This window comes from Lycorma delicatula, chromosome 3 (genome assembly GCF_047948215.1).
Source record: "Lycorma delicatula isolate Av1 chromosome 3, ASM4794821v1, whole genome shotgun sequence".
NCBI lineage: Eukaryota > Metazoa > Arthropoda > Insecta > Hemiptera > Fulgoridae > Lycorma > Lycorma delicatula.
The window spans coordinates 196238217-196295431 of record NC_134457.1 but is presented as its reverse complement, the minus strand read 5'-3'; the positions used below and the strand labels follow the sequence as shown (position 1 = coordinate 196295431).

The 57215-nt window shown below is 29.2% G+C and overlaps 1 protein-coding gene across 1 annotated transcript; it reads left to right on the top strand.

Annotated features, from left to right (window-relative positions):
• The first annotated feature begins 11184 nt into the window (after nucleotides 1-11184).
• LOC142321062 (high-affinity choline transporter 1-like) lies at nucleotides 11185-35328 on the top strand. Its single transcript, XM_075359064.1, has 11 exons — nucleotides 11185-11377; nucleotides 13351-13458; nucleotides 15612-15767; nucleotides 21006-21154; nucleotides 24500-24652; nucleotides 25539-25668; nucleotides 26772-26866; nucleotides 30169-30291; nucleotides 32584-32687; nucleotides 32979-33109; nucleotides 34187-35328. Exons 1-11 carry the CDS (start codon nucleotides 11215-11217, stop codon nucleotides 34633-34635), a joined length of 1761 nt encoding a protein of 586 aa, XP_075215179.1. The 5' UTR covers nucleotides 11185-11214; the 3' UTR covers nucleotides 34636-35328.
• Nucleotides 35329-57215: the final 21887 nt, after the last annotated feature.

Here is a 57215-nt window from a genome sequence, read left to right as displayed (position 1 = left end):
ATTACAAATCATGATAACCGAATGATCTATTAAAAGTTTAAAATGTTCACATTTTTAAAAAAAATAACACTTAAAACGAGATTTATATGAGTCTTTACCACGTTATTCGTTTATGTATTATTATATATATTTTATATTGTTAGGAAATTCCTATCGTACTTCTATTATGGTATTATTGAATTAAGTTTCCTTTCTCTATTACTAATAAACTATTAATTATGCTTATTAAATCGACTTTTAAAAAAATGTTATAAAGTAAATATAAGGTTATTTATAAAACATATTTAATTTCCCGCTAAAAGATACCGGTATTTTGTTATCATGTTTTGATAGAATTGTTTAACTTCGATAACAGTTACAAAGCAACTGAATTTTGATATATAGAAATTTATTTTTATTGTCAATTTTAGTTATATAAATATAATAATGTATATTTACATGTCTTGTAAAAAAAAGAAGAAGATCACGTGGAATCCATGGTGGTTGTAATAATTCAGTTTTAGTTTTAGTTTAAAAACTAATTTTAAAATTGTGATTTCACAATCTTAAAAGGTTTTTTACGTGGTTCTATTAATTTACTATTCTAATTGAGAATTAATAGTATTCAGCTAAAACATTTTAATTCATTATTGTTATAAAACAGAAAGGACTAGCCCTGCACCCCTGTAACTCTTAAGAGAAGTACATCTCTGCAGTGTCGCTACACTTTGTACAGCAACTTAGATAAAATTCATACTTACTTTCAGTCAAATGACACCTCTTAACAAAGTGTTATATTTAAAATGCTGAGTCTTTCTGTAAGTCGTTTATTTACTACGTCGTTCAATACTGTTACGTTTTAAAAACTTACAGCAATAGAAAATCTGTTTTATAAATGTTTTTATGAAAGCATATCAAAATTATTTTTCCATTGGTTTTATTTCCGTACAATCAACAGGTTCCCGTTCAACAAAATCCATTGAGTTTTTGAATAGGCCTTATACATCGAAAGCAACCTTATTTTTAATTTTCTACTTTTCGGAAGTTATAATATATGACGAAAGAAAATATCATTAAATGCTGATTATCCAACTGTCAATTAAATAGGTATCCAATAATCCGGATTACTCAGTTTTGAAATAAGTTACATTTAAGATTAAAAAACAAACTAAAACCCACTTTTATTAATAATTCTTTAACAGATATCTATTTTTACATGTTACATAAATATTAAATGAATAAATTAACAATTAATACAATCTACCTTACCATCACGTTTATATGTACTCTAGATCTTTCGGCTTACTTGGAAGCCATCATCAGGAGTTAAAATTAATACATTTAAAGTCAAAAGTTTAAAAACCATAGTTAAATTTAACTGGGACTAGTAGGACCCGGACAGTCACGACTGTTTTTAAATTGATGTCGACTTCTACCGGCCGAAGATTAAAATTAAAAAAGTAACAAAGGAGTTGCTTTACTTTCCCGGCACTAAGAAACTGAAGTTGTATTTCGAAAACTTATCGTTAAAAATTACCAGTTAAAAATCTTTTTTAAAAAAAGAATAACCTAGCTTTAAGAGAGAGTCGAGTCGCACTCTTTTAGATAGATTTCATAAGAAAGCTACCTATTGTAATGGGTACCATGATTCGAACTTCCGGAAAATTTCGACATATATTCGCGTTTTACATCCCCCAGACCCTAAAACCACCGTCAGTTCAAAATTTTATATGTATATATTTCACTTTCTTGCGACACGATAACTGCTGTAATTTTGCACCAGTCACTTCCAAATTGATATATAAAATATAACGACCCAAAATCTCGGTCGAGTTCGTTAATGGGAAAAATCGGACCATGAGGATGGAAATGGGAGGGACTTTTTCGAAGAAATAAAATATCGTTATAACTTTCTTATCAAGTAAAATATCGAATTCGTTTAAATTTCCTACTATTCTTTGGATAAGAACCTAAAACTTATAAAAGTAAAGTTTTTTGGTATCACCAACCATTGGCCCACGGGGTGGAAAAAATAGGGTTTCAGAGACAAAAAGGTCATACTCCCTTAATAGGTACAGTATCAAATCGGTTTAGTGAGCGTTAGTCCTCTAAAAATTACTTTAAACTTTTGTCTGAAACAATTTTTTGATAAGACCAATCCTTACGGTAAGATATGACCAAAATATTGCTGTAATTGTAAGGGCTTGTCATATGCTAAATATGTGAAACATTTTTTCACATGCAACCATTGTCGTATTGAGTAAATTTGAAGTTTTTCTTAACCTTAACGAGGAAATCTTTTTTATCCCCTACTTAGCATCGGTGAAATCTACTTCCGCCTTCTGGCGTGCCGAAAGGGATTTTTTTTAATTAGTAGTGACTGTGTTGTTTTTAATTTTATTAGAATAAACATTTTTCTTTTGAAATTGTTAATTTTTAATGAAATAATTTCTAAAAGTGTGTTTTTTAGTGAAATAAGCTTTATTCTTTTCATTTTTTATAATTAGAATAATTATTTTCTGTTTTATTTTTACCAACGACAGTATATGCATTTAAGGAAAGAGTTTTGTGTGTGTGTGTGTGTGTATGTGTGTGTGTGTGCGGGCGAGAGAGAGAAAGAGAACGTGAGAGGGTGTGTTTGGGTGAGCGCACGCGCTTGCACATACATAAGTGTGAATGTATGTTACCATTTTCTTCAAAAAGTACTGGACCGATTTCGATGCGGTTTTTTTGTATTACATAGGTATCACTTCAGAGCAGATCCTTAGAAATGTATTACGGTTATAGGCCACCAGGGCCTATAATCTACTGCAGTAATGTGTTTCTCTAAAACGGCTTAGCCGATTTTGATGCGATTTTTTGCATTACATAGGTGTCATCTGACAGAAGGTTCTTAGATTAGTTTTACGGTTATAAACCGCCAGGGGGCGCTGCAGTGATATGTTTCATCAAAACGGCTTCGTGGATTTTTAATATTTTTAATTTTATCGTTCGTTTATTTTACTGAAATAAATTTAGTTTTGGAATTTCTTATTTTTAGAAGTCTTGTTTTTAATTATCTATTAAATGCAGAGTATTTACATCCAATATATAATAAATAAGACCTTGTGATAAACCAATTTCTGGATTTCTGATTATCAGGATATAACCTCTTTTTTAACCTCTGGGTCCGCAGTTAAGTATTGCTTCAGAGGATGAGATGAATGATTTGTAGCGTGTGTGAAAATGCCATGCCTGACCGGGGTTCGAACCCGGGACCTCCGGGTAAAAAGCCGAGACAGTACCACTCGGGCCACGGGGGCCGGCCATCAGGATATAACCTGGCAAAAATCAATTTGATTAATCGGTGTTCTATCTTATAATCATTTTTTAAAAATTACCCTCTTGGATTCTTGTATTTACGATATTTTGACATCTGGGTCAAAAAAATATTAACATCTTAATAAAATAAAATTCTAAAATCATTACAAAATTTTAAGTTTCATGAACGGTTTGATATAAAACATGCAAGCTTGTGTGTTTGAGGTGGAGAGGAGGTAATTCTATAAAAGTTTTGAAAAATCGGACAAGTTGGGAAGATATTGTAAGATGCTAAGTAACAAAGAGGATTGAACCTTACGGTTATAAGATAGAAAAAATAATATCAAGGATACAATTGAAAAATAATTACTTTCAATTTTATTTTACTTCATTAAAGTACTCCTCCCCCCCCCCCCTAAAAACAAAATTGGATTTTATAAGGTTTTTAACCATATCTCTCTCACCTACCTTTTGAACGTTTTACTTTTTAAATTCTTTTTTATTAGCACTGCTCGATAAATTAGTATTATCATGATAGACACAGTTTTTACGCCTAACCAGGATAGATAATAAATCTTCTCTAAAAATGATTCATTAAATTTATCTAACCTACATAAATTGTTCCAAACTTTTTTCCAAATGAAACCGTATGTAGTTAAAAATGGTTTTTACACTTTCCTAAGAGTTAAAGATACTTTTTTTTTAATGTCGATTTTAAAACATATTTACGATATTTAAAACTAATAATAGCTCAAAATATTATCGTTTGAGATCATTTTAACTACATCGTATGATAACTTAATTCTTAATTAAGCGAATAATAAGAAGTTCTCTTTTTTAATTCACCATTTAATATTTCGTCAATTTGTATGTTATTCATTTAAGCTTTCCGATATTTAAGAAATCTTCCTATTTCCTTGCTATTACATGTAATGATTTTTCATAAATTTCTCCATTTCAAATTTCTTTGTTTATATTTTTTCTTCAGCTGGAAAATGGCGAGGTGCAATGAAGCGGAAGGTGTTAATCGCTAAACACCAACACACATGTTTCCTCCCGGTCTTGACACGACCTACTCATGAGATCACCTACCATTTCCAGTTTGTCTCCCAGCGGCTACGCGTTAGATATCTCACTCTTTAAAGTTTTATTTTATTTTTGAGGCTAACGTTTATCTCTGACACCTGTTCTTTTACTATTATACATCATTATGACTTTCTCAGTTTGCTAGTAAATATTTAATCTTATGTAGTTTTTTGATAAAATTATTGTTAATTAATTTTAGTAAAATATGTTTATTTTAACTAATAATTATTTTTCATTTTTCTCTTTTCAGAAAGCTTATTTACAAAAAAATAAAGAAATAAAAAATAAAAAAAGGAAAGGTTTTCCTTGAAAAAATTTCTCTCAATGTTCTAATTGTTTGATTATTTTTAGCAATTTTTTTCCAAAACCACAATTTTTAGCAAAAACCTAGTCAAACCTATGATCCGTAATTTCGTTTTATATTTGATTTCAGTCTTTACTTTTCTCTCTGTAAAGCCTAATTTGTAAAATTCAATTCAATTCAAAAAGAAGGAAGTCTCCTGTTCACAAACTATTAGTAACTTTTTTATAATTAAATATACGCCAAGCCAATTTATATAATATTTTACTAGTTTCACAAATAATTTTACAACTTTTTTTCAATTTTGTTTTTATAATAAAAAAATAAGTAAATAAATTAATTAAAATGTTAAATTAGTTATATTTTAATTTCTAAGAACGTACAAGGAAGTTCAGCAGCAAAGTAAGCCCCATTTTTATTTTATTTATTTAATTTTCTACATGAAACGACGGAAGGTTATTTATCAAACTTTATTTTCTGTGAAATAATTCCTACCGCTGTGATTGGATAAAAGATTTTTGTTAGAGTAGTTCAATACTATTGTTACGGATACGAAATTTTGTAATCTTTTACCGGCACAAAAAATCAATGAAAATCCTCGATTATTTTTCTTAAAATAAATTATGTTGTTAAGAGTTAAAATAAATTTCAACTTTATCTCTCTAATGATGAGATTAAATCTCACATTTTATGTAAATCATCATTTTATGCATCATTCAACATCAGTATTGCTCTTTGTAAAAAAAAAGAAAAAAAACATTTTTTAATTTTTCTCTTTCTTTGTAAGAGATCGCAATCAAAAATGTTATTGAAAGCTAGGAAATAGAATTCAATCCTTCCAAATATATCAATTCAAAAAAACTGCGATAACTGGTTTTTCAAAGAGATATATGCTGTACTTGTATTTTATATAATAAATGAAAAATTAGTTACAGAATTAAAAGTTTATTTTAAAATGACATTTAGAAACAGAGTTATACAGAGTGTATCACGAAGTTTACTCGGACTTTCAGAACCTATTCTACTCGTAAAAATAATGGAAAAGTTCATATACACGTAAGTCCTGAAATGTTTAGTTTGTGAGTTACGGCTGGTGAAAAATTTCAGCTACTCGGAGAAATGAGATTGTAGTGACATTTTGAAGGGGTTAATTTAAGGAACAGAATTAGTGATTTCTTATGGTTTTTGATCTGAAAAATTGAATAAAATAGATTCCAGAACCGTATCTGCAGTAATTTTTGAGAAATCTGGAGTAAAGATGAATAAATTGGGATAAAAATCCTGTTTTTTATGTTTGTCGTATTATAACTTTAAATGGGTAATTAACACATAAAACTTTTAAACAAAACTTGTAGAGAATTTAATTTTGAACAAAATGATGGAAGATAAATTGAATTAAACAAAAAAAATTAGAAAAATTCGAATTTTATTTAAAAACAGTACATGAGATCAAATGCGTTATATGTACCTTTCTTTTTCGTGTTTAGTCTCCGGTAATTACCGTTCAGATAATACTTCAGAGGATGAATGAGGATGATATGTATAAGTATAAATGAATTTTAGTCTTGTACAATCTCACTCAAGTCGACCGTTCCTGAGATGTGTGGTTAATTTGAAATCCAACCACCAAAGAACACCGGTATTCACGATCTAGTATTCAAATCCGTGTAAAAATAACTGACTTTACTAGGACTTGAACGTTGGTACTCTCTACTTCCAGATTAGGTGATTTGGGAAGACGCGTTCACCAGGTTGGTCAACCCGGTGGGTTGTATTATTTGTACCAGCTTGTAATAAATGTTCAAAAATAAGCGCGCCATTTTCAACACATTTCTTGGCACGCTCTGTACTTTTGTTGATTTTTTTAGTTCATCAGGGCCGTCCTTAAGTTGCTCAGCCGCATCGATAATGCGGACAATTAATTCCTTACGAGAATGTATAAAATATTTTTCATCCATCCCTAGACGTAAAAATCTAAAATTTTTAGATCAGGCGATCTTGGTGGCCAGGAATGTAGACCACCATGACCGACAATTTCTCAGGGAAATGATGATTTAAGTGAGTGGAAAAGGCACAAGAGAAGTGGGAAGGCGCACCATCTATCTGGAAGTGTACTTGGCGTCTCAGCGCTACAGGAATATCTTTAAGCAGCTGCGGAAATTCTTCTTGAAGAAAGTGCAAGTAGACCTCAGCATTTAAGCGGCCAGGTAATATGAACGGTCCAACAGTTGATTGTGAACAAAGTCGCATCATACATTGACGCCAAATCGGTGTTGAAAAATACCTTCCACATATGTATGCTCATTGCGTAAGTTGTTGACGCCATCTCGAGTGAAATTTGCCTAGTCTGTAAACAAAACATTTTTGTAGAGTTGTTGATTTTTATTTCACCACTTTCAGAATTCCACGTGAAGCGAAGTGAACCGTCTCCTGGGTGTAGATGTTAACGATAAAACTTATTTTGTTTTATTTATCCTCCAAACCGTCGAATGCGAAACTCAGATCTGCTTGGAAAGATTCGTGTACACTGACTTCTGCACTGCGCTTATTTTTCGATGAAAAATGAAAAAAAAATAAATAAAAAATAATTTCATCAATAACAGCGTCGATTTGGAAAGATCGTTCATAGTTGGCATGAATACTAGGTAGTTTACCTCTTTCCCGAAGATTGTGAAAAGTCGCGCTAATTGTTTTGGGTTCTGGAATCCTACGATTCGGAAAACGTAATTCATATTCTACCGCAGTAGCTTATCATTACCATTACACACATCCAAAATGAATACCGTATCAGCGTATTCCTCTGTTGTAATTAAATACGCCATTACTTCAATGGCAAACCGATCACGTTCAAACTAAAATACACAGAAACCTTCGCTAAAGACAGCACAGTTTATAGCCGGCGTCTGTGGCGGGAGTGGTAGTGTCTCGGCCTTTCACCGTAGGACCCGGGTTCGAATCCCGGTCAGGCATGGCATTTTCACACGCTACAAGAATTATCATTCATCTCATCCTCTGAAGCAATACCTAACGGTGGTTCCGGAAGTAAAAAAGCACAGTTTACAGTATCTGATATATACAATATACCTTACAGAATGATTTAAACACTAATACAGTATTGTTGTGCATTGTTGATCACCTGTTATTATTTTATTGCCATTTTTGAAATAATATTTTTTTCAAATGATTTATTATATTTCTGTCATTAATAAAAAAATTAGTACCTAAGTAATATTTATTTTACAATTGTGTAATTTCCAGTTTTTTTTTTTTTCATTTTTAAACAGCATTTTTCACATCACCAAAAAAATTTGGTTTTTGTTTACATTAAATAATTACTTTTCTGATAAATGTAGAAATTTACTATTTCTAAATAAAATTCGAATTTTTTAACCTTTCTTTGTTTTATTCAACTTATCTTACACTAGTTTGTTCAGAATTAAATTCTTTGCAAGTTTTCTTTGAAATTTTTATGTGTTTATTACCTATTTAACGAAGTTATTGTACGTCGTACACAAAAGAAACGGAGTTTTTTCTCCACTTTATTGGTTTTTACCTAGATTTCTCAAAAGCTATGCAGATACAGTTCTGGGACCTATTTTATTTTTTTCAGGTCAAAAACCATAAGAAATCACTAATTCTGCCTCTTAATTAACGTCCTAAAAATTTCATTACGATCTCATTTCACCGGGGTAGCTAAAATCCAAGCGAAATTGTTCACTAGCCCTAACTCGCAAACGACGGTTTTTAGAAGATATGTTTATATGAACGTTTTCCATTATTTTCAAGAGTACAATAGGTTATAAAAGTCCCGGAAGAACTTCGTGATACATTTTGTATAAATAATATTTATAGCCTAGCTATAAAGTATTTGTTTATTGAGAGATTAGTGATAATTTTTATAGCTAGCTTAAAGGAATCAAAGGTTAAAGATATACTATAAACTGTTTATTTGGAAATACTTTCTCAAAACGTTTAGAAATACTAAACTTTTAGTAATAACAAACTTTTGGAAATACACTCTCAAAATGTTGTAATTCATTTTACATTCAACTGAATTCATCTGATAAAAGTCACTTAATTTTCCGACAGTAACTAACTTCGAATTAAAATTTTTAAGTTAATTTTGCTATTTTTGACGGTCAACCTTTTTAAAAATCTAATTACAATTAATAGTAAAATTTTATTTAATTTATATATTGTATTTATATCTATATTTATTAACTTATTTATTTTACCAGGACATTTTTATTTATAAGTACTATAGAGGTAACTAAGTTACTTTTTCGTAGGAACTGGTTATAATATTTTTTTTTCTTTTTCCTAATGTGTACATTGCAATTTGTTCAACTAGTGAACAATAAGCAACCCCTTTCCAATGACCCAATGAAATGAGGATACGATATGAATGACTACCATTAGGTCAATGCACAGGTACGTCTCAGGCCCACCGGTGTGAGCCTGAGATGTGTGGTTAATTGAACCCCATCCACCAAAATAAATTGGTATCCATTGTCTAAATCAACAAAACAAAAAATTTAAATAAATTACTCTGAAATTCAAGAAATTTGATACAATAATTTATACTGATATCAATTTAATGCCTATAAATTTCATTTATTTATTTTTATTTTTCTGATGAATTGAATTATCACAGAAGCTTACAGAGAAACTTGTACATGGGAAATAGAATTTTTTAGCATATGAAAAATGCCACGCCTGACCCGGATTCTAATCCAGGACATCTGGATGGAAAGGCTGAAATGCTATCACTCTGCCATGGAGATTGGTGGAGTATAAATATTAAATATAACTAACTCATGATATGATAAGCAAAAGATTTTACGAATGACATGGAATAAATTGCCACAATAGCCAATTGAGGCATTTGTATGTAAATTAAGTGATAGTTTATTTTTTATAAACATTTTCCTTTCTTAGCTTGATGTAAATAAATAAATGATTAATATTTAAAAACTAAATAAATAAGAGTGGTTAAAAGATTATGATTTTTTTTAAACATTTTACAACAAGTTTTATTTTTTTATTGTTGTCTTATGTTATCTCATCAGGAGACAGGGAGTACCAAAAAAGAAAACTCAATGAATTAGTTATACAAGAAGGGTGGTCTTTATTAATTCTGAGTAATTAATTAAAATAAATTTTTATCTCCAAGCATACTTTGACATTCCGAAGTACAAGTTTAATTTCACTTATACCTAATTATAGAGTTATTTATCAGTCCGTAAAAGATTTTATATTATCATTCAGAAATTGTGAAATTAAATTTTGTTACATTAAAATAAATCTCTTCAAATTACTGTTAAAGAAACCTTGCACTCATAGACATCATGTTTTCCTACTGAGCAGCAGTAATAGCATATGTAGCAGTGAATTAGTGTGAAAAGTCATTCTTCTTATTAGAATTCGCGAAGACCAGTTAATTGTGACAGTGCAGTGAGATGACTTTGAGTATAATTCTTGAAAAACAATAATCCATTCTTGTATCCTTAAATCCATTCGTTTACAACAATATCATGATGTAGTTTGAAAACTTTGGTTTGAAGGGGCTTGTGAATCCCTCCTCTACCAGGGAAGTATAGATGAAGCGAACAGACTATGGCCAGTATCAGACAAACCTATATGCATACCCTCCACACATCCACTATCCGTGTAAGCTTAAAACTCACCATCTCACATTCAACTGTTTGGCTTTGCAAGAAATTGAAAATTAAATCATATAAACTTCAGTTGATCCAGGCTTTCAGTAGTGATAATAAAAAAGTACTATTCATTCCTACATCAAAATGCTGGAAAAGTTTGAGAAACTTTGTGTGTGTATGTGCATGTATGTATATGTATCATTATGCATGAATATGAAAACCAAAAATCTTTACTGAACATGTGCAAAACTCTCCAGAGGTGAATTTTTTGTGTGTTTTTTAAAGGTCAAGAATACGTGTCTTTCTTTACAGAGCCTACTGTCAAAAAGAATAACATTCTTGGACATAATGAAAAATAGCTGTTAAGTGCAGTTTGAAGAAGACTGCAACAAAACATCGGTAAATATGATTATTGCTTCAATACTATAACAATAATCAACCATTACATTCACTTGGATAGAGAATGAAATAAAGTATTGTCTAGATATCTATCAAATCTCTAAATATTGCACTGAATATCTAGGTGATATGTAGAAAAAGTAAAGAATTTACCTTTATTTTCTTCCACATTTTAGAATTTGTTTCATAATATTAACAATAATTATCTATAATTTAAAATAATTCACAGACCTATAAATAAACTGGTAGTTAGTGTAGTTTTTTCTTCATGAGAGATGAGGTTTTACGGCATGAAAACACAATCCCTGATCATAATTCTTCCATATGAAAAGCTTAGATGCTATCATTTGCCAAAGAGGTCGATGTACTTTATTATGAAATTTAATCCTTATTTTTAATTATATTTTGAAATGTGTAGAAATAATATTTGCAATTTTATTTTTAGCTAAATGAGGAGATATTGGTTTTTTCTTGGAATTGTCTCAAGTAATGGCAGTGTTCGTAGCAGGCCTAATCGGTATAATTGTGTTCTATATAATTATTTTGGCGATTGGAGTTTTGGCTGGTACCAAACAAAAAGGTTACGGAGAGGATGAGGTTTTATTGGCTGGTCGTTCATTTGGTTACACCATCAGTGCTCTTACACTTATGGGTAAATAAAAGTAATTGTAATTAATGGTTAGCATTAGGTTGATATTTATTATTAACTATTAGTCATAATGTCTTGCTCTGATTTCTTTCCACTCTAAAAGAAAAACACTGTTGATTAACTAAAAAAAAAATGTTATGCCAAATAAAGACAAGGATTTTTCCAAATAAGGATGTCAAATAAACAATATTTTTCATCAATAAATTTTAAAAAAATTCTCAAAACAGAAACTCTTTATTTCAAGTTGATTTCTGGAGAAGTGTTATATTTTATATTTACACTTATGTTATATTATATTTATATTTACACTTATTAATTTTATATTTACACTTATGTTATATTTACACTTTATATTTAAACATGGACAATGCTTAAAATCTTTTAGACAAAGATAAAAAGATCATCAACAAAATCATAAATTAAAACATTTATAGAAACCAGGGTCAACAAAAATAGATAATGACTGTTAACAGGCATAGGTTGAAGAAATCTAATCATTTGTAGTTATAAGTGAGATAAGATCAACAATAACTGAATATTATTAAAAGCCCAGTGTTTTAATTCCATTTCAGAAATCTTTGATAATGAAATAATGCATTAAGGAAAATTCTCCAACACCTATACCTCTAAGCCTTGATGCACAGTGTATTTATCAACAAGAAAAAATCAATTAAAACTAGTTAAAATTATTCCTAAAGCTGCATTGAACCATAAAATAGGTAGGGGAAATCAAACACATAAGAAAATTTAAGATAAAAATATCCAAATAACAGAAATATAGAATATTGAAAATACAGAAAAATACGAAGCAAAGGAACAAAGAGAACAGGGAAGTGTATTTAAAAGTAACAATGCACAATCTTTAGATAGTTTGCAAAAGATCATCAGAAGTTCCTTTCAGATTTGAATAATGACCAGAAATCTATATTTTTGATCACAAAATTCATTTGCAACAGTCATACATCCCCATCTGATACAAACATACTAATCACAGATAAGCATACGTGATATTATCTACTCAAAATACTTAAAAAAACCTTTATATGGAGCTAAGCATTCTAATATCGACATCAGCAACAAACTTAATCGAGTAAGACGTAAGGACATATAAAAAAGACACAAATCAGTGTGGCATCTTCAGTTATTAGCATTGAAAATTAAAAAAAAAATGACACTTCTTTCTATGGTTGTGAATTCAATAAGGTAAAATTTATTAATATAAAAGTGAACATTTTTGTTAAATAACTTTTGTGCTGTAGGTTGGGAAATGACATTGATACTGGCATACTCAAGATGAGATTTTACCTATGCTTGTACAGCAGATTTTATGCAAATTTCATTCAAATACCAATTCACCTAATCCCAGGATTTTTAACATTCCCTTCTCTACTTATCTTGTGACACCACAAATTACTGATTTTTTATAGGATTGGTCTCTTTGATAAAATTAGTTACTGTTGCCTTGTCAGATTCAAGGGCAACTTGTTTTCATATACCAGTCCCGAATCTTGCTAATAAATGGCTAAAAAAAAGGTGATCAATCTCAGGTAATAATTTATAAATCATTGACACAAGTCAACAGGACACATATATTCTACTTATCTTTTGTTACTTAAATATTTTTATACTCAAAGTTAATATAATTGTTTCCATTAAATATAGTTAAATGCAGCAGTAACTCTTAGTTTTTGAAAAATGTTGCATTATACACTAAAGCTAGTTTTAAGAAAGTTGTATGTTTTGTGAATTTTTTTATGATATTAAATGCTAATAATCCAATTAATTTTTTATATTATTTATAACTGCTATTAATACAATAAGCTGTAACTGCTATTGAATATATTTGAATTTTTATAACTTAATACAAAATAATTCAAATATTAAGCCTAGATCTACATAAATAAATGTAAGTTGTACAGACTAATAAATGAATGTTATTTATTGCCTTAATTGTTATTATTTTTTATTTTTTTTAGCAACATGGGTTGGAGGGGATTACATAAGTGCCATCTCCGAAATATTTTTCACATCTGGTTTACTTTGGTGCCAAGTGCCAATTGGATACAGTTTGAGCTTAGTTATTGGTAAGTAATTTTGATATAAGTATGAATGTATCTCAATTAGTTCCCATTTTTAAATTCAGTAAAGCATACCTTAAACCACTGTCAAATTTCCTCATAAAAAAAGTGATTATTCAGGAATTATCAGTTTATGGGGAGGGCACCTACTCAATATTTTAAGAGATTTTTGGTGAAAGAAATGGATTTACATTATTCATGTAAAAATTTATGACTTTTATTATAATTTACCATGAGCAAGAAAATAATGAAAAACAATTTTTCACCACAAGAACAGTGGAATTTTAAAATTAAGAGTTTTAAAAGTATTTTAATTTTTATGATATTGCTCAGAATTGGTTAAAATAAAAAACAGTCTGCAAGTTTCTTTAAAATTGTTTATTTTTTTAGCCAACTGATTGATAGAAAAATAATAAAGATAGGCAAAGTATATCTTTAATTTTCAGCATAAAGATAGGCAAAGTTTTGTTTGTAATAGCATAAAATTAAAAAAAATCTTCTAATGCAGTTAGTTGTTAATAAAGTCATCAAAAAAATAAATCTTTTTAAGTAAATAACAGTTAGTAATCTGCTTAAATCTTCCAATTTAAAAAAAGTAGGTAAGTTAATTTTGATCTAATTAAAAAATGTATATTTAGTTGACTTCAAAAAAATTACTGGCATTAATGTCAGCTGACACCAGGATGAGAAGCAGCGCCAGTAACAGATGATGGTCACAAAGACAATGATGTCTCAGAACAGTATGAAGTTGTAACATTTTTATTACCAACCAAATTTACTTTTATTATACAAAATTAATTTCGTTCATTGTTAAAAAAAAAATGTATATATTGTTTAATTATTATTATGGATTTCATGGACAAAAGCACTGCAGATAATTTTGATCAGCAATTGCTTCACTTCACTCACTCAATAGTTCATAGGATACTGTTAATTAGTTGTATTTTCCTCTTTCAACGCTTATCACTATGCCAAAAAAAGAAAATTCACTGATCAAAGTCAGCTTGACTTGAATGATCATCTTGTTTTTCAGCTATGGAAAATATTTTCATTTACCTGCATACTTATAAAAGATAATGGCTAAAAAAAAAAAAATAAGATAAGAAAAGAAAATTTCTGAATCTAATAAAAGTGTTGTCTATCTACTTCTGGTAAATATTATCAAATTCTTTGTATGAACAGAATAAAAACAACCTTGCACTATGCCATTTATAAAAATTGTGGTATTGATATACAACAGTACTATAGAACCATATTTAATAGCAAAAGAAATAATATAATTTTCAAGAACTCATTTTTTACTTATGTAGTTAGAGATAACAGAAATGAAACCAAAAAATAGTATACAATACAATCTTAATAAATTGTTTAAAAAAAGCATAATTTGCCACTAATATCTACATTGATTGATCATGTTTTCAGTATTATTTTAAATTACTTTTAATATTACTAGGGCTACTGTTGAAAACTTAATTATTATTCATTAAAGAATGATTAAATTCTTAAAAGGTAGTTAATTAATCAATCAGATTCTTTAGAGAATGTTTATCAAGAAAACTGGAAAGAAAGTAATAGAGAAATATACAGAATACAAAGAACAGGATTAGGTGAAAAATACTTTAAAAAGTTTAAAGAACAGTAAGATATTAGTGCTTTAATCAGCGAGGTACTTTCACCATCAGGAAAGGTTCGTGATAACTATTATATTGTAACAATTTTTCTTAAAAATTATGTAAACTTTTCTTTTAGTAATATTGGTAAATAACCACCTTCAGTTGGTTCTAGAATATGGATAGTTTCAGTGAAGTAATATTGTTACTTTCAGATAACTAATTCGTCTGGTAACACTGAAATAAGGAAAATAAATTAAGAATACTTAGTCAATGCCTTGTTGTAACATTTAAGTTTTATTTTTATATATTTAATTGCTACTATAAAACAACTAATTTACACTGGAAACCAATACAAAATTTGTAGCAAACAATATATTTTATTAAATTATATAGTCTAGTGTTACTAAGTACAGATATCTTTGTAATGAAGTAAATATTGAAAAAAAATAATAAATAAATGCTTATTGGTATTTCATTTTAACAAATGATCTCTTAGATAAAACTGTTCATTTAAACTGTTTCTTTTAAATGTCCTATCTAACATAGGTTCACTTCTGTTTGTGAAACCAATGAGAGAAGCCAATTATATTACTGTATTGGATCCTTTTCAACAGAAATATGGTGAAAGGATAGGAGGCCTCCTTTTTCTGCCAGCATTATTTGGAGATGTGCTATGGATTGCTTCAATACTAAGCTCATTAGGTAAGTTTAGCATGCAGAAAACAGATAATTCTCTCAAAAATACTTAATAAAAATATACAAATTATTATTAATAATTATGTAATGAGTTATGACTAATAAATAATCAATAAATAAATATAATGAGAATTCATAACTTTTATTCTTACAAAAATATATCAGATACATTAATTAGCAATTTAATATTACTAGCCAATCATTATTATTAGCACTCATTATTATTATTTCCACTAACTGTTTTAGTGAGTTTAGTCTGTATTAAATGTGACGAATTTCATGCCAAATCTCGTTTGCCACTATCTAACTCAAACCCACTTCTTATTAGCAGAAATAAATTTTGAATTATTTCCATGATTTAAATATATTTCTTATTAATTCAAATAAATTCATCTTCAAAAAAATATATTTTTATTTCTAATCGGTACAAAAAAAACACAGTTAAACTTCATTGTTTCCTCTGTATTAATGTTAACTATTTAATTTCTTATCCCACTTAACTCCTATTTCCTGGCTTCCTTTATCTATCTTAGCCTGCAAGGTTTAAAAAAATAAAACACAAACAATAATATTTTGTAAATATACTTTCTTTTTTATAAGTCGTTAGCCTAATTAATATTCAACATTAATGTTGTTTCTCAATCTGACTTGTTAAGTGACAGTGATATTAATTTAACGTATTTACCAAAATTCACCGATTACAGGTATTCAAGTCCTGTTAAAAATAACTAATTTTTAGTTTTGCTAACAAACAGGTCCCACAACTTCACAGAACAGTTATTTTATACCTAAATATTAATGATACTAATCTCTTATTCAGTCAGCAAGTTTTTTTCTCATTTACGAATATGTACCATTCAGGAGTTAATGTTAACAAAGATAAGTTTAAGAAAATTGAGAAGGAAGTAAACATACAAGAAAACTGAATCAACTGGTTTATTATTTTTTTTTTTTTAACCTCTGGAACCACCAATAGGTACTGCTTCAGAGGATGAGATGAATGATTTGTAGTGTGTGCAAAAAATGCCATGCCTGACCGGTATTCGAACCCAGGACCTCCGGATGAAAGGCCAAGATGCTACCACTCGCACCACAGAGGTCAGCGAATTAGCTGGTTTATAAGACTTAAATACCAGCTAATTGAATGTTCTGAAAAGTATGTTTTTTGTTAGCTGAAGATAGTACTTCTCATCATGTAAAATATGTTTGACTTATACTAAAAATATTAACTAATAATTCAGCAACACTAAATTATTAAATAACAGAATAACACTCATTAAATAATAATGAGTAATCTTATTAATTGCAACAACATTTATCTATATGAGTATGTATAAAAAACATGTTGCGAGTGATTCATAATCAACACCCAGCAAAAACTAGTGAAGATAAATTGATAAAAATTTGTATACACATTCTTTTTATGTTGTAGGTGCACTAAAAGGATTTTTTTAAATTCCAAGTTAAAGGGTTAAAATGAAGTAACAATGAAATTTACTATTTTTTTTATTTTCTCAGTAACAATGAAAAGTTATATGTAAATAGTCTTCAGATAAATATCTAAAAACCACTTTCAGGTGTTTTGTTAATTTCAGTTTTTTGAGGGGTACAGCTGTGTACAGTGCAGCAGCTCAACCAACACAGCCACTGCCACTGTTACTGTAAGTGTGACATAACTGACTGAAAAAGAAATTTACAGGAAACACAAGTAATCATATAGTACAGGAAAAGCAGTGACTGAGATACTAGTATTTTATATACATATCACAACCAATTTAATAATAGTTGGAGATTGGAATGCAAGCATTGGAAAAGGCAAAAAAGGAAATATTGTGTGTGAATATGGGCTGGGCAAAAGGAATGAAAGAGTGGACCAACTTATAGAGTTTTGCATGAAGTATAATTTAGTAATTGCCAATACCCAGTTTAAAAATCATAATAGAAGAATATATATATATATATATATATATATATATATATATATATATATACATATACATATATGGAAAAAGCCAGATGATAACTGCAAGGTATCAGATAGATTATATCATGATTAAGCAAAGATTTAGAAATCAACTCATCGACTACAAAGCTTACCCTGCAGCAGACATTGATAGCAACCATAATTTGGTGATAATGAAACGTTGACTGGGGTTTAAAAACCTGAAGAAAAGGTGTTAGATGAATCGGTAGAATTTAGAGAAGCTTGAGGAGAGGAGGTAAAGCAGATTTTTGAGGATGACATCGCAAGAGGTCTGTGTAAAAAAGATAAAGTAAAAAATGTAGAAGAAGAATGGGAGAATTGGAAATTCTTAAATCAGCAGAAGCAAATGTAGACGGAACAAAGAGAACTGGTAGAAAACCTTGGATGTATTGCAGCTGATGAATGAACGTAGAAAATATAAGAATGCTAGTGTTGAAGAAAGTAAAAGGAACTATCGACAATTAGAAAATACTATAAACAGGAAGTGAAAAATTGCGAAAGAAGAGTGGATTAAAGAAAGTATTCAGACGTGAAAGGAAAATAAACATTGGTAAAATAGACAGAGCATACAGGAAAGTTAAGGAAAATTTTGTGGTACATAAATTAAAATCTGATAATGTGTTAAACAAAGATGGTACACTGATGTATAATACAAAAGGAAAGGTTGATAGGTGGGTTGAATATATTGAAGAGTTATACGGAGGAAATGAATTAGAAAATGGTGTTATAGAGGAAGAAGAGGAAGTCGAAGAGGATAAAAGGGGAGAAACAATACTGAGATCTGAATGTAAAAGAGCGTTAAAAGACTTGAATGACGGAAAGCATCCTGGAATAGACGGAATACCTGCAAAATTACTGCGCAGTGCAGGTGAGGAAACGATAGATAAATTATACAAACTGGTGTGTAATATTTACGAAAAAGAGGAAGTTCCATTAGACTTCAGAAAGAGTGTTATAGTTATGATACCAAAGAAAGCAGGAGCAGAAAAATGTAAAGAATACAGAACAATTAGCTTAACCAGCCATGCATAAAAAATCTTAACTAGAATTCTGTACAGAAGAATTGAGAGGAGAGTGGAAGTGTTAGAAGACCAATTTGATTTCAGAAAAAGTATAGGGACAAGAGAAACAATTTTAGGCCTCAAATTTGTAGTAGAAGGAAGATTAAAGAAAAACAAACCAACATACTTGGCATAGTCCTAGAAAAGGCATTCGATAACGTAGACTGGAATAAAATGTTCATCATTTTAAAGAAATTAGGGTTGAAGTACAGAGATAGAAGAACAATTGCTAACATTTACAGGAACCAAACAGCAACAATAATAAATGAAGAACACAAGAAAGAAGCCATAATAACAAAGAGAGTCCAACAAGGATGTTCCCTACCCCCATTACTTTTTAATCTTTACATAGAACTAACAATTAATGACGTTAAAGAACAATTTAGATTCAAAGTAATAGTACAAGGTGAAAAGATAAAGATGCTACAATTTTCTGATCATATAGTAATTCTAACTGAGAGTAAAAAGGATTTAGAAGAAACAATGAACAGCATGGATGAAGTCCTACGTAAGAACTACTGCATGAAAATAAACAAGAACAAAACGAAAGTAATGAAATGTAATAGAAATAACGAAGATGAACCACTGAATATGAAAATAGGAGAAGAAAAGATTATGGAGGTAGAAGAATATTGTTATTTTGGAAGTAGAATTACTAAAGATTGATGAAGCAGGAGCAATATAAAATGTCGACTAGCACAGGCAAAACGAGCCTTCAGTCAGAAATATAATTTGCTTACATCAAAAATTATTTTAAACGTCAGGAAAAATTTTTTGAAAGTATATGTTTGGAGCGTTGCTTTATATGGAAGGGAAACTTGGACAATCAGAGCACCTGAGAAGAAAAAACTAGAAGCTTTTGAAATGTGGTGCCGTAGGAGAATGTTAAATTCAGATGTGTGGATGAATGTTAAATTCAGATGGAAGTGACAATGAAGAGGTACTGCGTACTGTAAATTGATAAAGAAAGAAGCATTTGTAAAAAATACAGTTAAAAGAAGAGACAGACTTATATAAAGCCCACATAATAAGGCATCCTGGAATAGTCGCTTTAATACTGGAGGAACAGGTAGAAGGGAAAAATTGTGCAGGCAGGCAACATTTGGAATATGTAAAACAAATTGTTAGGGCTGTAAGGTGTATGGGTATACCGAAATGAAATGACTTGGCACTAAAGATGGAATCTTGCATCAAACTGGTCAAATGACTGAAAACAAAAAAAAATCACAACCAAAAACACTGAATGTAACCAACATGATATCATTCCTACAATTGAAATAGCCATTCTCAAGACTATTACCATCCCATTCCAAGATTACAAAGGAAAGTGAAGAGAAAAGTGGTTTCTCATTGTCTTCATTATTGAGCCAAGCATCAGCTCAAATAGAATAGAAATGCAGATGTTCACCTCCACAAATGTCAACTTCCTTTGGTTCATCACAGGAACTGTCTGTTGAGTGAATATCATTATTCTCATCAACAGTAATATCATTATTACTTTACACTTGTCAAGCCATAAGAAAATCCGGGAAAGATAATCTAAAGGAGTAATTAATGTACCCCTTATGTTATAATAATTAATATAAATTTAAGGATACATGCCTTGTTTAATCATTGTTATACTATATATTAATATTTATTGCTTTACATTATCTGTCCAAAAATTTTCTATCCACATGCAAGTGACTTTAGTCAGAGTTATCTTTGAAAGTATTATTGTTCATTATACAATCAGTCCATGTGGTGAACAAAACAAGGTGACTTGCTGGCTTGAATATCTTCTCTATTTCAATAGGCTTAGTTTACTGATATAAAGTAGTATACTCAGTTCACTAAAGAAGTCAACAGAAAGCCTACTTATTCCTCAAGATTTCCTCAATAAGCCCAGCGCAAGATGTTGATTTTTTGAGAATGGCTATCCCATTTCCCGGAGTAACTGTCATCTCATTTGAGGTTTACCTATAATCGTAAGGACCACAGCATAGATACATACTGCACCAATTAAATGCACACAAAATCATTCTATTATAGGCTCTGTCAGTGCGAGAAACAGTCATATAAGTCAAAATGTTATTGGAAAACTGTTTTAACAGTTTATATTTTGTTATATAACATGGTTCTGTAATAGAGTTCCTAATTTTACACTAAATGTGTGATAAATTATTTTTAGTAATAGATAAGTTTCTCTTTTATTTTCAGGCTCTTTTCTCAGGGTAATACTTGACATTAACACCACATCATTTATTATAATTACTGCTAGTTTTGCTGCAAGTTATACAGCTGTAGGAGGAATTTATAGTGTTGCATATACAGACTGTCTTCAGATTTTTGCTATATTTATTGGACTAGTAAGTTACATATTTAATTGTTTATTTTTTATATCGGTTTAATAAAATTATTGCTTATGTTTAGATATGATGTAAAATTGTAGCAATTTTAGTAATTTGAACATATAATAAAATAATTCCATATGTTTGTATTATTTTCAAGTAGAACAAAATTTTCTGTACAGACTACGAAGTATACCACTTCAAACTTGGTACCCAACATACTAGTATGAATGTAACTTTTTACCACTTACAACTCCAAAATGATCAGAGACAAAAATAAAGTTATATAGTACAGATTTCCATGTTTTGTATGTTTCATATAGGTTTTATACATTTTAAAAACAACTGAACCTTTCTACAAATACTGATATATATATATGATTCAAGTAATATATATATTACAAAAACATGCAATTAAACAATTGAACTGGTGGTATAATTAAATTGAAGGTAAGCTTAAAAAATTAGCCAATCACCTAGTATATCTTGTGAAAGTGTGATAACCTCCGTACAGTAAAATTATTGTGGCTCAACACGTTTAGAACTGGGGGACTGCAGAATTATAAAAAAGTCTGCATTACTGGAAAAACCTCCTGTATAAAATTAAGTACAGTAAAGGTTTCTATAAATAACATAAAGAAAATAAGTATTCATCACTGCCAAACCCATATCAACAGCAACAATTACATACTTTATAACTGACAGTATTATTATAATAGCCAGTTATTAAAATGTAGAGATTTACTTTTATCTGCTTTTTATCTTTTACAAAAATTGTATATTTTGTTTAACATATTTAAAGAAACATGCATAATTTTTTTTTTAGCACACAAAATACTGTATTCTTTGATACAGATGTTAACTAGCTAGCTTAATTTTCATTAAAACAAATTTTATTGCAGACTTATGTTGCCGCCAGTCAATAGCATCCATTAAAAGAATGCTTACTACATTTAATTTGGTATGTTTATTGAATGAGCATAATGAAAAATCGTTATGGCCATAGTTAAAGAACATTTACACATAAAATGTTCCCATTGGGTAGAGTTTTGATTTTTCATACGTATAGCCACAAGTTAATATTGAATAATAAGTTATTTTCAAAAGTTGTATATTATATATATTTTTTTACATGTCATGACATATTTTTTTTTTTTAATTTAATGAACCTTTACAAATCTAGCAGTAACAGCTGTAAATGACTGGTTGGTGTTCATTTACAACATATAATTACATCTATACTACTGACTAATGTAGTAGTTTACCAATACAAACATCATCTGGTTACAAAAAACATATAAAATTTCTTCTAACTAATTTCAGAAAAAACAAAGAAAAATGGCATAAAAAAAGAAAAAATTTATATGATTTTTTTTAATTTTATTTTGTAGCTATTATCAGAAAACTTCTTAATCGTTTAGCTATGAGTTCCTGCAAACTTTTCTTAATGCTTTCTGATGCTACAATCATAGGATTCATTTTCATTAAATTCACTTACAATATTATATCTCAGTTTTGCTCTATATGACAGACCAAGCTGATTGTAATTTTACTCAACTTTTTTATGAATGAAGCTCATCATTTGAATTTATTTGTACACTCTATTATGTTAACTAAAGCTATCAGAATGTATAAATGTAAACAAAAAACAAACAAAAATTTGTGTAAATATTTTTATTTACTACTCCACTCTGATATAAAATTGTGATTTTAAAAACAAACAAATAACTATGCCTTACTGTTAACTATGTTAAAGTGTTATTTAATGTTTTTATTTTATTTTGTGAGTCGAAGGAATACTTTCTAGAGAACTGTCTTTGGTACTTTCTATTACAAACCAATAATTATACAGTTATACAGCATTAATAAGAGCTCGATTTTCTTAAACTTGAATCGAAGTATACAATTCTCTTGATCACACCACATTTAAATACATTACAAAAAAATAAAAATTAAATGGAGAAACAAAAGGTAAAAATTACCAAAGCAAATTTAAACATATATACAGAGTTTTGCAGAAAGCATTTCAAACATAATGTCCTGGAAAAATATTATTTTTATTATTTCACAATTTAACCATTAACTGTGTGAAACTATCCAAACTATTAAACCACCAAATGCTAAACTAAAGGACTTCTCCAAATCCTTAAAATTACCTCTTTCCATTCTCTATCACTGGTAGCAACATGCAGTGAAACTGTAGATAAAATTCTTTAACTTAGATGATTACCACTGAAACCAGTCTGTTAAGCTTGGGTTCAATTATTGGTATTTTATCCTTACTTCAAAACTTTCAGTTTCCTGGATATTATACCCCAAAACATTTCATATGTTGTGAAATCATCAGGTTGTAAGGAATTCTTTTTGTAGTCTTACTTCGAACCTCTACTATTGTTACATCCTACTTACTGGCACTAGTATAAGTAAATTTTGTCAAGTATGCTGTTTTCAACCTATTTAATCATTTTCAGAGACCTATTTTATTTTTATTTTAGTTGTAAGTTTTTACAACACACCTCTTACCAAATAACTTATTTTCAATCAAGCTAAATGTAGATAATTATTGGAGAGATATGATTATGCAAGATGATAGGTATCCAGTATAACACATTTAGGTTAACTTTTATGGAATTAATATGTATTCCACACATCTCAGGAATAGTTGGCCCTGAGACTGTACAAGACTGCACTTCATTTGCAATCATACTTCATCCTCATTCATCCTCTGAAGTAAAACCTTACAGTGGTTCCAAAGGCTAAACAGAAAAAGAAAGAAAAATAGGTTAACTCTTTATGACCAAAACTTTTATTTCAAAATTATATGTACCATTGACCTCAAGGCTAATATATCACTTTAACCATTGAAATAAGTAAAAGTTATTTTTCATTAAGAATAAAGGTATCCCTAGAAGTTAAATTTATGTTTTTATACAATTTGAAATTATGAAGTTTAATAGAATATTTTGTTTAACTGTTGGTAAGTGATACACAAATTTTTTTATTAACAATAATCATGACAGTATTCAAATTTCTTTGAAATTCACAGATATATGAAATGCAAATTACTGAAAAAATTAATAGCATTGTAAAAAGGAATGGAGAACCCACCTCAAACAACAAAATTCAAACATAAGAGTAGCCCCCATTAAAATATTGAGAAAATATTTTTAAATAAATAAAAATATATATATATATATATATACATACATACATACATACACACATAAATGTAGAAGTCCACTTTGGCTAAGAGTATTAAAAATTTTATATTCTAAATTTAGTCAATCTAATGTTTACACTAATTTAATAACCTGCTTAATTATTAACCTTCTTGTTGAATATCTATTATTTTTTTGTTCGCAGATGTTATGTACACCGTTTGCCTATTATGATTCACCTTTCAAAGATGAGTGGATAAATTCTTCAACTGATTGGATTGGAAAAATTAAATTAAATGATTTTGGTGTTTGGATTGATGGACTGCTACTTTTAATCTTTGGAGGACTTTCATGGCAGGTATTTATTATTTGGTTTTCAAAAACTATATTATTGTAATTTATATTTCTGTGAAGAACTTTAAATAATATTATCATTTAATAATATTATATTATTATTTCTCTATAATCAATATTTCAAAAGTTTTTTTTTTATCAGAGTAGACAACAAATGACAGGATAATCAAATTATCAAATCTTAATTAGTCAATATAGTCTACAACTTCTGACAGGTTAGTAAACGAAAAAAAATATCAAATATGCTTATATGTACCAAACAAAGAATTTATGTAATTGTTGATTGAAAGAGTTTGCCATGTTTTAAATACTTAATGAATTTATATCATAAAGAACTCTTTTTAATTTCTTTTTATTTCTTACTTTGCTAAATTTATGAATTAAAAATCGAATGAGCTACTTTCATTTACTGAAATAATAGAACTTGAAGTAGGGTTCTAAAACAGTACTAGAAATCTAAACAATTTCAGTTGCAAATATTAAATTTTTGTAAATTCCAATAATAATAAAATAATCTACAAAAAACTTGAATTTAATTATGAAGAAAGCTTTACCAGAGATATATTAAAGGAACCTAGTGAAAAATATATTAACATTAAAAGTGGTACTAAAGAGAGCTGTCAATAAACAACAATAATTTTAAAGTAGATAATGAATACTATTAATGAATTATAAACACGCAATAAATGCACTAAATAAGCAAAACATTTTAAAAATGGAATCCATGTGTACAGTAAACAACTTAGTATTTTTGGTACTGAAATACTAAATTGTTGTTAATATACAATTGTGAATCTTGAATTCTAATACTTATTATTTTAATACATATTATTCTCTTATTTAAGGTAAGCACAAAATATTTTATGATTAATGAAAGTTTGAAATTACAGGGATATTTTCAGCGTATCCTCTGCATAAAAAGTACAAAGATTGCTCAAACTATGGGAATTGCTGCTGTTTTTGGTTGTTTATTGATTGCAGTTCCAGCTGCATTCATTGGAGTCATGGCCAGAAATGTTGGTATGTACATATTCACTGAAGTTTACTTCTACAAATAAAATTATATTAATTTGTTTTACTCTTAAACTAATTCTCTTTTATATACTGCAACTTCATTTTTTTTCTTTTTAAAGAAAACTGTATATTTTCGTATGAATCATGTTTACCAAAACAGATTAATTTAATAATTTTTCTGTTTGGTATTGTATGTCATAAATTTACCCTATTTTGTAATTATGATAAGGACTTAAGATCTAAGTCCAGGATTTAGTATCCACTAAGTCCTGAACTAGGTCATCAGAGTAAACTACCCTGATCTAACCTGGTAGATTGTCCTTTTTTACTTCCCATCTCCGACCTAATTTCCTTCTAGATCCCTTCTTTCCCTGTCAATCCACAAGAGGATTCTTGTTTCCCATTTGGTGGTTGCACAATTAATTAAATGGCTTATTTACTTGACGTTTGCTCATTAAATAAAGCTGAGCCTTTCATTAAATAAACTGAGCTTTGTCCGCCTTCTCCGCCTTGTCCACCTTGTCCCCAAGAAATATAATAACAGTAAATTGATTAGAATGTTGTTAAACTTTCTTATTACTTGTGTAGAATTTAAAATTTAACTTTCATCCACTGACAAAGTTGAAAAATATTTATTTTACCTAAATTTATATTTTTAATTTATTTCTTAAAACTACTTATCTTTTATTTTTATGAACAGTAAGCTTCAATCATTTATCAGGATTAAGTGTGGGATGTACCTTCCAAACAATAAATAGTGTACAATATTAGGTTTGAAGTTTTGATTTTAAATAATGAGTAAATGTGCTAACTTGATATATTTATTGCTTTATCTAGTACCCACACGTAAAGAGAAAAATTATTAAGCTAAAACATTAGAGTTGCCATTGCTTACTACTTTAGGTATTAAATACACAAAAACATTATGTCGTATATAAAATATTTATACTTTTATTTTAAAGTATTAAACAGATATACAGCAGTGTTGTTCTTAGGAAGATATTTAACATTCAAAATGCATATTTACTTTGTAGACACCCTGATTTATCAATGTGAGACATTCATTGTGTCACATTAGTAATAAGTAATGTTGTGTTATTATTTTACAGATTGGGACAATGTGCCTAATTTTAACAGGACAATCACAAAAAGTAATGATGCTAATATTATTTTGCCTCTAGTAATCAAATATCTCACACCAGCGGTAAGCTCTCTTTCCAGTAAATTTTTATTCTAATCAGTATACAGTATTACATTATACAGATCTTACGTATGAAAAGTAGTAAACTTTTCATATATATAATTAAAAAATAAATTTATGTTATATAATACTGGAAAATTAAAATAAAAAGATACATTATATTCGATGATTTATTAAATCATCGAATATAATGTGTCTTTTTATTTTAATAGAATATTTTTATATTCTTGAATTTATACAAATATATGTAAATAATAATAAAATTCATCAGTATCTCTTTAATTACCATTATTGAATACTTTTTTTGCTTAGACTACATTACATTCAGTTTTTATAAAAATTCACAATTTGATTGTAATGTAATACTTTTAAAAAAATGTATAAGTTTAACTACAGAATATGAGTTAAAATTATACTATTTTTGTTTTAATTAGTATTATTTACAAAAAAAATCTCTACTGACAATAATTGTTGAAACTAATGTGAGTTGCAGGATTCAAAATAAAAAATTATGCTGTAAATCTGAAACTTTTTTACTTTTTATTTCAAATTTTAATAATCCACATAATTTATAAATCTTTTGTAATAGTACATTTCAAAAGTGGCTTTATCAAACCTTATTTCTCACCAAATGTATCAAATTTTAATAATTTATTTTGTAGATATAGGTCCTGTGGTGGTCCCCCCTCCCCACGGTTAAATATTATTTTTAAAACATGGTTGGGTATATATTTTTTTTGAAGTCAGTTTTTTACTTTTTTTTTGTTTCATGTTCAACAATGCAAGTACAATAATTTATTTATTTATTTATTCTTTTAAATGCAGCAGTTAAGTTGCTAAATAAACTATACTTATTTGAGTTGATAAAGTCCAAAATTGGATTTTATAAAATGTTTAATTTATAAAGTTTGCTGTCCAGAAGCAGATCTTTGACATGAGGAAATTGCATTTATAATATTGTTATACTACCTTCAGAATGCTTTTTCTCTTACAATAAAAATAGTAATTGCAAAAAAAAAGCTGTGCCTGATAGAAAGAAATCACTTACACACTTCAAAGTAGCTTCAAAAATACTAGAAGATTCAGCTATTAACCTTATTGTAGCAAACAAAAAATAGAATTTTGTTGTACAATCTTATCTTTCTGTCAAATTGTGCAACCTTTTTTTGTTCATAGGTACCAATAATAGTTTCTTGTAACTTTTCATTCAAAATAATTACTGCATTCACAGTTTTATTTATTTCTACTCAACATTTATTTATTAGGTACTAATAAATAAATTTGCTGTATTCCAGATTCTCTAATCTGGAATACAGCAAATTTTAATGGGCCTAAATTTTATATTGTAGTAAGTACATAAAAAATATGGAACATTGCCATCTGAATTACTCTACTCATTAAGGTTGTCAAGAATTATGGCTATCTACACCTGCATAACTGGAAACAAAGGCACAGGATTAATTTTATTTTTGACTGCACACCACAACAGTCTGTTCTGTACAACTACTAGAATAAAGTTACTGTTATAATTTTTGGAAATCTGATAATTATATTTGAATTATTACAAAACCTTTCTTTCTCAGAGCTGTAAAATACCTCAAAATATTACCAATATTTAAAAGATCATTTCACTACTCTTTTCATCTGTACTTTAATTACAAAAAAATCTTTTTCTCAGTAAATTTGTGCTGAAATCCAAAAAATCCTTTTTGCATCAACTAAGTGCACACATATATTTAAACGTGTGTGTTTGTCTGTTTTATATATTCCCATTTTTATCTTCCTCGTACAGGTTTTAATTTTACAATCTCTTTCTACATACTACCAAATTAACTAAACTGGATGTCTTAATGTATTCCACTTAACCTAGTTTGGCTCAACAAGAACCTTTCAGAAAATAGTCTGGTCTCTTATTTGTCTTAAAATCTTTTTATGTCAAATTTTATCAACCCACCTAATTTTTAACCACTATTTCAAAGCCTCTCTGTTCTTTTCCCGACTAATCTAAATAATAATATAATAATATCTTTGTTTTACTATCAGAAAGTGTTATCAAATCAAATATCTCCAAGAATTTTTTCCTTACTTCTTACATTTATATTTAATATTTGTCTACTTCTTTTCTGCACAAAAGTTTCACTGCTAGTATGCTTTTGATGTCTGCCTTACTTCATCCATCCACTGAAATTTTATTATCTAAATAACAATAATTACTTCTAAGTAACAATTTCTGATGTATTAAGTTCCTTATTATCATCCTTTCTGTCACTCTTCATTACTTAGTTTTAGATTTATTTTAAACTTTCATACCAACAGATCTATAACATTCATTATTTCTTCTAAATTTTTTTTTCAGTTTTCATCAAATTAATTTATTACCAGATCTTAACTTCATTTTCTCTCCTGGTTAATTACTCTACTCTCAAATTTTCCTTCAGTTCCCAAACTGTTATGTAGGTTGAAAAGCAATGGGAATGAACTACAACCTCGTCTCACACCTTTCTGAATCAGAGCACACTTTGATCATTTACTATTCTAATAAATGCCATCTGCTTGTTATATAAATTGTCAATAATATTCCTTTCCCTAAATTTATATCAGATAATTCATTTTGGCTTCACCTAACCAAAACTTTTTCTTATATTTCTATTTGTTACCACCACTTTTCCGGTAATTATATTTTTTTAAAGTTCCTTATATTCCTCTTTAAAAATATTCTGCATTTATCCATCAGTTCTAATATAATCTCTTGTTCCACTGTTATCAATTTACTAATACTTTTCTACTAAGTATCTCTTCTCTTGCCCTAATTATTTCCTTTTTTAAATTTTATCTACTATCTTTAAACAATTTTGTTATAATTGCTTCTAGACCTACACCAGCGATTTATTTAAATTTTAACTGTACATTATACTCCCTATACATAGTTTAGTTTTTTAACTACATATTGTTAAAAAACTATACATTATTTTTAACTACACATTATTTTCTCTTTGATCACTAGAACTTATACTATATCTTGAGTATTATCTACTTTTATGCCAACACAGTACATCTTTTTGAGGTGATATTGTATTATTTTGTAAAATATTTACTGTAACTAAAGTAATTGAATTCATTAATAAAGATTAAAATTAAAAAGTCATTAAAGTTATATTATGATTCAGAAACTTAACACAGCTATAATTTAGTTTTAATATTTGTTGTTATCAAAGCTACATTTTATTATAAATAATAAATATATTGTGCTATCCTAATGTTAATTAATAATGTACTATAAAATATAACATAAGTTTCTTTTTTAGTGGGTGTCGCTTTTTGGCCTTGGAGCTGTATCTGCATCTGTGATGTCATCTATAGATTCAAGTATTCTTGCATCTAGTTCAATGTTTTCTCGAAATATTTACAAAATGATATTTAAACCAGTGGTATGAATACTATAGACACATTGTAACTGTATTTTCTGTTCATTAAAAAAATTGCACGTTAACTTAATCCTATTACAAATAGTAGTATTAAATCAAATTTAACTTCATTTAATAGAAATATAATTTAGAGATTAAATTACAAATTACCTTTCTACCAAACTTTTAGCTGTATGAATTAATTTGTGTTAGGAATATAGTGTTTTTAGTTTATACTAAGTTATGCACAAAAAATATTGCTTTCTATATTTTAAATTCAGCAGCAACCTGTTAATAACTAGCAGCAGTAATTTTTAAGTGTGACTTCCAACTGTGTAGAATGCTTATCATCCACATTAAAAATGTTTCATTACTACTAGGATCATCATTACGATGGATAATTTATTTTATTCTAACTGAATTAGCTTTTACTCTCTGTTTCTCAGATGAAGGTAAAGTTTTTAATATTAGACGAAAAGATAACAGCCTACAGATAAAAATGATCAAAAATAGTATTGCTTTGTATTTGCATTGATTGTAAATAACTCATGGCGGAAAGCACAAATGGCTTTTAAATAATGAAAAATAAGAATTTTTATGGTTTACTGGCAATCAACTACCTTATAGTATTAGTGAAATTATATTTCATAATAATGATACTGATTTGAAGGCAGAAATGTCAAATAACGATATAAGTGTATTGACAAGGTGAGGAAAGTTTGTGTTGAAGTGATAGCGATGATGTATAATATTCTACTGCATAAAATACGTGAAATGTTTTCATCTAATTGCAATTATATTTTGGAAATAAAAAGATTTTGTTTGAAAACCACTTTTGTCTCAATGAGACTATAAAAATTAATCAATTGTTTAAATTACATTAAAAAAGTAAAATAATTTTTTTTGAATTGACTATACTATTTGAAGAAATCTTGTTGCTTACATTGTAATCAGTATTAAACATTATTCATATTTATTTATATTTTACACATCTTTTCTCAACTATTATCATCCATTTTGGTGTCCACCCTTTGGAAAATGAGCTTAGACATAAACAAAAAATGTGTATCTACACTGGTGGGCATACCCTAATGATTTTCATTAAGAATTTTCCAAGATATTATTGAGTTTATTAGAAACTGCACTCCATTCTAGTCATTTTCAATCAAGATTTTTAAAAGGGAAAAATACTGATTTTTTTCTGCCTTTTTGCATATGAGCTTGTACACTTATATACATTACACATACAAATCAGCAGACTTATGGTTTAAACCTTATGGTTTAAATTTCCTCTAAATTTTCCAAACATTTAGGCTTTCCACCAGCTACTTGTCTTTCCACCATTACACATGGAGTGTAATAACAATATCTTCTATTTAAATTTTCAACCTTGCTCTGAGTGAATTACCAACCTTGAAATTTTCCAACTTTCACCTGTTACAAAAGTTTCTGACTTCCACACTGCTTTCCACCATGAGTTATTTACAATCAATGCAAGTATTACTACTATTTTTGATAATCTTTATCTACAGAATCAGTAAAAAAAGGCCTTTATCTCTTGGACTGTATCTTTCATTAGTAAAATATAGTAGTGTAATCACCTTTAAAAGTTTTGAAATACAGATATCAGAATATAAAAATAAATATCTACTTAATTATTTATAAAATGTATATAATTAAATTTTGCTTTCAAATGTTTTAACAATTTTAAAGTTAACCAGCATAAAGAATAGAAAATAAAAAGAATATATTCAGTTAGGAATATGTTCCTAAAACAACTTATTCAGTTAGGATGAGAGTGAATCTTACCACATTTACCTTTTAATCTTCAACATACAGCAAAAGCTCAAATGCAAGAAATACTGATCTCTATGAAAATGTGCTGTAGTTGATTTTAAAAACCTTTCAATGTTTGATTTTAAAATTGTTATTCTAAAAATTGTTTTAGAACTTAATTTCTTCAGGTTGGATTACTATCAAATGGGTTACTATGTTTTTAATAGTATTTAACATTTTTTTCAGCAATATTAATTTTTTTTATTGTTAATTATTGACATTTGTATAACTTGATGTCTTAATGATTTTTTTTTTATTCAAAATTATTTTTAAAAGCTGATTTATGTTTTATATTATTAATATATCACACCAAATTAATTTATTAAACAAAATTTAAATTAATTCATTTGAATTAATTTATCAAAGCAAATTAATTCAGTAATTACTAGCTGCAATTTTTATACATACAAATTGTTTAATGCTCATAATTTTAATATGTTAAGATTATATGCATTTTTTTAACAGAATTTATTTTCACAGGCCTCTGATAAGGAAGTGTTATGGGTTCAACGCGGAGCAATTGTTGGAATTTCTATTATTTCAGCAATTATTGCAATAACTGTTGATAGAATTCATTGTCTTACGTAAGTAAAGAAATAAAGAAGGTTTAATTATTATACCAATGGAAAGCTTAATTTATTTAAAGGTAAACTGTACCTACTGAGCTCATGAGGTAAATGTGATGAGCTGTACAATATGCAGTAATTATATTAAACCAGTTATCACAGCTGGTTTTTATAGAAGAAATACTTCAGAAACATAAATAATAATCTTAGCATTTACTTTCAGAATTAGATTAAATATTTTAGCTCATAATAACATGATAAAATAAAAACAATGATGTTGATTTTTTATTTCAATTTTTTTGATTTCAGTTACCTTTGCTCAGACCTGCTGTATATCACCATATTTCCTCAACTTTTACTAGTTGTACATTGGCCATTTGGTGCAACCAGATATGGATGCTTAGTATCATATATAGTTGGGCTTATCTTAAGGATATTAGGTATGCTTATTTATAGAATAATAATTACAAATGTCATTTTTACTGAGTGATGTTACGTGTATTGCATTACATGAGTAATAGAATTTTATGGACAAACAGTGTACTCAGTTTCATGAGGTTTACTGATTTTCATTAAACAAATATACTTATATCAAATCCCAGAATGAAACATTGCAATATAAGACGTTACATTTCTCAATGGATAGTGATAAAATCTGATGATCAAAAGCAAGCTTTAAAGTGTCTCTTCAGATAATGTAGCAATGCAATGTTACAGAAATATTATTGGTCTACTTGCTGATGTTTTAATCTAAGGTTTAAAATTTCTAAAAAGATACTAATATTTACCTTTGGAAGAAAAACTTTAATTAATTTGAAAACAAGTTGTTTAATACTTAATAATGTTAAAGTATTATGATTTTCACCTTCTGTTAATGATTAAAATGTTTCAATGTGTTTTGATCTTGCTGCAAATAAAATCAGTTTGTCTATCCAATGAAAATTGATCATTAACAAGACAAAGTATTTTATAAAACTAAGTTCTTCCTTGTTATCTTCAGTAATAGACTTGTATATGCAGACTAAAAAAATGTGGTTTTATAAACAAGAAGATTGCGTAATAGAGGTTCAATAATGCAATAGGTTTAAGATAGATTAGATAATATTAGTTAGTAAGTTATTTAGAAACTGGTCTTGATGAAAAGAAGAATAATGAGAATAACTTATTTATTTTAAAATTGATAGGCAATCTATCATAAATTTCCTATACCTACCAAACAATCAAATAAATCTTTAGTACAATTTAATCTTTATTTGTCTCTGTATTTGTATGCACAGATATCCACAGATAAGTTCAGTGGTTTATTGTAATAGTACACTTTTTATCTTTAAAGTTAAGTTTTTAAAGACTAAATCTAACTACTGACACATACTGCACATAATTAAAATTTGATTAAAAATAATTATATTCTGCTATAAAGCATGTCCTCATATAAATAATTAATGATAAAGTATATTTTATTAAATCTCATAATATACTATGTCTAATTTTTAATTTTTTTTTTTTTTGTAATCCAGGTGGGGAAAAAGGAATTGGTATACCAGTTACAATATATTATCCGTGGTACGATCATAAAACTGAGAAACAATTATTTCCTTTTAAAACATTTACAATGTTAATTTCATTATTTTTTAATGTAATAATTAGCCGTACTGTGAGGTGGTTGTTTGAAACCGGGGTTATATCTGCTGATCAATGGGATTTTCTCTATGATTTTCCAGAATGTCATTTTACAAAAAATGAACAACCAAAAGAAACTCGCCATAAAGAAGGTATAAAAGGACGTTCAAATAAAGCAGTTCATGATGCCATTTTAGGTAAAAGATGGAGTCAAACAAGTGATGACTGTTTAATAAAAAATGATGATGATCGGTGTTCATTTACAAAACATGACAGATACAGTATTACATATCAAACTTCAACTACATCAGAAGAACCTTCAATATGTATACAAACAACTTCATGAATGTGTAAATTCATTGTAAGGTATACATTATTTATCATTTTTAGATGGCCTTCTATGTTCATTAAATTATACAGCAGTAACTTAAGACATATATTGTTTTATACAATCAAAACCACTTTTATGGTAAAGTACTAACAGAATGTCATTGAAACGGTTATAAAATAAAGTAATTTAGAATCTGAAAAATTATCTTTTGGGTATGTCTGGTGTGATATAGATGTATTAAGGGTAGAAATGCAAGGGATACAAGAAATTATTTTTGTTCCATCAATTTTAAAATCCCTTTTTTTATTAACTATAAATAAGAATTTCTAATGGTTTTAGAGATAGAAAATTGAATTCCCTTACTATTTATTTGACATTTTGCTTTCAAAAGTTATTTCTTATTTGATTTTATAGTGCTATACAAGTACTCAATTATTTGTTTTGTCTTTAAAAATAGTATAGTGATGAATTTAGAATACAATATTACTTTTTTATTATTAACTTGAACAAAAAATAATTACCCAGTTCTGCATGGATGCCTGAGTAGATGTTCTGTGATGTACACATAATCATAAAATTCAGTTTAAGAGAGAAAAGTAGTAATATCAAACTAAATTTTATTTATTACATAATTATACAACCTGAAAACAAACTATAGGCCCAATTCATTCTTAGGCCAACTGAATCTGAATTGATAGAGTCAAGTAATTCAAAGAAAATAAACAACATAAGAAACATGTACATTCAGATGTACTGATAATACAACATTTTGGGTTTATTATTTTAATTACTGATAAAAATTAGATGTAAAGTAAAACTAGTAAGATAAGTATTTTATTTAACTGTTATTAATTATAACATCTATGTATGGTAACAAGAAGTAAGTAATATAACAAGCACTTATTACAATACCTTAGTTCTTAACAGATCCTGTTTGGTTTTTCATATAAAATGGTTTCATAATGCATTTGAAAAGTTATATCAATATGTTGTTTATTCAGAAAGCTGGTTTTTCTTAAAATCTTTTTTGAATGTGTACAGTCTGAGCTCTTCAAATTGGCATACCAACCCAGCAGGTTGGTCTAGTGATGAACTTGTCATCACAAATCAGCTGATTTTGAAGTCGAGAGTTCTAAGGTTCAAATCCTAGTAGACAGTTACTTTTGTACGGATTTGAATACTAGATCGTGGAAACGGGTGTTCTTTGGTGGTTGGGTTTCAATTAACCACACACTTCAGGAATGGTTGACCTGAGACTGTACAGGACTACACTTCATTTACATTCATACATATCATCCTCTAAGTAATACCTTATGGTGGTTCCGGAGGCTAAATAGAAAGAGAAAATTGGCATAACACTCAGCACTTCCAGCAGTGTCACCAGAAGTTTGATTTTAAGTGAATGTAACATCAGAGAGAGGTGAAATTTTTACAGCTTTCATTTTAAATTAAATTGTAATGTAATTAATTTAAATTTGACATTTATTTTTTTTTAAATACTGTCTGAGTACTCAAATTCAGCCTTTAGAATTATTTCATGGGACACCTCATTACCAGTAACTTTTAAAGTGTTTTAAAATTCAGAAGAATGACAAATCTACACAAAATATTACAAAAAGAAGCCACAATTGGCAAGTTTTCATGATTGACAGTATAATTATATGTCTATGAGGAAAATATAAACACATATTGAAATAGTGCAAGGATAGATCAATCAGTTAAAAACATAAAACTAACACTGAGATACATGAAAAAAGTAATGATAGAATATATTTTTAAAACAAAATTCTCTGGGATAGATTGAGCTAATACATTTAAAAGTGTTTTACCAGTCAGAAACATCATTGTTTAGATTTGTGGTATGCAGTGTAGGTTTGTTGGCTTATCATTACCAAACCTTTGAAGACAGCAGCATATTACAGATATATGCTTGTAAAAATCATAACATTTTATTACTGGTAAATAAATATATTATTTTATAACTACAATTAATTTAAGTATTTATTACAAATTATTATAATATATATTTGTAAAAAAACATTTTATAAATGGTTTATATATTTTATAATTCAGAAATATTTTGCGTAAGCATTTGAGTATTAGATACAATGATGCTGTACATGTTCACAGTTAAGTGGTTTCCGTTCTTGAATGGATATAAATATGGAAATAGTTAATATCTAAAAACGTTTTTAGAGAATAATAAATAAAATTCATGATGTGGAAAATATATCAAAATGTTAATATTCTAAAAACATGAATATAAATAAATATCTTTTAAATATGTTTAACATTATCTCACATTTTCCATACTTCTTACAGTAAACTAGAAAAGATTCTTGAAATGTGCTTTTTGTCCAGATTAGATGAAACCCATAAACCCTTCATTGAATACAATGTGTACCTGAAATATCCAACTACACAGACAGAGCTAGACATATCAAATGATACACCTAGATTAATATGATTTAAATAATGAAAATCATGAAAGACCTTTTAAGTTCACCTCGTTATTGGAAAATTGAGATTGCAAAACAATGACTGATTTAAGTATTTATGTATGTAGAAGGGTTTAGAAAATTCATTTACATTTTTTTAAGGTGTTTAGTTTTTTTATTTTTAAAAACTAAACAGTTTAAAAAAAAAAAATATTGTATAGGTAAGAAAAAGTCAGACCAAGGTTTAAAATCGAGTTGTTTATTGTTAGATTTACCATAATTAAAATAATAATCTTTGTAAATTAGTTGTGTTCTACCTCAATAATTAAGTATAAAAAAGGTTTATAATATTATTTACTATAGTTTTTTATTGGTTATTTAAAATAAATGTGATATGAATAATGTACAAATCAAAATTACATATTTATAATGTTATCAAAAAATTCTTAACAAAGATTTATTATTAAGTTTAATAAAAAAGATTATGAAGAAAAGTGATTATTTTTATTAGCCCAAAACTATATACTACATTCTATTAACCATTACATTCTTTAAACCTAATGAGTTGTAATGTTAAAAAATTGTTTGTCTAGTTTCTTGTACTTTCCTAAGCATTGACAAAGTTATTTAGATGCATACCAGTTCTATGATGTTTTTCATGTGAGAAAACTTTTAAAAGTAAAAAAAATCTGATGTGGACAACACATGACTTCCTTGTACGCCTATTAAATTACATTTACACATTTTTTTAATATGAAAAGTACATTAAATTTTATTTCATTAATAACTTATGATATCTTTTCATATTATTATTTTTTTTATTGTTATTGTTGAATTATTATTTACAGTAAACATTTTTTTTACAATAATTATTAATAAATCAATATATTTAAATTAATAAAAAAGGAGATTAAGTCTGATTTGAACCGATGTACTCTCCCCTTGCAAAACTAGATGTTACAACAGTCCTTAACCAAAACTTCAACTTCCTACGGATAATCGTTTTTGAGCTACAAGAAATATGTACGTACATACATACATAGGTACGTACAAACGTCATGTACATACGTCCTTTATTTTAGTGATTCGTGTAATGCTCTCCAAGCTTTAGAGGATTTGTATTCCAGACATACTATTGTCATCGAAATACATAATACAATTGCTGAATTAAATCGTCACAACACACAGATGAATTTCTACTGGGTCCCTAGCCATGTGGGATTCCTGGGTAACAAACATGCAGATTTTGCTGCTAAAGGTGCATGTAACCAACCATTTTTCTCCACTCAAGTTACAACTACCGATTGCATTTATTCCATTAAACATACTCTTCAAAGAAGGTGGCAAGATGATTGGACTGCTACAGCAGATAATAAACTCCAATACATAAAAGACACAGTGTTACCATGGGACTCTTCATGGAGGAAAATTCATCAAGAGAGGTTGGTCCTGTGTCTATTACAATTAGGAAATACCAGAGCTACTCACATACACCTGATGTCAGTGGAGAGTGCACCACTGTGCATCTGATGCGACTGCCTTTTGACTGTGCACCACATCCTTGTGTACAAATTTAAATCGCTGAGGGACTTACAGCACGTCTTAGGAAGTTTAAGAATGTACTAGACTGGGTACTGTTGCTTCTAAAAAAAATTAATTTACTTAATCTTGTCAAAATTTTGTATTATTTTGTTATTCACATTTCATGTATTATTCTTTTTGTTACTTTCTTTTGTGTAAGTAAGGTTGCATGGAAAGCTTTAAAAAAAATTAATACAATATTTTAAAAGCTTTTTAAAAATTTTATAATACCGTAAATATATTCTAAGATTAATATGCTTCACTTAATATCAACTATAACATCACAAAAATGTAATTATGAACAAAATTATTATTTTAAATTTTTTTAATGTTAAAGCTCTTCAATAAAACTCAAAGATTACTACCAAAACAATTATTCTTTAAACATTGATCTCATAAATTAAATTTCTTTAATTATGCTCATAATCCTAAATAATTTATAATATTTTTGAATAAAAGACAAGTACTATTAGAAAAGGTATTGTTTGCTAATCTACTTAGTTTTAGGCTTGAAACCACAACAATGATGGCATTTAGGAAAAATCTAATCACAAGAAGTCAATTTTTTTTTCATAATGAATTCAAATAATGTTTCATACACACAATGTGTAAATTAAAAAATGGAATTCAGATATACCCAAACAGTAATGTATAAATAGGAAAACTTTGCATGTGTAAGAAAATTTAAGAAAAATGTATAATTATAAATGTTAATAATTGAAGTTATAAAAATATATTTTCTTGAATATTAAACAAATTTTTTTTAACTGTTTTATATTATTTTATTGAAATAAAAAAATATAATTTTTCTTTAAATTCTGCTTAATATGTATGATTAATACCAAAAATATATTTTTTTTTAAATTCGAGTTTAAATTTAGAATTATCTTGTCAGCTAAAGAAAATCCCACAATTAAATGTTTTATACAGATTTTTATGTATTCTATCAACCTTTTAATTGATAGTTAACAAGTGAACTTTAAGATTATTATTTTGTCCTGTAAATGTGAATCATAAAGACTAGCAAGTGGTAAAGTAGAAACTGTAACATATCCATGCATTATATTTATGAATATGTTAATTTCCAAAAACAAAACATAATTCTTTTATTACCAAAAAATAATAATATTCACCTCTACCATAAATATCTTTATTCAACTCAATACACAACACTTTGATATGTGAGAAAGGGCCTTATGTTTCTGTTACCATTTTTAATCTGTTTAAAAGATCTTCTAGCTCATTTAAAGTAAAATTAAAAAATATTCTTTTACAAAATCAATATTTCTTTTTCTTAGTTCTTAGTTAATTCTAGTTAGAAAAATAAACAAACCTTGATCCCCCACACTTATTTGAAGAAGTATAAGTAGTATAATAATTTCCCTCTACTTTTATTTCTGCACTTCTTTTATTTATAGCATTTAGTACCTTACTGATTTTCTTTATAATAATTTCAAACATTTATAACAATACAGGCTTTATCAATTTCTTTTTTTATAATTAATCGAGTGTGTGATGCTGCTATGAAAAAGTTTTTACAGTTTGTTTTATCCATCCAGGCTAATGTTTTTATCTGTGCACACCCCTACTTATTTCTAGCATGATCGGCATTATGCACAATCATGTACTCATCTTATTAAAATATTTATAAGTGATATGGCATAAATGTTTAACATATTTGTTAGATGAAAGAGTAGCAGTGATCAATATAAATGCACATCCATATAAGAGAGAAAAATAGTGAAAAAGTAAGGAAAATAAGTACATGAAACTTATTCTACTGCTAACAAAAATTTTATTTTAATATCTGTCAAAAAACAATCTAATAGCATTACACTTTAACTTGTTAACTTTTCTTAAATATTTCTTTAATAGATTTTTTCTTTAATTTAGCATAATTAGTTAAAATTGCTTTAACAAATTTTAGTTTTGTTATTTATCGTTTTTATTAATTTACTACTGACCAATATATATATTGTATTTTTACAAAAATATATTATTTCAAATACACTATACGGTAGCATGCAAATTTATCTGAACACAGGGAATTTTTTGTTTATTTATATGTCGTGGATGCAACTGCTTGAACCATTATTTAAGATGTCTGTGTATTGTTCTTTGGTTATTTAACAATTTTCATGTTATAAATAGAGTTTTATGAAAGTTTATTTCATTTTTCTTGAATATATAATAACGGACATAACTCCAATAAAGCATTCAAAAATGTTTTCTATTTCTGAGCAAATCAGTATGACACAACAACAAATAGATTTTGAGTATGGTGTTGGACTAGGGAAAATGAATGATATTTTAAAACAATATAAAGAAGAGGTTTCTTTTCACATCAAAGGGAAGGCAGACGTGGTTATAAACGAAAAATACTCCAACACAGGATTGGTTATTAGTGAGAAAAAGTAAACTTGATCCAAAATTATCTGCCGCGAACTTAAATAGAAAATTAGCAGCCAGTGGAACAGATTTACACACGACAACTGTTAGACACAGACTTCTTGCAGCTGGATAGAAAGGTCGTTAGCCAGCTAAAAATAGCTTTTAACACTAGCTATGTGTAAAAAAGGTTCTTGTGGGCCAAAGCACATGCTAAATGGGCAAAAGAAGACTAGAAAAATGTTAAATTCTTCAACAAGTCACATTTTTATGTTCAGGGGCAAAGGGCTCCATGTTAGATGACTCATACCCAAAAATCAGTTAAACACTTCCAGAAACAAATGTTTTGGGGTTGTTTCACTCTTGAAGGCCCTTGTTCATTATTTCCAGTAGATGATATGTTGAAAAAAGATGGATATATCAAGATTTTAAAGAAAAAGATTGACACAACGTCAAAACAAATTCCCACAAGGCAATGGAGTGCTCCAACAAAATTTGGTGCTGTGCCATAAAAAAAAAGTACTGTGTCAAAAAGTTGAAAAATTCTTCAAAGAATAAATTAAACTGCTCCTGTGGCCAGGTAACTCCCCAGACTTAAACTCAATTGAAAATGTTTGTGCAATAGTAAAAAAATCACTCAAAAATTAGTTATACAAAAAAATTGATCTCATTAAAGCAATAATATTGGTATGGTTTCATGATGAAAAAAAAAAAATGTTCTACACTTCTTGAATTGATGTCAAATTGTGTACATAAAGATATTAAGAATAAAGAAGGACATATTAATAACTTAATATTTACAGATTGTTTAGTTATGATTTTTTCTAAATAAAGTTACCTTTTATTAAATAACATTTGTGTTTGGATTAATTTGCACACTACTGTGCATTATACATATATGTGTATTACAAATTCTTTACCAAATAAAATAGAACTAAATTAGGCTGATATTAAATGTAAAATGTATCATGATTTATTTAAGTAGTACAATTATTTAAAGAATCAGTACTATAGAAGTATTACCTTACATAATAATAATATTCCAGATTTACTCGGAAATAACTCTTTATGAGTCTGTGGCCATTAATTAAATCACAAAATATATCAGTAACATGAGCATTCATTCAAGCCTAAAAGTAACCCAATTAAGTAATTTCCCAATGAAATAAAAAAATAATAACATAACTGAGTTTATAATTATTTAAACAAGAAAGTATTTCTAAGCAAAATACTTACTTCAAAAACCATTCAAATTTACAATTTTATATGGCAAAAAATTCAAATGAGATAATATATTTTATTAAATCATTCCTATTGATAAAGAAATTAATTAACAGTTTAAAAAATGTATTAAAACATTGAACAAGAAATAGAAATTTTTATTTTAATGCTAAGAAAGCATAATGTTTTTAATGATATGATGTTTACATCTTAAAAAATACATTGTGTTAACATAATGAGAAAAACAAGATTTTTATTACGGGTAATTTAAACTTAAAACTTTTCAGGGTCACTTAGATTTTGGATATTGAAATTTTTGATGAAGAGAAAACAAAATAGAAATTAGTTACATAATTGTTTCAAAGAACAATATTTATAAATATCAATAAAGGGCTGCACAACAGAAAAAATATAATAATAATAATAATAATAATAGCAGATGTACATTTGCATTTATGTATACTTGAATACCTGAATATCTTTTTGAAGTGAGTGTACATACATGCCATATTTTTATTGCATTTAGTCTTAAATATTGTATTATAATTAATTAGGACATGCTGTGGGAACTATGTCATGCTAACACTTCACACTATAACATTCATATATAACACTGTCCTAACTTGAAATTAAACTTGTGTTTCTTAATCACTGAGCCTTAAAAACTGTGACAGGGTAAAAGTTTTTTTTAGTAGTTACATAAATGGTAACATAATTCAAATTAACATTGGATTATATTTATTTATTTATAAAGATTTAATATAATGTACTCAAAAAATATTATTCACTTGTTCATTTTATCTCATTAATTGATAACTCTAATTGGTCTAATAAAAGAATCAAAAATGTATACTGTTTAGAAATTTTAAAGTATTAATAACAATAAATACAGTCCTGTAATCCTCAGAATTATGTTTATTGATCAGCAAAGTCCATATTTCAGTCGCTACTCTTGAGACTTCATTTGAATTTGTTTTAAATTTTTTTCTGTAGTAGATTAAAACATTTTATTAATAATTTAAAAAAATTCTATTATAGATTAATAAACATACCTTACTAGATAATGATATAAAGTAATTTTTTAACACATACAAATTAAATCCAGTTACAATGCAATTATAATTAGTAATTAAAAAAATTGAATTTCTTAAATACACAGCACACAAAATAAAACCTAATAAATAATTAAGTTTTTTAGCAACTTTTTTACACAATAGGCTGTAAAAATATTTATTAAATATTATTAATAGTATAAGCAATATACAGCTGGAAACAACAGTAAATATAAAAACTATTTATCATTTCAAAAGTACACATAACTATAATGAATAAATATTAGTCTATATTTTGGCCTTAAATTTGAATTAAGAATATAGCATCTGGTAACTTATACTCAAGTACTTTTATCTTTCTTTTTTTTACATTAGAGGAGGTAAAATCTCTATCAAGACACCATCTGCTTGCATAGACGATGTTTGGCTTTCACCAATTAAAACACTTCCCCCTCTACAACACGCAAAGACTGGACTCCCATAAGCACAACACAATGTCCAGTGGGAATTGCAGGATTGCCTGACAGAAAGGGGTAGCAAGGAACTCAGAGGAGTCCTACAGGTATCTATGGTACATGTACATCTGCATCCAGGCCTAACTCAACCTATGTGTTTTGTCTATGTGTATTGTAATTTTGCTATTGCAAAGAATTGTGCAAAACAGTTAACTGAAGTTTGTTATTTTTATGAAATATGGATTCAACATAATTTAAATACTCTTATATACAAAATTTATTTGCATTTTCAGAAATTAAATGAATGCATGAATACATTATGTTTTTAAACTAGCCTATTACTATATTATAAATATTCAATGATTTTGAAAATTTTATGAAATCGATGGTTTTAAACTTGAACAAATAATTTTACATTTTAATTAATCACAGGTATTTAGTTTCACTGTTAATTGTTTTACATAGTTTCTAAATAATAAATATTTAAAACAAAAATAATTTTCAGGGTGAGGCCCTCCACCCCTCTCATATTATTGTTATGGTTCTACCACCTATTCTTCTCTTTTCTTAAATTAGGCTAGCCTTTTTTTTTTTAGTTCACAAATACCTCTTGATATTGTAATTCTTCCTATTTTTTAAGTATTTGGTGAGTTATTCCTTTAAAGTTATCTAAAATTATTTTTCTTTCAGTTCCTGGTTTAATTCAAGAACCTTTTTCTTGTAGAGTTTCTTTTTTGTTCTCATACACTTAATGCCTTTCGCAGTTTTCTTCTTAGGAGCTAACTATAATTGATAAAGTAAATGTCATAAACATCTCTCTTTTGGATCATCTATCATTCAACTTGTTTTAATGCTATTCTCATCTCAGCACTAATTTTTAATTTCAACATACATTCTACATAAGACAATGTCACTTATCTATTTCACAAAATATTCTAATCTTGTCTTTTTCTACTTTTTTCCTCTCTACAAAGGTACCTTTATAAGGTAATTAGGAAACCATACTTCATTTTAAAAAAGATTTATTTGATAATTAACATGTTATTCTGGCTTCTCTCCTTTCAAATAACTTTCTAACAGTATTAATGTACTTCGCCGAGTATTTTTTTACATTTAGTAAGTTTCCTGAATCTTTGTACCATAAAAACAGCACTAAGACTGCTTTTTAAATAACGGCCTTTTAGTTTAAAAAAATTTTCAGGAACAGATTTTAGAAAATAGGAAAATTGAGAAATAACAGTATAGTGTATTTTGTCAACAACTCATTAATATAAAACTGCACTGTAGTAGGAAAAGCAACCATTAATTGCTGCATCATGTCTCCAAGCCTTTTTCTCATTGCCTATCAAGAGATTTCTTTCTCAGTTTCTATCAGGAACTATGGATTACTACTGAAAAAAATGTTTGTTGCTGTCGACACAGTATGAAGGCAACATGACCTTGTCACATTATTTTTTTGTTGTGATGATTTTCCTGCGTCTGCACCCTTGTTTCATTACTGTTATAGCATTTTTCAAAACGTTTCTGTTATAATTTCACTTATCCAAAAGTTTCCAACAGGCTACATTATGGTTTTGTTTCTTGGTTAGAAGCTATGGCACAAATTTTGCCATAATGTTTAGTTTTTAGGTCTATACAAAGTTTTGCAAATTTTTAATTCTTTTGACACTTTACAGGCACTTGGCCTACAATTTCTACTGATAATAGCATATACATTTTCATTTTCAATAGCAATCACATTTGCAATGTAGACATGTTTGCTCTACAGTACACTCATGTATGCTTGTGGGTGTATTGATGTTCCTTCTGCCTTCCTGCCAGTTCAGCAATCCTAGCCAATCAACTGAGTAATACTCAAGTATTACTTGAAATGACAAGGGAAGATAAACATGCAGCTAATTAAATGTGTCATGCCGTGGGTTGGTGATTACTGATTGTTTTGGAGAGGTAAATTATTTCCTTATTCAGTTCCTATCGTGTCATGGCTACTACAGTTAGTATCTGTATACTAGAGAGTGCAGTAAAGATGACTTGTGCCTATATTGTGGTGTCCTTGATGATGTTGAGCATGTGATTTTTCTGTGCTGTAGGTGGACAAATCCAAGGGCACAGTGTCTGGCAGTAATGGGTCCGCTAGACATGAACAACATAACTAATGTCATGTTCGTAACACCAAGAGGTGGAGTGTGGTTTACATGATGTAAGGAACATCATTATGAGGAAGGGGAGGGGGCACCCATTGTATCAATTAGATTAGGCCAGATTTATTTATATTTTTATTCTAAAATTAATTAAAAACCTTCTGAATAAGTAAATGTGAAAGTTGATTTTTTTTCAATGAAATAATGTAAATTATACCGGCTGAATCTAGCCTATATTTGATCGACTTAAATATTTTCACGATTATTTCATTAATCGTGAAAAAATTCAATAGGTAGTTCTAATATAAAATGTTTATCTTGTAATTACTGACATTTCCATTACGATTATCGTTCTTACCTTTCAGTAATGTAAATAAATGTTTCATTTTCATTAAAAAATATTAAAGCAAAATAACATCAAAAAACTGATGGCAACATCCGCTTTTTGTAAAAACAAAATAAATCTATGGGCAACAGTTTATGTATCTTAACTGTTCTTCTTAAGAAAATAAATACAGTATTATTTAATAGGTACTAATATATTAGTAATAATAGTGCTCCGGACAAAATCCAACACCACGTCTGTACGCACACGTCCGGGACAATGACATAATACTTTGGAATTTACGCTTGTCGGCCAACGGGGCAATGGTATTGCTCAGGAGCTCTTTGTGGTGTACGGGATTGACGGTCCCGATAGTGCTTCTCGCTTTTGCTGCTTGCAACGGTTACGGGAGGCATGACCGTGGTTCGTTTTGCCGTCGTTGAGCGGAGTGCTTATCTCCCTACCCGGCAGTGGAAACCGGAATGAACTGATGTGAGCTTGCTCTGAAGAAATCTTGCGCCGCTCAACGCGAGTCAATCACTTCGGATCTTGACAAGGATTGTCCGCGGGTAAGGGTACCGGAGAACTTACTGCTACGTGCGAGCCCTGGGATGTCGGTATAGCAGATCAGGCAGTATCTAACTCCGCGGTCTGGGTTAGATCTTAGGGAGGCGACTGGGGAACCCAGGAGGATCAATGATCCGGGGGACGCCCAACCGCTTCTCTTTCCGCAACTTGCGACATATTGACTGGTTACTTCGTTCATGGAAACTTTAACTTCCACGATTTCTGTGGCAGGGGATCCACATAAAAATTCTAGTCCAGGAGAGCTTTTGTCTTCGCAAGCAAAGTGAAGGAAGACCGTTGAGTTTCCTGTTATTGAAAAGAAAGATCAAACTTATTTTGTAACTAAAGGGTAATGAAGCATTGCCAAAGTATTTGGTGATAAAGGGAAAAGAAGGAAATTTTTATTAACATTTGTCCTTTAAAGATTGCTCGAGGGATCACAGAAGCTGCAGGAGAACCTGCTAAGGAGCCAAGGTTGACTAATATGAAACTGTTTGTTGAAACCATCAACAACCTACAATTATCACAGCTAATCAAATTCAACAAGATAGGACTTATAGACATTGAGGTTGTACTGCATGCTACGTTTAGACAATGGGGAAAAAGGCTTGCAAAGTACCAAAATAAGATTACAATACCTTAGCAGTTCCAACTCTCATGTACTCAAAAGCTGCACAAGAGAAGGGAGGACTATAATTATACTCATTTGGAATGATACAGAAATTGACTGCCATTACAGCAAGGAGACAGATCACTTTAAAAAAATGGATAACAGTAGAAGTCATTACTTCTGTGGAGAAAGCTTTTTATGGACTTGAATTTGCCAAAACAAACTCTGTTGCTATTGTGAAGTAATCTTCTAGCACAAAGCATGGAAAATGACCACCAATAAGACAATCCATCTACAACTGGAAAATGCATTAAGAAAACACAGGGTATCTGTACAAAAAGAAAAGTTCTGGAAGACCTCCATACTGAGGAGTAAAATACAAAAAAAGAAAAATATATAAAAAACAAGCTTTTTGTCCCTCTCCTTATTGATATAGATTACTTAAAACAAATATCACAAATTCTGATGCTAATATTGAATGGAATATGCTTTTACATATTTGGGGTGAATTGGACTACCATATTAATATCTGTTAAGTGACACAGTGCACATAAAGAACATTTATAGACACAACCTTTAAGAAATTTCCTACAAAACCAAGTAAGTAATAATTTCTGTATATGAAAAATTAGTTTTTTACAAATCACTGAAAGTATTTATTTAATTTGTAATCAACTGCTAATGCATAAAATAATGTATATCATGCTGTATTAATTATAATAATAATTTTATTAGAAAATAAACTATAGAAACTCCCAACCTCCTGAAAATGTCTAAAAGAGAATAAAGAAATTAATAAAACTGATCTGTGACTCAGAATAATCACTATTCCCATCTTTCCAAGTATATCCTTCAAAGGAAACTGTTGAAAAATTATTATAATATGACTTACTGCTTTTAAGTAAGTATAAATATTTTTAAAATTACCATCCTCAGCAATTTTGCATAAAATTATCAAAATTTTTCTAACTTTGTCTTTAATTATAAACTTTATGCTTACAATTTTCTAATATAGTCTAATAAAAAATATGTGATCTAAAAAAAAATTGTAATTTTCAGCCCTACTGGTCTGAAAATCTTACATTCAGACCTTATCCCTTCTTTTTACTACATAATAAAAAACTAAAATTTAAACTTTCTATTATGTACTTTTTTAAAACAACTGGTGAAAAAAATATCTGTTCTTCATAATTGAATAATGTACAGTAATTATATTTCATAACTAAAAATGTAATTATTGTCCGAACAAGAAACAGAGGATGCTGTATTACAGTTTAGCTAATATGCATTTCTAAACATGCTTCTAAATAGTTAGTTATCTATAGGAAATCATAAAAGAAATAAATTTCTTATCTTCCTCATGTTTTCAAGTATCAGAGATAACTGTGATGAATAGCTAAGTTGCAGCAGGTTTTGAGGATTTTGACTGATATGTTTTAAATTATGTAATTAATTATAAATTTTGTTTTGTTACTCTCTGTAGACAACTTAATTACTTAATTTTTTGGATTTAGTTGTAATCCCACTCTCATCTTTCACCCCACAATGCTAACTCAATATCTATTTACTATGTATTTCTTTTAATACATAGTAAATTAATTATAATAATACTGTATTAAATAGTATTATATTTAAGTACTACTTTAATGAATAATTAGTACTATGTTATTAATAAAAGTAGTTCGTTTTTTTAATAGATGATGATAAATGATTTTGTACTCTCTCCATTGCAGCTGATATAAATCTATGATTTATACCACAAATTTTTGAACATTGTCCAAAAAAATAATCCTGGTTTATTAATTATTCTAATTTGATTTAATCCTTCAGTAAGAGCATCTATTTTTACTTCTATTAAAGGGATTGCTCATGAATGAATTTCATCAGATGAGGAAACAATAGTTTGCAATTAAATTAAGAAAGGTACTGAATATTAATTTATATTATTTGAATATCTACTCCATTAATCAAAATGAAGATGAATTTTCTGGTTTCATTATATGATTCAAAATCTATTTTTTTTTAAATTGAGTATTGATATGATCAGTATCATTGGCTATCAATATATATTATATATATATATTATAATATTGATTATCAATATATATTACTGATTATTAACATTTTTTTTTTTTTTTGGGGGGGATGAAGGCAACAACTACTGTGGTCATTAGCCTTTGCCCCAAAACTAAATCACTCCCATAATATTTGAATATAGTGATGAAGTCAGAAGACTAGTCTTGTCAAAACAGATCAACCAAAAATATTGTACTTGTCATATTTAAAACCCCAAGATAAAAGAAAATGATAAGGGTATGTAGCCCTTGCACATTTAAAAACCATTCAATTCATTTTTAAAGAAATTTTATCAGTCTATCAAAACAGGTTTAAAGATCCCTTAATTCTTAATAACTCATCTTCAAATTATATTCATATAGAACTTATAAAATAAACTTTAATAATAATTATCGCCTAGATTTTTCCTTAGGACATCCGTTTATCTTTCTTTTCTCCACTTCTGCCTCCAGAGTATCTGAGGCTTCAGAGCTGGAATCTTCTGATCCTCCACAGTAAATCATGGAGAATATCTTGCAGCCAAGCTTTCAGGGGCTTCATTGATGTTTGACCAACATTCTCTTTTCCAACTATCATTAGGTCACCTTCTTTGCTGATTTCCTGACTGGGGATTTTCTTTATTTCAACTTTTACCATCTTCTTCTGCAGTTTAGCTTCTTCACTTTCCTTTGTCTTTTGATTGGTCAAAGGTTCATTGCTTGGTTGTGTGTAATAATCTTTTGTTTGGAGACATCTGCTTTTTTCTGTATTGGCTTTGGACTAGTTTCTCTAAATGATTAACTTTTCAATTTGTCATTAATGATATGTTTAATCATGTTTGCTAGAGCTGGTGCCAGTTCACAGATTACATCCTTTGGTTTATAGGAAGCCGTAGCTTAAGCCGTACCTGAGCATAAGATGCAACCTTTGGTGATCTGCTGGGCATGATTTTTATAGCTTTGTAGTAACTCACCTTTTGAATGGTCTTTACCTCCTGGATTGCTACTTCCTCCTTATAAATCTGATGGTTTTGTGATCTCGCAGAGTGATGACCATGGCAGTTCACACAAACCAGCAGATTCCTCCATGAGACATCAGGATGTAGTGGGCCACCACAAGGACAGATCTGTTTCCTACTGCATCGCACCGCTGTATGTCTGAATTCTGACATCTAAAATTGGAGTCGGAATGAAGGAATGAATGGATGAACATACAGTCTATGAAGCTAGCCTTTCTTTTTTGAGTTTGTTAAACATCAAGACAAGCGACGTGGATGGTACAACTTCTCCGTTTCAATGTGTGTTCGGTCATTGACATGCAACACTTCCTTGTCCATAGAGGTTCCTCTACAATTTTGTCTTTTGTGCAATTCAGCAAATCCCTGCACAGAACTACTCCTGTGGAGGTATTTAACGTAGCATGCAGTACAACCTCAATGTCTATAAGTCCTATCTTGTTGAATTTGATTAGCTGTGATAATTGTAGGTTGTTGATGGTTTCAACAAACAGTTTCATATCAGTCTCCCTTGGCTCCTTAGCAGGTTCTCCTGCAGCTTCTGTGATCCCTCGAGCAATCTTTAAAGGACAAATGTTAATAAAAATTTCCTTCTTTTCCCTTTATCACCAAATACTTTGGCAATGCTTCATTACCCTTTAGTTACAAAATAAGTTTGATCTTTCTTTTCAATAACAGGAAACTCAACGGTCTTCCTTCACTTTGCTTGCGAAGACAAAAGCTCTCCTGGACTAGAATTTTTATGTGGATCCCCTGCCACAGAAATCGTGGAAGTTAAAGTTTCCATGAACGAAGTAACCAGTCAATATGTCGCAAGTTGCGGAAAGAGAAGCGGTTGGGCTTCCCCCGGATCATTGATCCTCCTGGGTTCCCCAGTCGCCTCCCTAAGATCTAACCCAGACCGCGGAGTCAGATACTGCCTGATCTGCTATACCGACATCCCAGGGCTCGCACGTAGCAGTAAGTTCTCCGGTACCCTTACCCGCGGACAATCCTTGTCAAGATCCGAAGTGATTGACTCGCGTTGAGCGGCGCAAGATTTCTTCAGAGCAAGCTCACATCAGTTCATTCCGGTTTCCACTGCCGGGTAGGGAGATAAGCATTCCGCTCAACGATGGCAAAACGAACCACGGTCATGCCTCCCGTAACCGTTGCAAGCAGCAAAAGCGAGAAGCACTATCGGGACCGTCAATCCCGTACACCACAAAGAGCTCCTGAGCAATACCATTGCCCCGTTGGCCGACAAGCGTAAATTCCAAAGTATTATGTCATTGTCCCGGACATGTGCGTACAGACGTGGTGTTGGATTTTGTCCGGAGCACTATTATTACTAATATATTAGTACCTATTAAATAATACTGTATTTATTTTCTTAAGAAGAACAGTTAAGATACATAAACTGTTGCCCATAGATTTATTTTGTTTTTACAAAAAGCGGATGTTGCCATCAGTTTTTTGATGTTATTTTGCTTTAATATTTTTTAATGAAAATGAAACATTTATTTACATTACTGAAAGGTAAGAACGATAATCGTAATGGAAATGTCAGTAATTACAAGATAAACATTTTATATTAGAACTACCTATTGAATTTTTTCACGATTAATGAAATAATCGTGAAAATATTTAAGTCGATCAAATATAGGCTAGATTCAGCCGGTATAATTTACATTATTTCATTGAAAAAAAATCAACTTTCACATTTACTTATTCAGAAGGTTTTTAATTAATTTTAGAATAAAAATATAAATAACAATAAAATAATATATAGGCAGTCCTTTACCTCGTATTTATTTAATATACATCAACAAACATGAATTCATGAAAACCAGTTAGTAAAATGTTCCTGAAATTATAATTTCCGCATAAAGTTTCCTGTCAGTCAAACGAGATTCATTCTGATTAAATACTGATCTAAAAACAGATTAAAATGTACAGTTCGTATGTCTACGTATAAAAAATACTAGTACATAAATCTTTATTCTTTCTGGTTCAGGATAACCTAGCGATCGATTGTAGCAAAAGATTAGACTAATTTTTAACTATAATGTAATAACGGTAATTAATAACATCGTATTTACAATTATTATTAATATAATTATTACATACATGAATAAATTGATTGTATGATAACACTGTTTACATGATAGATTGTGTTAAATGTATACGTTAAAAAAATTAAAAAAAGGTTTTTTCGAACAAGTTCATTCACTTACTTTAACTTACGCACGGAATACAAAATAGCGGATGATAGGAAGGTCAAGTGAAAGGTACTCTTTGAAGGAGATCTCGTTGTAAGCTGTCCCTTTTCACACTTCCTTGTATGTCCTTTTATTATTTTTTGGTTTCTATTTTATTCTTAAACTACAGTGCAGTTATTCATTTCGTCAAACCGTATTAATAATAATAGTTAAAAATACAAAACTTTAATAACTAAAGTAGCCGTATTATTAACAGTAATAATAAAATAAAAATCAAGGGAACATTTTAAGTTGTAAATGAACGTGTTAAGAATTAATTGATAAGATTAGATATTATAATCCTTTAATGTACGATTTATATTCTTATATCTACGATTAATGTTAATAATAGTTAAGATTACTACAGTACGAGGTTTTATTCACACCGTTCAATGCCTTTATTCTCGATAAAAGTCATTAAGAAATTTACAATAATGGATATAATAAAAATTTTAATTAGCATACAAATCTTGATCATGACAAATGATATTTATCTGATGCAAGAAGTTGGGAAAATTATCTGGGGTTTTTATTTATAACCAAATTATTAAATTTTATAATATATTAATTTAAATTGTGATTATTATTTTTTTTTTAAATTAGTATGTTACAAGGTTTCTTGTCTAAAAAAAAAAAATTAAATATTTGAAGGTAAATTTTTATTGAGCATAATTAGTCAACCAACTTGTCCGTAACAATGGAAATACTACAAGTAAACATTTCAGATGAGCGAGAAATACTGAATTTAATAAAATAAAGACGTAGCTGATAAAAATATGTAAACTTTGCATATTAATGAATGAATTAAATTTTGGTTTTTAAGAAATTCATTCACAAAATGCATGAAATTTTTGTCGAATAGTTTCCTGAACGTTATCATCTTTCTTAAAAAAGCTTTACCTGATTTTTACGGCTGAATTTTTAGATTTTTAATGTTTTTCTATAGTAATTTCATTAAAAATATTCGCTATCACAAACGAACAATTTTCTTTCATTTATATATTGTTTAATAAATATCTTAACTTTCTAAAAACTGAAGTACATTTTAACTCTGTTATTGTTATTTGTTTGAAAACGTGGAGTAGTGTAATCTTATATATATAAAAATGAATGTTTGTTCGTTCGTCCCGTATGCGTTCCTAACCATTCACCCGATTACGATGAAACTTTGGTGAGTTGTGCGCACGCTCGCAAAGGTTTCTGAATTAGTTTGGACTCGCTAGATGGTGCTGGGGTCGAGATATTTGGAAAAATTGCACTTATGGTTCGATTTGGCTCATATTCAAAACATATATTATTTACGTGAAAACGAATATTTTTGCGAAAAATGGACCCGCTACGTGGCGCTGGGGTCGATATATTTAGAAAAATTGTATTTATGGATCGATCTGACTCTATTCACATACATTAGTTACGTGAAAAGAAAAATTTTTGTAAAAATTATACCCCCCATGTGGCGCCGGTGTCGAGATATTTATGAAACAAACTTTCTTCTTCTATTTATATAAAAAGCAATGTTTGTATGTGTTTCCACTATAGACTAAAAAACTACTGGACCGATTTACGAGAGGGAAAAAGTAAAAAAAGAAAAAAGGGAAATTTTGGAAAAGGGGAAAAGGAAAATACGGAAAGTAGAAAAAAAGGAATATAGGGGGAAATGGAAAAAAATGAAAGGAAGGGGAAGGAAGGGAAGAAGAGGCAAAGGAAGAGGGGGAAAAGGAAAATAGGAGAAAGGGGAAAAAGAGAAAAAGCAAAAAAGGGAGAAGGGAAAAAGGGATAAAGTGAAAGGTTATATTTTGTGAAGTTCCTTAATTTTCATGTTTTATCAAACTTTCAATTGTGGTCATTTAATTATTTAATTTATATATATATATATATATATATATATATATATATACTCAAATCTAGCAATAGCGAAGCATTGTCGGGTCTGCTAGTTGCTTAATAAAGTACTGTTCCTAATAGACAATCCCGTACTGGAAACAACTTATTAAATAATTCAACTACTTTAGAAGTACGGTTTCAGGCTTATCAGTTACATTCATTTTAATTTCACGAACAGGTTGAAGATCGTTCTTATTAGAATAACTCCTTAGTAACCCCTCAAATATTTGCTATCATTATATGAGTGCACGGTTTTGTAATTAAATCATTCAATAATTAAAGATACAAGTTCCTCTGGAGCTAAGATGGTTTATTTAATTAATTTTTTTTCACTTTTCAACATAATCTTCAGCAACATTAATAAATTTGTCACATCTCTAAAGCAACTATTTATGCCTGCTGTAAAGAAATCTTTGTCTTGATGTCGGTGCCAATTTACTACATTTTCTTTGATGTCATTAGCATTAAACTACTTACGACGTAGCATCTCCTTGAGGACCAAACAAGTGGAAATCCCAAGAGGCCACCGATCGTCTCTCAAGTTACCTCTTGTACTCCTTTTTCTGTTTAGCCTCCGATACCACTACAAGGTATTACTTCAGAGGATGAATAACAATGATATGTATGAGTGTAAATGAAGAGTAGTCTTATTCAGTTAGGTCGACCATTCCTGAGATGTGTGGTTAATTGAAACCTAACCACCAAAGAACACCGGTATCCACGATCTAGTACTTAAATCCGTATAAAATTAATTACCTTTACTAGGATTTGAACCTTAGAACTTTCAACTTCTCAAGTTACCTGAGCGGTGTGAAGTCGGGTGTTATCCGGCCTTGAAACAGAATAATGTCTTAGCGCTTAAATCCAGGACGTTTGTATTAACACTACTGGCTTCGTCTAGTTAATAAGTATACGCTGTTTACTCTTCGCTGATCTTCTAGAAAATTGACAAAAATCTGCCCTTTTTCATCTTAAAAGAGCTTTTTCAGCTCCGTGCGCATGTGAAGTCTTTTTTCTTAGTAATGATCTGTCGACTCTCTTCAAATCAGTCTTGCGCTTGTTTTACCGTGCTTGAGCTCGTTGGTGATAACGTTATGAACTGTATCAACACTCAATTGTAATTTTTCAGATATAATCTCAACGGTATCCGTCGGTCTTCTTAGAAGAGAGAGTCTATACGAGTTTCAAGACTCGAGTAGTCAATTGAAATTTCAGTTGGATGCCCAGAACGCTGATCGTCAGTCACTGAAGTTCGACCGTTTTTAAATTTTTTGCCCGTTTGTAAAAATTCATATAACTCAAGGTTCATGTAACCTTTTCTGCATTCTTTAGTTAAAGTAAATATTAGCCGGGTTTTCATCTTCGGAAAGCAAAAAATGGATCATTGCTCACTGTTCAACTAACTTGGAAAGTTCAAGAGGGCTCACCATCATAAAATGAGATTTTTAGGTTTACACAAAACAATTTTTACTCAAAAAGCTAATCAAAAGTCACCACTTTCTAAAAATATCGTAACCCTCTAATGAAATGTTTTACCTCTATAGCTAATTGTGTCTTTAATTATTGAATGAATCTCGTAATAAGAATAATAGTTTTTATTTTGTACTAATGTGTACAAATAAAATAAGAATATAACAGTAAATGCAGTAGAGTTTTGTACAGTTTCAGCCCAACCATTCCTGAAATGTGTGGTTAATTGAACCTGGAGAACTTTAGTACACCGGTATCCACTGTCTAGTATTCAAATCCGAATAAAAGTAACCTGTTATGCATATTTAAATCGTTTTATATTTTAGGATTAAATCGTATTAAATTACCTCTAATACGATTTATACCTGACAACCTTTGATTTCAAAAATCAGTTATAAATAGCTAATTGTAACGAAGATTATATTGCTAACACATATATGCCTAATGTAATATCGACGGACGAACACGGTAGGAACTCAGATGTGTCTGGCGCACAGTATACGTACGCGCTGATACAAGCATCACTACCGCCGCGCAGATGACAGCGCAGTTCTCCCACTATAGCGGCGCTGCGGCACCACCACTCAGGCTCCAATAAAAGAGCGTGCACGAAAGTGAATTTTCAATTCATCGTCGACCACAACCTGGAGAAGACCAAGAAGAAGAAAAAGAAGAAGACAGAGGTTCCCTGGCAGCCTAAACGTGGGACCTCCCGGTGGATGCCAACATCCACGCCGGAGAAGCAGGCTTGGCCGGCCCGCCGCGAGAGCCGCTGGTCGCGGACGCTACCTTCCAGCTCTAGCTCGCCGGGCTTCAATCGCCCTGGCCGGCGGAGTCAGCAGCAGGAACCGGCCCAGCGTGGGATCGCTCGGGGAGAACCGCCTCAGCCGCACCGGCGAAGGACGACCGACGTCCTTCACTTCGCAGATCAATTTGCGCTCACTGAAGTAGGAGAGAATTATCCTTCTCAGATATGGTGGGACTCTCATACTCTCCAGCGCAGTCCTAATGACATCTTTTAGTCTACCAACACAATTGTTTAGTAGACTTAATCGTATAGGAACTGAACATGATCCATGTGTAACTTTTTGAATAAATGGGGTATGTCACCTAAGGCTGGTTGCCAGTGTGGTGAGCCACTTTTGAATAACTA

Bases quoted from the DNA above. Each gene is read 5' to 3' on its own strand.
- LOC142321062 (XM_075359064.1), top strand. From the start codon at position 11,215: ATGGCAGTGTTCGTAGCAGGCCTAATCGGTATAATTGTGTTCTATATA. The intron at 25,669-26,771 runs GTATGTACATAT...ATTATTTTACAG, and splicing joins AGTCATGGCCAGAAATGTTG to ATTGGGACAATGTGCCTAAT. The intron at 26,867-30,168 runs GTAAGCTCTCTT...TTTCTTTTTTAG, and splicing joins TCAAATATCTCACACCAGCG to TGGGTGTCGCTTTTTGGCCT.